At 34.0% G+C, this 71,734-nt stretch overlaps 5 protein-coding genes across 9 annotated transcripts; 1 reads left to right on the top strand and 4 right to left on the bottom strand.

The window, feature by feature from the left end:
* Positions 1–7,401: 7,401 nt before the first annotated feature.
* LOC147397689 (agamous-like MADS-box protein AGL65) lies at positions 7,402–57,576 on the bottom strand. Of its 3 annotated transcripts, none has more exons than XM_086450978.1 (9): positions 57,232–57,576; positions 57,025–57,084; positions 56,914–56,932; positions 52,461–52,525; positions 52,307–52,322; positions 52,161–52,222; positions 50,575–50,671; positions 10,300–10,350; positions 7,402–7,838 (listed from the first exon to the last, which is right to left on the bottom strand). In XM_086450978.1, exons 1-9 carry the CDS (start codon positions 57,414–57,416, stop codon positions 7,653–7,655), a joined length of 741 nt encoding a protein of 246 aa, XP_086307104.1. In that variant the 5' UTR covers positions 57,417–57,576; the 3' UTR covers positions 7,402–7,652. The 3 variants fall into 3 exon arrangements, with proteins under 3 accessions (XP_086307104.1, XP_086307106.1, XP_086307105.1); XM_086450980.1 differs by having other exon boundaries at positions 7,687–7,833; XM_086450979.1 differs by lacking the exons at positions 7,402–7,838; positions 10,300–10,350 and adding exons at positions 46,353–46,810; positions 49,524–49,573.
* On the bottom strand, positions 11,678–24,155 carry LOC147397690 (agamous-like MADS-box protein AGL65). Its single transcript, XM_086452092.1, has 7 exons — positions 23,729–24,155; positions 23,522–23,581; positions 23,411–23,429; positions 12,510–12,574; positions 12,356–12,371; positions 12,210–12,271; positions 11,678–11,714 (listed from the first exon to the last, which is right to left on the bottom strand). The coding sequence occupies exons 1-7, from the start codon at positions 23,911–23,913 to the stop codon at positions 11,678–11,680; spliced, it is 444 nt and encodes a 147-aa protein (XP_086308218.1). The 5' UTR covers positions 23,914–24,155.
* Positions 13,958–20,259, top strand: LOC147397691 (zeatin O-glucosyltransferase-like). 3 transcript variants are annotated; one of them, XM_086449559.1, is made up of 5 exons: positions 13,958–14,486; positions 15,097–15,301; positions 17,726–17,823; positions 19,205–19,444; positions 19,722–20,259. In XM_086449559.1, the coding sequence occupies exons 4-5, from the start codon at positions 19,230–19,232 to the stop codon at positions 19,918–19,920; spliced, it is 414 nt and encodes a 137-aa protein (XP_086305685.1). In that variant the 5' UTR covers positions 13,958–14,486; positions 15,097–15,301; positions 17,726–17,823; positions 19,205–19,229; the 3' UTR covers positions 19,921–20,259. The 3 variants fall into 3 exon arrangements, with proteins under 3 accessions (XP_086305685.1, XP_086305687.1, XP_086305688.1); XM_086449561.1 differs by lacking the exon at positions 17,726–17,823; XM_086449562.1 differs by lacking the exons at positions 13,958–14,486; positions 15,097–15,301; positions 17,726–17,823 and adding an exon at positions 17,852–18,722.
* Positions 28,369–31,509, bottom strand: LOC147397692 (myb-related protein 2-like). Its single transcript, XM_086449911.1, has 6 exons — positions 31,374–31,509; positions 30,471–30,547; positions 30,246–30,309; positions 28,930–29,008; positions 28,709–28,816; positions 28,369–28,600 (listed from the first exon to the last, which is right to left on the bottom strand). Exons 1-5 carry the CDS (start codon positions 31,507–31,509, stop codon positions 28,723–28,725), a joined length of 450 nt encoding a protein of 149 aa, XP_086306037.1. The 3' UTR covers positions 28,369–28,600; positions 28,709–28,722.
* A 7,083-nt stretch (positions 57,577–64,659) lies between the features above and the next one.
* Positions 64,660–71,601, bottom strand: SPL2 (E3 Ubiquitin ligase family protein). The gene is made up of 6 exons (XM_086449563.1): positions 71,157–71,601; positions 70,641–70,742; positions 66,644–66,814; positions 66,349–66,470; positions 65,810–65,929; positions 64,660–65,095 (listed from the first exon to the last, which is right to left on the bottom strand). Exons 1-6 carry the CDS (start codon positions 71,511–71,513, stop codon positions 64,807–64,809), a joined length of 1,161 nt encoding a protein of 386 aa, XP_086305689.1. The 5' UTR covers positions 71,514–71,601; the 3' UTR covers positions 64,660–64,806.
* Between the last annotated feature and the right edge of the window lie 133 nt (positions 71,602–71,734).

A 71,734-nucleotide genomic window follows, 5' to 3' on the forward strand; every position in this document is an offset into this window, starting at 1 on the left:
AAGAAAATGTATAAAAAAGTGTAATAAACCCTCTCATGGCATAAAAAATAAAATCTGTCTCATACCAAACTCCATGATGACCACAACACCAAGAACCTACGGAGAACTTTACTGTGGAGGCAAGTTTTTGCACACAAACAGAGAGAGGAAAGGAGGAAAACAGAAAGAAAAAAAAAAATTACCTGCAGGATGAACACAGTAGAGTCGGCTCCTTCAAATATAACCCCAAGACTTGTATGTACTGTGACTGTGGAGATGTGATCCGGTAGAGAGAGGGGCTGTTGAAGATGCAGCCAAAACATTGGCTGTTGCAGCGAAGTGTAAGACAAATAAGAGTATTAGGAAGGTTGGGGCGTTGGTTTAGCAGAGAGAGACGTGTAGGGGAGTTGGCTGGGTATGCTGCAGAGAAGAGAGGGCTGAGTAGAGGGTTGTAATGAAGGTGGCTGGGGCATTGGTACTGTAACAATAAAGAAGAAGAAGTTGTGGAGAAGGAGGATGTTGCAGCCAGGAGTCAAAACAGGGGCTGGGCTGGACGTCCAAAAGAAAGAGAGATAGAGAAGAGAGTGACTTTCTGCTATTGCAGGAGCAATGCTGTGTTGGTAGGTTCAGTCCAATGACATTGAGAGAGAGATGAATCGAGAGGAGAACTCAAGCACGTTCTGGTATGGCAGCAGCCATGCTGTGTTGCAGTCCAAGGACGTTGGAGGAGTGCTGAATCAGTGAGGAGAGCAAGCACTCGATCAGCCCAAAGAGCAGAGAGAGGAGAGAACCGAAGAAGAAGAACGTTCAGCCCAAGTTTCTACAACCTAAGGAGCCAAGACCGAATGAAGAAGGAGACGTCCTTCTTTATATAGCTGAGACTTTCTAATTCTTCTCCTTTCTAATTCTTTGATTTTCTTTCTAATTTTTTCCACACGTTTTCTACCTTTTTCTTTTAAGAGAATAGAAGTTAGGATCTTGAGCTACTCGTAGTTCGTTAATTTTCTTGTTGTCAAGTTTTAGTTGGTTGATCGATTGGTTTTTGTTTCAAGTTTTTATTGATTTTTTTTTTTTTTTTGAGTTTTATTAATTGATTAACTTTGTTTTGGGTTTAAAAAATTTTAATTTGTATTTTATTTCGGATTTTAATTTGATTTGGTTGATTGATTTCAATTTTGAATTTTAGCTAGCTAGATTGATTTTAGTTGATGGAGCGATCTTTTTATTCGATCGGTTGGTCAATGTTGGTCGATTTGCTTTTGGTTGAGTGATTTTTAATTTTTTTTACTAAGTTTGATTGCTTGATTAAATTTTGATTTATTTTTATTTTTATTTTTATTTTTATTGTTTGGATTTCTTAATTTAAATTGTTTAGTTTTAATTGTTTAATTTTAATTGTTTTGTTTTAATTGTTTGGAATTATTTTCTTTGAATTGTTTAAATTTTTTTCTTTTTAGTTTGATTTTTATTTTTTAGTTTAAATTGAACTTTTAATTAGGTTTGATTTTTGTTACATTTTCCTACCAATCGGGATCTCTAAGTTGAATTTGAAGGTTGAGGGGCATTTCGATCATTTTTATGATTTTTCTTAAATTTCTCTGTTTTTGTCGGTTTAAGTCCCGTTAGACCCGAAATCATATTTAAGTGCAATGGAGATACTTTCGAGGTCTTCCGGAGGTCTAAAATTTATGAGGGGTATTTTCGTCATTTTATCGATTTTTGCGGATTTTTACGAATTCTGGTGTGAGGTTTCTTTTAGTCCCAACGTGATTATTTCTATATTTCAAAGTCGTATTTTCCTAGCGCGGCAAGGTCTCTAGGTTATCGAACTGTGTAGCGAACCTAAGCGTACGTGCTTGCTAAATCGGGTGTGACGTGTGACGATCCTAAGCGTGCGTAAATTTCTATGTCGAGTCGTAACGAGTAGGGGAGATGAAAAGAGTGAAAACGGAAGGAACCAAGGACAGTACTCACAAGCCTTCGAGTTCTTTACGATCATCATTAGGAATTCACGGTAACTGGGCAACGAATTGTCGAATTAAGCAGATGCAAAAATGAGGTGTCCACAAAAAGGGGAAAATAAAAAATTATTTAATGTACCCGATCAGGAGTGATCACTACCTGAAAAAAGGGGTAAATTCGATGTATCTTGATGTTGAATTTACCCCTTCTTCACGTAGTGTATAAAAGGATCATGTCAATTTATCCATTTTCTTATAGTTGCAACTTCTTTCTAAATCCTCTTTTATTTTTTAGCAATGTCTTGATGGTTTAGATGGTAAACTCTTTCATTCTTAATCAACCCTCATCGCCATATCCCTTATAAAAGATTTAAAAATATCTAAGAAAAACTTTTTTTCTCACATTTTAATTTGCATAAAATTTTCAATTGGGACTACATGAATCATTTCAAGGAAGCTTTGTAATTATGGATGACGATTGGAGAATGATGTGTGCATAATTTCAAATTTTTAGATATAACTTTTAATCTGTTATGACGATTTGCGATAATGAATAAGAAATGGATAACAAAATATTCATAATTATAAAAATCTAATCATAATGTTTGATCCGATTGTTCGTTTGGCATTATATATATGCATATTGTTGGGTTTGGTGATATAAAATCACCATATTCTTTTGTTTTTTGAGGCTGATGGGCTTTTCCACTTATGTGGGGTATTTTGTGTATGGTCATTTTATTAGCTTATGGGAAACAAAAAGGGTCCCTAGATGGTTGTTAGTGTCCATAAAAGAGGATTTTCTAAAAGGGAGTTTCCTCTTTGGTAGAGAGTGTGAAAAAGCATTGATTCTCTATATATGTATTTTTTCTTCTCTTATAAAACCTAGAAGCTCAAAGTTTTTAAGGGTGATCTTTACATGGTTGTTACGGGTTTGAAACTATGGGAGTGAAATCGATTTCTTGTATGGATTCTTACTAGAGTTAGGTGTAGAGATTTTGTGGGTTTCACCGGATAGTTGGAGGTAAGTGATCAAGGCCTAGAAAATTGATTCTAAGACTCTATTTATAGAGATTTTAAGGATAAAACATACGTTAATTCCCCTAATTAGGTATAATGCCTTCATAATCCATGTTATTGGTTATTTTCATTTTAATTTTAATTTTTGACTTAATTTTGGTTGATTATTTGTGATAGGTCAAAGGCATGAGAAATAAATGAATGAATCGGGAAAGTCAATCCATACCAAAATCTAGATCCATGGAGACCACCATAGCCGTGTTGCAGGCATAAGGCACGACGATGCGGTAAAGGCGGTAAATCTTGCATCGAGATTTGTATTACGCGTTAACATCATAATTTCACACACATTGGATTACGGGTGGAATCTCTTGATTTACACAAAAATTCCGACTTAAAGAATCCCTAATCTAGCTCTATAAATAGAGACCAGTCCAAAGTCAAAGAGATATATCTCTTCTATCTTCTTCTTCTCTCTTCTCTTTTCTCTTTATGTTTAGGTATCATTTTTTGTTTAAGCACTATAACTAGAGGAAAAACAACTATTATAGTTTAAGATCAATAAAACAAAATACTTCTTCTCTCTCAATCTCTCTTTTATTATGTTTTTATTTGTTTTTGCGATGATTTGTGATTAGACCTCCATTAGAGATTTCAATGGAGCTAGAGCAAGTTTTTTATTCGATTAATCTGTGTTTGTGGTTTGTGCTTTAATATTTCCATATGATGATATTTAGTGATTAATCAGTAGATCCATCTTAAATTATTCTGATTTTGATAATCTAGACTTAGATCAATTCAAAATGGATCATGCTCTGTTAGGATGCTTTAAGTGGTTCTAGTGATTTTGTTTATCTAATGTTTATCATATCTTCTTGATCTAAGTTTATGTGCTTAAAAAGGATTCATCTTCCAATCCAACAATATTAGATTGTTGATTGGATAGAGATAAAAAATTAAAACACAAATAATTAAACAAGATTGATTTTTTTTTTTTTTTATCAGTAAGCTAAGGCTATAAAGGGCCCCACCCTGATTTATTAAAAGTTGATACTACCGAAAATAATAAACATTGACATCCTCTAGGAGGATGTGGTATAGATCCACAAGAACATTTAAAAAATCTAAGATACAAAATTGTGCATTTAAAGCTCCTCTACTTGCTAACCAATCAACCGCTTTATTTGCTTTTCGCTAAAAAAATTCTATAGTAGCTGAGTTAAACCACTGCAATGCTCTTCTAATATCTTTCATGATGCTAATCAATTTCCAAGGCGTACTTCATTCCTCCTTAATACAATTGACAGCCACTAACGAATTTGAATTCACAATAATATCCGTATGCTCCTGTATTCTAAGATGTTGTAAACCTTTTAGAATTGCTTCCAATTCAACAACGATAATAACCATCATTTCTTTCACTTTCAGCGTTCCTTGAAAATCCGATAGATTGATCAATCTCAGCATTTCAGTATTTGATGCCATCATACCTTCAATCCTACCGCACACATCTGCCATAATCAATTGACAAAGTTACTGCCCATTCATCTCTTTTTCGTAAAAAATATGACAGTTATGCTCACGTCTTATATGATACAAGGTAGAACAAAGCATAAGGCTTAGAATAATATAAATCGGTTTACTTACAATGGCCTCAATTTCATTTTCAATGCTTCCCACTGTATCTTTCTCTATCGCAGCCCATTGCATCACCATCTTCTAGCAATCTCTAGTATATCTGCATCTAAACAAAGGTGTTCATTATCCTCCACATCCATACGACACAACACACATCGAGAGACCAGTAATAAACATATCTTCCTTAAATCTCGACTGTTAACAGATTACGTTGCATCGCAAGCCAAGCTATAAAAGAATGCCACTGTATTCTCCACTTATTCTAGATGACTTTGTACCACACCACCTCTGTATCATGGACTCTAATCGCATTCCATGCATATTTCAAAGTGAATTCCCCTTTTGCATTATCTTTCCAAATAATCCTACCATTTGCGTTTGGCCACAGAAGATGGTGAGCTTCAACTAAATCTGTGATTTCTGTCAGTCTTATATCATCTCTCATCAAATCTTTCCAACATTCGTTTCTTGCAAAATCAGATACCATAAAATTCAAATTATTACTTATTCGAAAAGCAGACCTTCTTCCAAATTGATCGACTAACGCGCCCCCTTCTTACCAAGGATCATTCCAAAAGGATGTATTCGAACCATCTCCCACTAAAAATCGAATATGATTTTTCGTAATCTCTCAAACTTTCAAAATACCCCTCCAAGTCCAAGAAGAATCATTCGGAGGATTACATCTCTAAATAGTACCCTGCGAGACATATCTCCTTCTCATCCAAGCACTCCAAAGATTATTATTGTTGATTATTTTTCAGAAAAGTTTCAGCAGACCAATAGTATTCCAATCTTTAATCATCGAATTCGAAGCCCACCTTCTTTAAAAGGTCGACAAACTTTGGACCACCTAACAAAATGGAAGGATTTACTAGCAAATGACCCACTCCAAAGGAAATTGTTCAACAAAGCTTCAATTTTGTTTATGACCCCTTTAGGTAAAAAGAAACACAAAGACCAGTAAATTTGAAAAGAAGAAAGAATCAATTTGATAAGTTCAAGTCTACCAGCAAAAGATAAGAATTTTGATTTCCAACCCTCAATATGCTTTTGAATTTTCTCAATCAATGGATAGCACATAGACATGGTCAAACGAGAAGAAAACAAGGGAAGACCTAAATAACGAATAGTTAGATTATTTTCTTTGAATAACAAAGTTTGAAGAATAAAATCTTTGTCACTACACGATCTACAAAAAAATAAATTACTCTTCTCAACATTAGTTTGAAGGCCAGAAATATTGGTGGGTTCGACCTATCTAAGCTTTTTACATTGTGAGCTTATCTCTAGATATTTTTACTATTTTTAATTAATTTAATCTTTATTAAGTCAGGTTTTATTTGCTACATTAAATTTTAAATCATTTTTAGTTAAAGTTTAGAATCAATGTTGTCCCTCTGGATCGATCCCTTGCTTGCCAAGGTCTTAGTATTTTATTCTCTATTATTTTATGTGGTAATCTGTGATGAACAGTAAGTATTAACCTTCATTCTTGTAATTTCTTCTTTGAGTAGTAGATTTCTACTTGCCGACTTGCCCGTGGATGTAATCCCATTATGGGTGAACCACTTACATATTAGGTTGTGGTTATATTCATTTCTCTACTTTCTTTATTATTACTTGCATTTGTTTTGCAACATATTCTTGGGGTTTAATTATTGGAATTGATTCATTTTTTGTTAGAAATGATTAATTTCGATAATCGGGTTTCTGTGTGTGGCTTGAGATCTAGCGACAACACGTTTTTATTATTTCAAAAAGATCTATCTAGCGTCGAGTTAAAAAGAATAAAAATCGACATCGCGAGATCGACGGTTCAATATTTGTCAAAATGAGGGCAAGAATTGTGAAGTCAATCATAACAAGGATTTTTTTATCCTTTTCAATGTTTCTCTGGAGCTGATCATTCTTGGCCCTATAACCTGCTTCTTCCATGTGGGCATGACGAACATTGGCTTCATCACTACCCAAAATGCATGAGCCACTTCTTATAGTCACCTTCAAAACATCCAATATGAATCAATTCCAAATACCGTCACGGCCATTCATCTCTATTCTCATAGTAGAGGTAAGAAAGGGAAATATAAAAATAAAAATAAAAATAAAAATGTGTTGGGAATGGTTTGGTTGATGCCAGACCCATTGATGTCAAAATCTTATGCGATTTAGAATTGGATATTTTTGGTGTTTAGTAGCCTTTCTAATTAATAGAATTGTTTGTATCAGAATAATTTTTGGTGGAATTAAAATTCTGAAAACGAAAAACATTCTATTAAAAGGGTTTACCAATTGAACAGCTCAGCTGAAGATTGAATATGATGGACATTTTTAGTGAGCGCAAGACAGGAAGGGGATCAAGGGTGTCTAGAAAGAGGTTGAATAGAGAATATTTTGATCATTTTCTATTAGTTTCTCATTGTAGGTCACAGTCGAGGGGTATGTGTCAACATCAAAATGGAGGAACTTAACACACACACACACAAAAAAAAATTCAAAATGGTGGGGTGTCTCAAATATTAATCAAAATCTGAAGGGGTAGTCCAAATCTCTCAAAAGATTGTAGTCAACCTGAGGAACAATGATTTGAATTTTGAAGTTTCGTATCATCTCAGAAGGTTTCAGCCGAGACAATTTGGTTTCAGTCTAGACCAGAACAAAACATTGAATGTTTCTGGAACATTTCAGTTTGTCTATGATGTCTTGATTGAGACAGTCTCTGCTTTTCTCATGAACGAGACATTTGCTCGAAATTAATTATGAGCACCCAACTTTTTTTGCCCTAATTTGCATACTTATCAATTCCATGTATGTACATACATGATTGAGCATTTATATAGACAAATATTAAAACTATAATGATTAAATGTCTAAAATAAAATAGAACTTTTAGCAAATATAATCCAAATCCCTAACCCAGTTTTAAGTACCATAAACCAAATCAAACCATTTGTTCAAAGATAAAGAAAAACACCAAAGAAAATATTGTCCATGGGGCGTCCATATATAAGCTACCTTTATTTAAAACTAAAAGAATTCCAAAGAATTCACATTCTACCATACCAAATCTGAAGTACTTTCATCTTGATGGAGCTCTGGAAGATCAGACAGTTGAATCTGATTGATCATTCCTTGTTGATAAAGCTGATCCCCTAATCCAATGTCTTCAAATCCTCCAATTTCTCCATTGATGTTCTCGTTTAGTCCAACAGTGTCTTCATAGTTGTCCAACTTTCTACACTACAAATCATGCATAATTGGCATTTAATAGGTAAATATACATTTATAATGTTACCTTAAATTTGACCAATTTGAACCAAGGTTGTACCCATGAAGGAATCCATAGTTTGTATCTTGAACGAGTCTATGTAAAGGTAGCCAAGAGACACAATGTGCCTACAGAAATAAAAATATTAAATTCTCCAAACAAATTCATTTTGGAGGAAGTTCACTAACCTGTTTTCCAATTTTTGAGAAATTGGCCGGATAGCAAGCCCATTGGATAAACAACTCCTATAGAGAGATGTGTTTCCTAATTAACAACAATGGTGTTATACTCTAGGGATCCGGTGTGAGATGTGTTTACCGGTCAATAAGTGATATGTTCGTGACATGGCGTGGTACAGTGCTAGAAGAAATAGATCCCAGGAAAATGATATAATCCAAAATGTTGTAAGCTTGGATAACAATTTGAGAGGTTTGGATTGTGAGAAATATGGCAAGATTTAAAGAGGGGAAAGGGTGCTCTAGAACTGTAATTCAAAATATTCAGAAATCCATAAAAGAGGTAAATTTATATTTATGTGCCCAAACAAAGATTAGTTGCATCTGACTTTCATCTTTTTGAAATTTCTTTATGTTCAAAATGTGAAAGTAGTGAGATGAATCAAGAAAAAAAGAAGTATGCTAGAAATTGAATGTAAATGGAGCATGTGTCGATAATCCGCGTGTTGATAGTGGTGTAGAGTAGGTGAGAAACAAAATAGGAAACCTAGTATTTGGTTGTTGAAAATTTTTGGGGTAAGCTACAAATTATAATTAATGAAGCACAAGCTTGTGAAAGATAATTATTGAAATGGATTTGCATAAAGATCGATGTGTGTACCCTTGGAATATGAGAATTCTGCAAAAGTCAAAGAAACCTTTCTTGGGATATAACTCATGTTTGGAGAGAAGGAAACAAAGGCTCTAATGCGCTAGTCTCATTTTCTGCTAGGAATTTAGTTAGTTGAGAATTCAGAGATGTTTCTTAGTTCCCATGTTTAACGAGAATAGCTTTTGTTGGAGATGTTTTGTTTAGCCTGATGTTGGAGTTCCGAAGTTGTGATCTCTTTCTTGCTCAGCCCAATACAAAACAAAAAAAACAAAAGATCAATAGATTAATCTATTTAAAATCTTATTGAGTCAATGACGACGACGATGATAAAAAAAATTGAAGATTTACTTATTATAAGTTCAGTATCTTAGCACCAAAATTTCTAATGTTTAAACCAAGTTATTAGTTTGCAAAAGCATCTATTTAATTATACATGATTATATGTATGTCTATGTTTATCACATACATATCTATGAACACGACATTAATGTGGAGAAAGACAGAATCCAAATTTCCAAAACTCCACTTCTCAATTAGTGTTGAAACACACCAGCCCAAGACTCATAACCAAGAACAAGAACAACAACAATTAAAATGATGAAAAAAGAAATACTAATTTAATTCAAAAAAGAAACTTGGCAAGTTAGAAATTAGACCTCCATTTATACAAGATATGGAATTTGGAGTGTTATTAGTAACTTACTCACTTTCTCTCTTCTCAATGGCTATTTTAAGGACTTGGTTGTGAATGAAACTCCCTACATGTATATGTAGGAGGTGGAGGAAATTTCTAACATGTTAAAGTACTTGTTCAAGAAGTTTCAAGAGAGTTTCTAAAGGGTTCAAGATGGAAAACGAAAATGCATTAGTACTTAAGGTTGGTCGCATGGGAAAATGGAGATAATTAATGGTGATGAGGTCTATCAACGAAAATGGAGATTCTAGAAGAGCACATGGGAAAAGCAATAATGGTTACATGGGAATGCAAAGATGGTGAGGTAGAGAAGAGAGAGAAAGTGACATGTGTCAACCACACTATGTGAAAATTGAAAAATTCGACAAAAAAATTTGACGGTCAAGGCCCAAAAATTTTAGAAACTGAATTTTGATGGTCTAGGACCATCGAAATTCTTGATGTTCCCAGATTTAACAGCTTAGAGCTGTTGAATTTCTCCCATCCTTCATTAATTTGATAGTTTCTACTTGTCGAAAAAAAAAAATTGACAGTGAAAAATTCGACTCCAATTTGATCCCTTGGTCCGAAGAATTTTATGAAATTTGATGACCTAGGAACATCAAATTTGGGCTTTTTCACATTGTGCCACACATCTGAAGTGAGGCCCATACAAAATTACATAAATACCATCACTAGAACCCTTTATATAAAATAAGACTTCTAGAAAATTAATTTTTAAATTTAACAATTAAGACTACTACATAGGGTTGGGAATTATTCATTTCCATAGACAAATGGCTCTCCACAGGAACTTTTCCAGATCCATTCTCCTATCTGTAAGTTATTTTTTGGAAGGTCCTTCATGTAAGTTTTGGTGTGTATATTTATTTATTTCATGAATTCATAATTTACAAGTAAAGAGGACAAACCTGCGATGCCTGTCCAGGTTTACGCCCGCAATGCGGCTTCATCAAATGCTCCTATTAAATGAGAGGATGATACATGTCATTGTGTGTTTCCAACTTCATACAACAATTAATAATTTAATTGAATAATTAATAATATTCAAGTTTTAGTGAAGTAAAAGTACGGCCGGACAGGATTTTTTTTTTCCTTAAAGCTAACCCAAAACGCACCCAACGGGCCATAATTGGATGGGACAGGCTATTCTATTGGACCATTTCCCTCCATTTAGTGGTGACATACCGATTTTGGAGGGTTTATTGATGGAAGTGGAGACATGGGAAAGATTGACCAAGCATTAAGCAGGGAAGTAGTTGAAACAGACCACAATCTAAGGTGTGGCACATGATCTGGAAGGAAAATTCCTATGCTCAGAAGATTGGCCCTGTGGATGATCATGTGGGGGATTTGGAATTAATATCTGAAATAAGCCAAATTTCGAAGGAAGAGGGGATCTTTGATGGTCACAAATGCCCCAAATAAAGTCTTTGACTCATGGAACTATACATGGTTCATTTTCCCAAGGATCTTTTGGAGGAGAGGAAAGATCTAAAATACATGCATTGGTGCTAGACAGATGGAATGCTAGATTTTTTATTTTTATTTTTTCTTATAGGAAAGTCAATGCAAGATTTCACAAAATCCTGATCGACACTTAACGTGAGTAGTTTTGTAAATTGGCCAGGATACTCTCAATACATGTGATGTTGTACAATTAGTCGACCCAGGATTCTATCAAATCCTGGTTTGACTCTTCTGTGAGCAAAATATTTTTCGCTAGATCAGGTTCACTAGGAAACATCAGCCAGCGGTTGGATAAAACTAAACATGGACAGGTCTAGTATGGGAAATCTAGATACAAGTGGTGCTGGAGGTGTTATTAGCGATCACTTATGCAAGGTAATTAACTCTTTGCAACATATGCTCCAGCTTGTAATTCCAGGGGTATGTGCCATTGACTTTGTACAATATTTCATTTTTTATATAATCTAACTTGTTCGACTAACAAATATTATATATAGAGAAACTAGAAGTACCTTTTGACAAATAAGTTGATTAGTAGATTTGACTAATGCTTCTTCCATCATCTTGAGCTGGTTCGGGTCAGTAATGCATTCAAGGTTATCCCAAACACTGAAAAAATTAAAAGGAATCAAAAACCGAACACATTATATATGCACAAAACTTCTCTATATATATTTTTTTAATTCTTATCATGGGCATCCCCACCCTTTGGGTGAGACGAATCCCATGATCACACACACCACCCCCTCGGAAAGTCCTACGAGAAACTAGTTGAGTTGAGGGTCAACTGGACCCTGGAGGGTGGCCCCAAGGAATTCATTACTTCATGGGATTTTGAACAGTTGACATACCCTTCCTGCAGACAAAACGTGAAAAATGCCCACATTCGACAGTCCAGGGCCGTCAATTTTTTTTTCAACGGGTTGAAACTGTTAAATTAGTGGAGGATGGGAGAAATTTGACGGCTTTGAGCTGTCTAATATGAGAAACATTAAAATTTTCAATGGCCTTGGGCCATCGAAATTTGGTTTCTTTGTGTCCTTGGCCCATCAAATTTTCTTGTGGAATTTTCTAGTTTTTACGTAGCTGGAGCTTATCAAGGCTAGGCTTGCCACTGGACCAACGTCTTGGAGTTTTTAATTAAAATCACTTACATACTAATGATATTGTCCCAACAATAACTTATAAGAATTATAAGATAAAATAATATTAAAAAAACCAATAGAAGCATTAGACATAGTATATAATGTAAACCATATAATGATGAGATAATAAATCATAACTGTCCATCTTATTACAAGAAAAAAAAAATGAGAGAGAGAGAGAGAGGAAAGATGGCATCAGTAAAGACCTCAGTTTTTCTTTTTTGTCAGCCAAGTTCTGAAGCACTTGATTTAATTCATCCTGCAACTCCTGTATAGATAACTGGAATTGTTAATAAAGCTGACAAGCTAAATTATATATGTGGGGGCTTGTCCAAGTTAAAATATTGCATACCATTATCTTTTCCTTCCTGTAAAGATCGAAAAAAGATTCAAACATAAGAACTTGATATAGATTATGTAAAGATTAAAAAAAGATCCAAACATAAGAATTCAATATATTTTATTAAATTCAATCAAATGGAGGATTTATAAGATGGAATCCTTACTTTTCATCAGAAAGGTTTTTTACGTCCACTTCATGTTCATTCTTTTTGTAAAGCTTTTGCAATGTCTGCCATGAAATAAAATAAAAATAAAAATTAAACAAAAAAGGATGGAAGGGCCCCGTTGTAGGAAGATAAAAGACCTGCTTATTACAATCTACTCAAAATTTAAAAACAAAAATAAAAAACATCTCATGAATTTCCTCCCTTGGTAATGGGACATATTTGACATGACTCCCTTGATAAGGAAAAAAATTTATATTTGCCTCTTTAATCCTTTGAAGTTTGAACTTGGGGTGACAATGGATTGATTTCAATTGGATCAGGGTGGATTTGAAATTTTTTCGATAACAGCGGAATGGTTTGTATCTTTATCACATTGCAAAAGTTCACTGCAAACCTGATTTGATTTTTTTTTTTTATTGAGTTCAGAATTCAGATGAGATCACATCTGATCCAATCAACATAATATATTTATAGATAGAGAGTCAATGAACCGGCTAGCCCAAGGCCTGACCCTCAATATACCGTGGTAGGCAAGATTACTAAGCCGAATGATTTTGAGTGGGTTTAGGCTAAGCTGTGTATTTAGAGGGTCGGGCTTGGGTCAGTCCGGGCAAGGCTATGCTTTCTTATCTGTGAGATTAAATTTTGATTTCGATATCTATTTTGGATAGTCTGAAAATGAAAATATTTTCTAAAAAAAATACAATTTTTTTGCAAATTAGTACAATTTCATGAAAATATTGTGAAAAGATGGAAATAATATTGAAGAAACTTTTTATTGAAATAGTAGAAAATTATAGAACAAACGTTAAAAGGCTTGAGTAACTGTATAAGTCGTAAATACAATAAACAACCCTATGAAATATGGAAATGAGAATCAACAAAGTTTTACTACACATAAGTGCAAGTATTAATTAAGGACAGGGAGATGCATTTTCAAAGTTGACTGATTCAAGCGCACCAGAAGAGATCAGAGAGATCAAGGATCCCCCATCGATGGAGGCTATGTTCCTTAATTCCCTTAAGCAAATTATGTGAAGGGAGGGCACCAGCAAGAGGTCGGTCTAAGCTAAATTTCTTTCAGTTAGTTGTGATTGAAGGAAAAATTACCATAAAAAATCCTAGGAATGTGCTTCTGTGGGAGTTTAGGTGTTTAGGTGCTTGTCACCTGTCTATCAAAATCTCCATGAGGGAAAATGGCTTGGGCTAATGGCGAAATTTAAGGAGAAACCATCAGTGTCAACGGATCTTCAAACACACCCATTAAGGTTTAAATTTGAACTTAAATGATAGTTTCCTTCTACGTAGAAGGTGTGGTGAACAAAATTCTTCTCTTATTTCCTCACCCCGTTAAGGTTACTCCCCTATTCCCCGAACCAATATTTCTAAGAGTGTTTTCATACTTTCACTGGTATTATGTAAAATCCTAGTTACCTTTCTTCACTACGTGAAAACTTATTAAAGTCGACGACAGGATGCGGCGGCTCTTGTCTGTCAAAATTTTTAGGTAGGATTTGATGGGCCAAAGCCATCGAATATTGTTAGGTTTTTATTTATAAGTAAACAGAGAACACTTTTTCACATTCTCCACGTAGCCATGGGTCTGTATTCATCTCTCGCTCGATCTCCTCTCTTTTTCACATTCTCCGCTTTTGTCGTTCTCCTTCGATTTTTCTCATTGTTTCTCTCCTGGTCTCATTTCTTTCTTGATCTCCTTTGATCTGGCTCTCATTCTCCGTCTCGATTTCTCTCATTCTTCGTCTCAATCTCTTTTGATTTCTCTTTCTCTCTCATTTTCCCTCTCTTGATCTCATCTTTGTCCGGACATCTCGGTCTGATCTCCTCTGAGAAACGAAGGGAACAGCGAAAATCTCTCTCCCTGTAAAAAAAAATTTGGAGTCTTCAAGAGAAACATGAGCTTCTTGTTTGTCTTCAAGAGTTCCAGATCGATTGGATGAAATTCTACTAACAAAGGTAAGGATTTCAAGTTCGGATTCAAAATTTTTTTTTATTTTTTTTTATTTTTATTGTAGACTTAATTTCACATTTTCTTCATGTTTTGTGAAATTCAGATCGTTTAGATGTTCTTTTAAGAAAATGGAGAGTTTAAGTTCAAATTCACAACTTATCCTAAGCTGTTTTGGTATTTTATTTTTCTAAATTTCAGATCGAATAGATCTAATTTATTTTGCCTAAATTTTGAATACGAAACTCTTTATAGTTTTTTTTGACAATATTTATACATTTGATATGAGCGTGTATACGCACTTTCATTAAGAAAATTGAGAATTGGGATTTTAGTTTAGCTTATTTTCTATGTGTGAGTGACTCATCAATCTACATAGAACATCATCTATGTTTCTATTAGTGGTCAATGGGAGAAGGTGTGTTTGAACTCATCAATGTCTGCATTGGTGCCTTTATTTGGGGTTTGTTAGGTATGGAAGAAGCAAAGGCAGCTATGTATGCTTTTAAGGGAAAAGTAGTTTTGGATTCTTAAATATGATCAATTACATTCATTGTTGATTTTTTAGAAGATTTGGTTGTTATTGGATTCTCTGTTTTAATCTTTGTGATGTTGCAGACATTAATGGGGAGACCAATTCGGTTGTCATTTGGTAGAACAAATTTGAAAAAAGAATCAAAAGATAGTACCCAATTTAAAGAAATATCAACTGAGATGAATTGTAATGGGGGAGAGCAATTAGGCAAAGCTGATGATATGGAACTCTACCACTTTATGGGAAGTTTGAGGGTTTTTTCATTGTCCACGCATCATTATTAAATAGGTGAAGCCACTTTTAAGCTTTATCTTGCTTGTGAAAAATATATATATATATATAGATTGTTCTGAATGTCTTCTGTGATAAAATTCAGTTAAATGTGCTCTTTAGAAAGTTTAATGGTAAAAAGTATAATTATTTTGTGAAAGTTTTTATTTTAAAACTTCCATGATTGTTGTAGGGAGGAGCATAGGTATGACTTAATATAGATTTTCTGGTCAAACTATAATTATTTGCTTTCTTGCTTGTTTCTCTTTGTTTGTTTGCGGAAGAAAACCGACATTACAGGAATTGAACCTCCTATATGCAGCTAAACAAATCTTTAGCTAGAAATCTGCTTAAAAGAGGGAAGAGTCCTTTACATGTTTTAATTGTTGGTCAAGTTTAGATACCTTTAAAGGACTGATTGAGTAGTTTTCACCACTAACAACATCCAAGGCAGTTATGCCTAGCAGCCAATTGAATATAACTGATTCTTTCGATTTGGTAACCAGTTAATGAGAAGTAGAATACGTTCGACATTGCCATGACGAACAATGCAGTCCTTTCAAGGTGGATTTTTTTTTTTCATATAGTTATAGTTATCTCAAGAACTTTGCATTTTCATCTCATATTATAATCTTCTAAACATATGCTAACAAGTGGTTATGCATGTTACATAGTAGACAAGTATCTCATGCTGCAATATGTGTGTATAATGCACACTTGGCACTAGTACATGCCATGATATTCTATTGTTAGGCCTTTATGAGAAGTATTTTTTTCTCCAGCAAACCCTGGAAAAAAATTGATGTTTGAATTCCTAAGGAAGACATGTATTTTTGTATTTCACCGTTTAATAGTAATTTGCATGTTTTCCATTCATTAATGATGCTTAGATAGACACATGGAAATACATACTATGGACTATGGAGTGCATTATACTCTTATTTATTTTGTTTAGTACTTCATGTTGTTCTGATAAATAATCAATTTTATTGAACTGGTCGAGGTGACCAACTGAAAAGAGAAAGGTTACAAGAACACTAGGACATTACAATACTACACATTCACTCCCACCTAGCAATAAAATCATCAAAGAACACCCCACCTAAATTCCGTATAAACCTTACCCCAAAAGAACACACAAGAGAGTTACTTTCCCTTCGAAAACCCGCCTCCATTCTCTCCATAAATATAACTAGTTTCTTGAAAATATAACTAGCAATTGGGAAATATAGCTTTAATTATTTTGTCAACTCTTGATCAACAATAGATTAAGAATTTTGGTGTAGTGACTAATTACTTAATATTTTTTAGAAACCTTATATTTTATTTCTTTAAAAGATTTCATTATTACACCCTTATACCATAAGAAAATCATTATTAGTACAGCCAGTCATGGTTCAATGTATCACAATGACCAGTACATACTGAATATTTCAGAAAATTCCAAATGTTTCAGGGATGTTTCATTTCATTTTGTTGATTTTTTCCTCAATCGAAATGTTCCTCCAAAACAACATTTTAAAACTTGGAGCCACTCATCTACTGTTTTGTTTGCTCTTCAAGCACAATGTTAAAAGTGATTTCCTATTGTCTCGTTAACTCTCAAAAAATAAAAATAAAATAAAATAAAAATCCAAGCCTTGTCCCAACTCTCAACTATTTGGGGTTAAAATGCAAATCCTGTTTTCCATTCTGTTCTATCCAATGTCATTTTCTTTGTGAATTCATACCCTCTACGTGATTAAAAAACCTAGTTTCTTCCTTTTCTATTCACCTATATATATGATCTCTAGATTCTTCATCTACTCTTATTAGTGAACCCATGACCTATACGAACCTAGCGGCTAGTGCTCTGATACCATGTTAACCAACCAACTACTCCAAAAGACTCATCTCTTGAAGAGGGGGAGAACTGTGAATATAAGAGGGTCACAGGGCTTAACTTGGGTATGACACACCCAAGAGTGGAGGAAAATATTTCATCATCATTAAAGCTTTACCCCTTATATTTGGGCTTGTCTAAGTGAATCTATACTATCTAAAGCCATATCTCTTGTTATTATATCATCTACACTGTCGGGTAATATATCATAAGCATTTTGCACTTCATAAGAAGGGAATTTTGAAACACCATGAACATAATGACAAAATGGTGCAAAGTTCTAGGTGAGAGTTATTGGGTTCGAAACGCATTTGAACCTTGAAGTTATTTATCTTATTAAAAACAAGCTTACATAGTGCCACTGTGGCAGACAACTTCCTACCAACAGAGCAAATTTGGTTGTTTTTCCGTTTTAGGATTACAATTAAAAAAAAATCGTAAGATTCTTTTCATTACCATATTCAAATGGTAAATTTTTTATCATCTTGGATTCATTAAGGATTGCTCATGATGTGAATAAGCTCAGTTCCATGAAAATAAACATTTTTATTTCACTTCAGGGGGATTATGTGGAAAAAAGAGTATGACACAAGCTATGTTGGATTTCTGAAAGATGGCGCTGAATGGCTGGTAGAAAATATTGATATCAAGATGATTGGTAAGATGTGGAAAATACTGAAGTAACATTGAAATTGACATCCATTGGGACATTGCTGACGTGGATGTGTCTATAGAACCATAGATGCTTTTCATCGAGATACAAGTGAGAAGCATCTATGGTTCTGTATACACCAATGTCCCAAACGATGTTGATTTCAATGTTACTTCAGCTCGACTCGTAAAGATATATATATATATATATATCTTTATTATATGCTGGTGAAAAGCATTTGCATGAATAAATGTTATTTCAGTAACTAAATAACAAGTAGAAGATAAAAACATGGGCATAATTGAATACTGAAATCTTACATGTATAACAGTCTTTATCATTTGACAATGTTGATGACAAAACTACTTCTTAGAGGAGTAATTTATAAGAGAAGCATAGCAAGACTAATATCATTTTTTTTCCCTCTATAGATCTTGATGTATCATTACTAAATGTTTATATTGAAAATCATAAAGATGAAAAGTTGAATGTGAAAGACCTTTGCTAATATTGGTACATGCTTGGCAGATTGTTTTTATTTGATAGACCTGTCTCATTTTTCATTTTATATATGGATACATGTTAAGAGTTTTATTTGCTTTGCACAAAATAAACTTCTGCAATAAGAACAAGTTCCCATACCCCACCACCTTGTTTTGAGCATTGAATCTAATAATACTTCCATGGCATACATACTAATTGTTACCTAATGATAGTTTGTATTTCATTATAAAATTGCACATTTCTGCCTTTGGCTTGGTCTTTGCTTGTCATGTTGGTGTCCCCACTTTCAATTTGCTCTTAAATTGATGGGCAGCCTGCTGGCACCATGAATCTCTACGACACTTCTGACATCAGTAAAAAGATGAAGCACAGTTTGCCCTCTAATGGCATCCATAACCAATGTGAGTGTATATCTGTTATTCTTATCGTTAAGAGGAGACTGTTCTTATTAGGTGACTTGTACTCGTTAATAGATCAGTTGTCACCTAATTGTAGTTTATAGTCATACATAGTAGACTAAAAATTTGTGTTTGCTTTAAAGTATTTCCCATATCACAAATATGTATTTTATCGCTGACATACATATGGACAGCTAGCTTGGTAGTAATTTTTTTTTTTTTGATAACCGGGGTGTCTAGCTAAAACTGTTTATGCAGTCCTCTTTTATTTTTATCATAGGCCAATCATCTTCTGTTTTCAGCTGGTTTGTATAGGTGGGAGATGCATAGGTAGATAAATGCACTGCTTATAAGGCTTTTGAGTTCTTTTTATCTATATATATGTGTGTGTGTATACTTGGTAGGGTCACATGGAAATGGCATGGCTTAAGTAGTTTTATGAGTAATAATGTACCAACAATAGTGACTCTTTATAATACTTGTAGACCAATTGAAGGTACATTTATAGACATGTTGGGTCAAGAGGCATTGCAAGGAAACAAGAAGCATTGGTCTGTTGGACCATTCAATCCAGTATTCATTGACATCGATGATGAAGGGTCACGTCGGCATCACAAGTGCCTGAATTGGCTTGATACACAACCATTGAATTCAGTCCTATATGTCTCGTTTGGGACCATGACATCGATGGAGGATGAACAGATCAAAGAGCTCGCATCAGAGAAGTAATGCTTTTCATTTCTCATGATATATATTAACTCGTTGGGATTTCTATACATAGTTCACATGGGTAGGACCGTAGGATGGACTTGTTGCTATTGCTAAAATATTTTTATGATTGACAAGGCATGTTTGTAAGTATAATAATGTGAACAGGTGCAACTGTTGAACCATTCGGATCATATGTTTCATCCCCAAATGTTTGGAATAAGGCTTTGATGATGATGTGTTTCTTCCAAATTTTCCTCTTAACTAATGGATATATGTCTTCATTCCTTTCAGATATGCTTGTGAGCAAGCCATTGTACACATTAAGCTATACGTGTACACATTGAGGTATAATTTTTCGACAAACGAAGTGATGAGATGCATCCACATTGGGTTATTATGTGTTCAAGAAGATGTTGCAGATAGGCCAACAATGGCAACTATGGTTCTTATACTCGGTAGCATAAGAACAACAGGCTCTGAGGGACAATGAAGGCACAGGCTCTAAGGGACTCGAGCATGGCTGGGTACATATCAAGCAAGAAGACAATGGAGATCAATCCAGAGAATCCCATTATGGAGGAGCTGAGGCAGACAAGAATGAAGCCAATCAAAGATCTGGTTCTGCTGAATTTTCTTCGATTTAATGTAAAGTTTGGTCTATTTCAATTTCAAAATATTAATTTATGAATATTGATTCAGTTTTCTCTTCTTTGTTCTTCAGTCAATATGGATGCCCATCATATTCTTATTCTATGATTTTTCTTTTATTTTTTATTTTTCTAATTTTGTTTATTATTATTTCGTTCATTGTGATTAGTGAATTAGAGAATCGTGCTATTGTTTGTTAAACTTCCAAATTCGACGGTCATACTCTTAAGAATATATATATATATATAAGCCCATTCTCCAATAATTTGATAGTCTAGGGCCGTCAAAAAAAAAATTCTACAAGAGAATATTTGACGAGCATATTTGATGGTAGGGTCCGTCAAATTTCTCAAAATTTGACGGGCTAAGACCGTCAAATATGGGCTTTTTTCACATAGTGCTTGGCAGTATATATTTCTCCTTACTTTCTAAGAGGGTATAATATGTAATAAATAGTTTTCTCTTTATAGTGGAATCAGTGTGGATCCGGTGAAGTGCTACACTTGATACTTCCTTCAGGCCCATCTCTATAGATGTACCCTAGTCTTGAGGGAACTATGTAAATATCCGTGTTTTCTATGTGATTGCATCTTTGTTTATTTTTTTCATATTATTCTCAGATATGATTTCTTTACAGTAGGTTATTTTAGGGTAAAGATCTCAAATTGAGGCCAATACAAACTATTCAGAGTGTTTTGAGTTCTCCAAAGGTAAATTTCCCACTAACTATACTTTGGTGGTCCTTCGTCTCCTAGAAAATTTCAAAGGATGATCAACCCTCGATGTGGTTGATTCAAGATCCTTTCTGAATGCGGTTGCCTAATGTTGTTTAAGAATGATCAACCCTTGATTCCCATCTACTAATTATTCATATTAATAGTTCCTAAACTTCTTATAATTATTGTTTGCTAGGTTTCTTTTTTCGATATTTTAGTAACACCCCCAAGAAATAAGCAAAATTAGGGTTACTACCTTGCAAAATTTTAGATAAGGTCTACACCTTAGACTTTCATTGACCTGGTCAAATTGTTACCAACTTTGTTAAGTTGACAGTCTACCATCTGAATATTCAAGCTACCCTTGTAGCATTTAAATTACCAAAAATGCTATTGTCTTAATAGACAGAATAAAAAATTAATCTAATCTCAACTGTTTGATTGAAATATTTTACACCATTCATCTTCTTGAAGAAGATGAAGATAAAGTTAGGGTGGTACCATTATCTCACTTATTCTAGTTAGGGTTTGTATTTGTTGTTATTCGATTGTTCTCAAGAGAGTTAAGGTTCTATTCCTTAAATCCATTGCTTTGAAACCGTACCATTAACATCTTTGGATTCGATTTTGATTTTAGTTAATCAAGTTAAAGATCTCATATTCATGCAATGGGTGGAGGTTTGAATTCTCTGGTGAGTTTTTTTGGCAATTCTGACCTCAAAGCTTAAGTTTTTGTAGAAAAAATTTGTTTGTGTTCTTTATTGCACCAGTGCGTACAAAAAGAGTGGTAGAACTAATATTGATATTTACAAGAGTGAGTATTACTAATTTCATTTTCTTCGTTATTTCATAATTTTCACTCGATTTTTTTTTTTTTTTCCTCAATGTTTTCTATGTGGAGATTCTAAACATTGGGTTAAAGAGTGGCTTGAGAATGAGATGAAAACAATGAGATTGAGATGAACACAATGATGTTAAATTGAAAATATGAAACTGAGTTGAAAATGGTGAGAACGGATTGGAAACTTTGAGATTAAGGTTCAAAACTATAATATTTAGGTTTAGATCAATGAAAAATTGGGTTGAAAATGATTAGGATTCTCAATGTTATTGTGTTTAGAACGATTAGATCAAACATAGTTGGATTGTTTTAATCGAATGACATTTTCGTAATTTCAACACGTAAAGTATTTTTGACATTTTACCATCTCTATTAACTAATAATCATTTTTTAATGATTGGACCGGGTCAATGAAAGTTCAGGGGGGTAAACCTCTTCTTGCATTTGGGGAGTTAACCCTAATTTTGCCCATTTTGTAGAGATTTGTTACTAAATATTATAAACTTTTTTTTTTTTTTTTTTTTTTTTTGTGATGGAGTTTAATTGTGGGAAGAAAAGTAGAAGAAAAGGAAAGGTTGGTCCTCATTGGGAAGGCAATTCCTTAGGTGACCTTCTAGATTATTTTGAACACTCTCAATAACGCCATTTTTCATATCATAAGGTTGTCCATTCCCTTGTCTTTTAGTCTCATTTTTTTTTTTTTCTGGTTGAGAGAATTGAAAGAAAAAGAATGAAACCCAAGTTGGGACTAAGTGTTAAAAAGATTTCACGAAAATATGTCAATATTTAATACTATGTTTTTATGTTACGGGATAGAACTCTTACTAGATTGGAGATTTGATTGATCCATACCCAGTGGCGGAGCTAGTAAGGAGTTGGTGGGGGCAATTGCCCCCATAAAACTTTGAGAGTCCCCTATATTTTCAACTAATTACATGGTCCATTGGACTCCCTACCCCCCCTTCTTTAATTTTTTGTTGATTGACATTGCTCATATATTAATTGAAAATGACATAAATATCATTTTCTTCAACTTTTAACCGAAAACATCTAAATTTCTCCATAAACCATTCGTCTTCAACTTCTTCAACTATACAACTAACCATTGTTTGCCCCCCACTACAAGAAAATCCTGACTCGCCCCTGTCCATAACTAAGTTGATATTTTAAAAATCAACTAGATTAACAATATCAATCCATCAAATGTAGCTAGATGATGAAAAATGTTATAATCTGATGCCCGTAAATTACCGATCAGATTGAGCATCGGTGTATGGTGGGCCAAACATTCATTGGTCGATAAGTCCACACAAAGCACAAAGGACAAGGGGAGTAACCCAGCTACCTAACTTCCAGAAGTTTGCAATCTAAACTCATTTTTCATTTGAACTTTGCCAACTTCGAGCAGATAAAGTACAAAGGACCTATGTTTTAACCTCGTCCAGTCGAATCGATAGAATTTGTTTGATCCAACCCACCGATTTAACTCAGCAACTTGTCTTCTTTTAATATTTACTTAAGTTTTAATACAGAGAATAATATTAGACTCGCCCAAATCAACTTGGGATTTTTCATTTTGACTCAACCAATGGACATCAGAGTAGGGTTTCCGAGTTTCAAAACATAACCTAGGGCTAGGACTAAGGAAGAGGAAGCAAATCAAATATGTTAACCAGGGTGGCAAATCAAATATTCCCCAATATTCAGGGAGGAAATTCAGAAAAATTCAAAAAATAAAATAAAAATAACAGTACTACTAGTAGATGAGATCTTACAGTGATGGTCTCTGATTTTCTGTAGGCAACCAAAGAAAAATAGATTAATTAACTCAACCATCCATTTCAATTTTAATCAAGAAACCATCAACAAACACATGGATAGCTTACCCCTTTGATCGATCTTTAGTGCTCATTTCCGACAATCTTCCAATTATATCATCTAGATCTCTAAATAACAAAAACCATCAAATGTACATTTAGATCTTATATCCAAACAATACTGAAAATTGTATAAATTCAATCAACCAATCTAAAAAATAATTATAGATATGGATCTAACCATTTAAAGAGAAATATAGAACTAATATAACTTACTTTCCTTGGCTGACAAACTGAGAAAATTTTCCTCCAGGAGAGAAAGCTAAGACAGCAAGATCTACCTCACATAGAACAGAAATTTCCTTAGCTTTCTTCATAAGGCCTAGTTTTCGTTTCGAGTATGTATTTTGCCGCGTAATCGCCTTCTCTAACCGTTGGATCTTTACCCTTGATCGACCCATATCTCCAAACCACCATCAACTTCAGAAAACTCTATCTCAGACTCATATATATAGGCTCAGTATACCTCAGTTTTATGAACTTAAAAGTCCTTCACATTGGAGTTATCAATCCAACTAGGACAATTTAATGTAACCAACGAGTAATGTGGAAGACCTTGGAATCTCTCAGAGATTTTCGGTCAAAAACCAGGTCTGAAAGATTTTCATTGGGTTTGGTCTTTTAATCCAAGAGCGGATTTCCAGGACTGCAACCATGCTGAGTTGTATTTCTTAATGTTTGGTTTGCTTTGAAGAAAGGAAAATGCTGAAATGACAAAAAGTATTTACTGCGATTCTCACAAGTCTGACGTGGGATGTGTACATAACCATAGATGTGTTTCCTCGCCATACGAGTAAAAACCATCTACGGTTATGTATGCATGTCCACGTCAGACTTGTGAGAATCACAGTAAATCCTGTGTCACCCCAGCAGAAAAGCTTTAAATGAGGGTGAGGAATGTATTATAAATGCTTACCATTATAGAATATGAGTTTGTTTAGAATGCCTTGGTATGTTAAGGATTAGTTCACTCCAATGAGTAAACAAATTATCAACCATTTGATCGATCGAGAATGGGCATTCATTCATTTGATGAATCGATCGATCAATCAGACTATTACTGTTAATGGGTATCCTTTGGTTAATCGAATTTAAGTATCAGTTATCATGCTCAAATTTTTTTTTCTAATTCATATATTCACTCAATCCATAAATAGCTGAATCGAAAGATGACTACTAGCTAGTCAATTAGGTAAATTTGATTGCACAAGATCTTGTTATTACTGTTAACGGGTACCATTTGGTTAATCAGTTTTTTTTTCTAATTAGTGCATTTGGCTCAATCCATCAATAGCTTTCCTTATTGAGCTGTTACATGTAAGAAAATAAATCGACCAATGACGACTACTAGATCAGGTAAAAATTTGTTGCACAAGATCTTGTTATTACCGTTACGATTCAGTTAATCAAATTTAAGTATCATTTCTCTAATTTAGATTGTGCACGATTTTTTTTCTAATCGTGCACTTGGCCTGATCCTATCCTTTGAAGACCTGTATTTTTATTACATGTAAAAATATTATAATTTGTCAATGCTTTATTTTAAAAGTATGAATATAAAGTTTGGTGTATAGGTGTACTAATTTAATTAGTAGATTTAAAAAATGATGTTATGATGATCTAACTAAATTTTTTATCTCAACTAATTTATGAGTGACATGTAACACCTTAATATTGGACAAAGCAATTATGTTGGCCCACCTTGAACATCAAATTTTATGCACAAAGAAATGAAGGATGAATCATATAAATAGTTAGTGTGAACACATTTTTGTGTTCACACCTTAATACATTATATTCAATTTAAGTAATGTACCTCCAAGTTAACCGTTTTTATGACACATGTATGCATTTAAAGAGGATACATGGAATAAGTTAGGTACATCTAAAATTCTATAAATACCTCCATTCTCAACCATTTTAATCATTCAAAACATCTCCCTAACCATCATTTTCATGATTTTTCTCTTTCAAGTTCAAACACCACTATTGAAGGTGTTGAAGTTGCGAAGCCCATAATTCTCTCATCCAATGTCTAAATTTACTGATATTATATATTAAATTGAAGATCTCTTCAAGATCTACAACTTTTCATAAGAAAGCAAGAGTCAATTACAAACAGAGTTCACCCAATTTTCGTTGCAAAATTACAACCTCAATCATATTAGTAGAAAAATCTATTTGACCTATTATCTTAAAATGGGTGTAATTCGGCTATTCGATATCAGATTTTATGAATCATCCTCAAACCCATTTGATTTCGAGATCCATCTTTCTCAAAAGGCACCAAGACCCAAATTCCAATATATTGTTCTCAAATTTAGTTCCAAGCCTACTACTTCATTCTTTTATTGCATAAAATCCAAGAAGGATTTAAGACTAGTTTACTGACCCTACTTTCATTGATTTAAAATAATAATTTAAGTAATAATTCAAGTGAATTAGACAAAACTATTTATTTAATTTACATGTTGGGCATTGGGACACATACTCCTTCACTTTCTCTATATTGTTTTATTTGCATTTTTGGGATTATATTTTTCATATTTAAATTATCTCGAAGTCTATGCTTTGGCTTAACAATAGGAGTTCCTCCCAAATTCGCCTCATAATAGTCGACATCCTATAGGGAATGGTCTAGGAAGGAAGAGATTGTCGAAGAATAATATCTTGTTTATTCAAATCGTATGACGATAGGGTTCTTTGGACCAATACTTAATTCTAACCAAAATGTGATATCATGTTTGTGCGCTAAATTTTTATTTTATGTTTGATTGAAGTATGTGATGAACACCACGATGAGTCCATGGGGTATGTGATTGACAAAACAATGTTTTAAAACATAGAAATGAAAATAAAGAATATTATTTAAAAATGATTGATTTTTTTGAAGAAAAAAAAAACATAATTTTTAGAAAACACTTGAACAAAGGAAACAATGCCTTTGAGGGTGGGACATGACATACGACATTATTTAAGAAAGTGGAAAGTAAAGATCGGTTTTAAAATCTACTTGAGAGGTGAACTCCTTAGGGAATATACCTCAATAAGATAGGTCGGTCACTGACATACATTACGTGAAGAGATAAGCGTTCCAATAGTCGGATGAATCATGAAAAGATTATCAGTGACACATCATGAAGGAATAGACGTCTCCTTTGAGATATAGGGGTTCCAATAGTCTGTTGAGTCAGGGTTCCTTTGAGTTCTAAGGACAGTAGGAGGTTTCGCCAGGGTGTAAAAACTGTAAAATGTAAAGGATGAAAATTGTGCACAAAGATTAAAAAGACTTATAAGAACGTTTTTGCAAAGAACACAAAAGACATTTCTATTTTACAAAAAAATTATTGGGTGTTTCCTATATAAAAACATTGAGTATCATATTGTTATTTTTCTTATTGTTTTGAATTAATGTTAGTATTGTAGCTTACTCAGCTTCACCACTCACGAACTTTTCATGTACATAGATTTCAAAGAAAGTTAAAGATGGGGATAAGATCAAGTAAAAAAAAATACTATTTTTCTCTATTTTTAGTGGTTGTATACAGATTAATTGATTGTAATGCATTTTATTGTGATGTTTCGGTGTAAGTCATCATTATCAATAGTGAAAATATATTTATCGCTTTCGCTCACGAGTCAAAGATCACGATCCGTCTTTTATGTCTGGTGTTTTTCAAGCAAAAAAAAAAAATCAGGTCGTGACATATCCATTAATAGCTTTCCTAATTGAGTTATTGCACGGATGAGAATAAATTGAACGACGATGATTACTTGATCTGGTAAAATTTGTTGCACAAGATCTTTTTGGTGGGCCATATCAAATGATGAGTTGATCCACCAAATTGGGTGGGTAGGAAGATTCTTGCTAATTGTTCACCTACCCTCCCATAGATTTTCCTTTTCGAGTCGTCCTAGAGTGACTGCGCAAGACATTGCATTCGACATTGAGCTGTTGTGGAGTTGTGCACAGAACCGTTGATGCTTTTCACTCATATCTTGGGGAAAAGTTTCCATGCATGGTTCCATGCACACCTCTACATCAGCTCAGTGTCGAATGCAGCGTCCTACGCAATCACTTTAGTATTTCCTTTTCTATTTTGTTCTTGCATTTAATCTTTCTCCTCCATTTAATGTGAAGAAAAGGAAAAAATATTGGTACAACAAAGTTCTAACATAAATGTATAAAGAAATATAGAGTCAAGGATTTTAGATTTTGTTTCCTATTAAAAAAAAATCCATTAAAACCCCAAGTAAGAGGTCTCTTCTCTACATTATGATTATTAAAAACTTAATTGAGAAATTAACTCCACCACCATCTGCAACATTTACGTCTCTAAGACCATAATGAAAAAAAAAAAAAAAAAACTGAAAGTACTATTTTACTAAAACGGAGAAAAACATAACTATTAGAGCAATCTTCTATGGGAGCTCCAAACAATGAATGAAAGGAATATAAAGCTAGGGCAAAGAATTGAACAAATGACTGAAACAAGTAACTTAGTTATGGCCGGAATTCAAACCAGGGATATAGTGTCATCCGCTATAGACTTTACCAATTAAGCTAAGTGGCACCTTCAAAAGAAGTACCATTTTAGGATTCTTTTTTTTTAATAAAAAAAAAAAACATATTTGTATGTATTAGTAGTTTAAATAAATAAAAATTTGACTTGGCCTACTCGATCCAGTTGACTCAAATGGTCTACATCCAAGTCGAGTCAAATTTTTGTGTTTTAGAACATTGCTTGGTAACATTAGAACATTGTATTTGAACACCTTAATTTTAAGACATTGCCATACCACAAAATTTAACATACTAGAAGTTGAAGACATTAAAAACATAAGAGTATCAATTCAGAAAATAAAATACCAAGTACTTCAAAGGAACAAACTCATGTACCTATGAAGCAATAACAACAAATTTCTGATATAGTTATCTTTCCATGAAATAATTTCATGAAAGAGGTCCTTTAGTCATGCAAACAGGTTGTATTTTGAAATATTTATTTTTCTAACACCATTACTACTGCCTTCTTCCACGATGAGCCATTGAGGTGACACCCCTCCATGTTGTCATCAGTATATATCCTGCATTGTTGTTCAAGTAAAGTGTCATTGTACATAAATGTAAAATATTCGTTAATATCCATAAAATAATGCAGAATCTTCGTGATACAAGAACAATATGAAACTTACATTATTTTGGTGATTCATGGTGTACTGTTCAACTTCAAGCTGAGCTCTGTCATATTGAATTCATCACTTTCCCTAGCCATGGCATGCACTACTTCTTCATGATTTGCACTAAACACAGCAAGTCATTTCATATTATTAACTTTTCTTTTAATGAACAAGAATTTAGCCTACTGGAGAAATATTGAAGTAAGAGTCTATAGCTATGCATGCTGGCTTCTTACTGTCTTAAGTCCGGAGTTTCTTGTTGTTGGGTTGAAGCATCAGCGTCCGGGTTCTCCACAGGGTTAAGTGTTGAATTACCTATGATTCAAAAAACAAGTAAACTGGATTAGTTCAAAATTTCACTAGCCATTGTTTGGAAACATCACTGATTAGCTAATCAGGACAACATTTGTTTGTCCAAGGGATTTGAAGTCATCACAAGGTACCCAACATGTACAGACTACAATGATATACATATGGGTGGCCTAAGTGGCATGGTGGCTTGAGGTGAGTGCATTGTAGGGTTGGGCACATTCAACCTAGGCCGCTAGTTGGTAGGTTGCCTTGGGTCAAGTTGGAGGGGCGGAGATGTATCTCCAATCCAACCATTTTAGGTGGAAGTGCTAACTCCGCCAAATTCAAGAATTGGAATCATCATAGGGTACCCAACACAAAAGTTAGGTCGATGCTATGTCGGCAACATAGGCATTGTTGGGTTATGCACAATCGAATGATTGGGTGTATCGACTGGATCGCTGAACTTCAAGAGTTTGTGAGCCAAATTATACATCAAGAAAAGGTACTAGTGGTTCATCAGGATCTAGCTTATTATGGGTGTATTGGATCCAGTCTGGACTTAACAATCTTGGTTTGATAAGCCATCAAATTAGATTTGATTTTCATCAACCCTGGCCTAATTCTACACATGTTATCAATGAATTGTTTCTTGTACATCAAATTCAATAATTTTATTACTTGGTAAGGTAATGGATGTGGTCAGAATCCAATAAATTAACATAATATTTATCATGAGAACCAATTAAAATTTTGTACCGCAGAATATTGTTTCGTCCATGATCAGAATGAAACATTGACCCTCAAACATTAAATGTTTTGATAATATTTTAGGCTGCCTTGGAATGTTCAGTCGTGACAATCTTGACGAAAATCCAGTCCATTCACAGCCAATCTGGTGTTAATGTCTGGGAATATCGATCAGAAAATCATTTCCCGCACTTGATTGCATATGAAGAAATGGATTTTGTTGCAAATTTGATCGGAATCTAGCAAGAACCATTATGAAAGAGTAGGCCTCAAATTTTCTATCTCCATTAAAAAAATCATTTTCATAAGTATAAAAGAAAATGATCATCAATCATCATGAACAAATCACATTTTCCTGCCAAAACAGTTTGTCAACAAAAAACAAATCAAGCATTTGGTAAAAGAAAAACATTTTCTTAGAAAATTGATTTTCCTAGGATTAATTTTCCAGCAATCAAACACAGCCACCAAAAAAAAAAAAAAGATTAAAAAAATGGAGGGGGACACCTACTTGTACCACCCAAGTGAATTCTGCGTGGGAAAGCCATTCCCTTCCTTAAGTGCCTCCTGTATCTCTGCTAAGCAACAATGAAAAATGGGAATAAAAAAAAAAAAAAAGAATCAATCAACTATGATAAGAAAATCAGACTTTTATTTTGGGGTGGTCCATTCCAATCAGAATGGAAATCCTAAACAATGAAGATTCAACGGTTTGGATTTTAGAAGCAAAATAAACCTGGAGGTGGCTCTTAATATGCAACTTTGTAACTCCTTCCATATTCACCAAGTCAAAGATCTTCTTGGGCTTCGCTTCTGCAACTTAAACGTATGGAGTGAGATTCATTGAATCAAAATAATCTCATATCCTAATCATCCTTGGAAGTACTTTGCTTCTACAATAAGTGCAAAAATTTAATATCAAACGGCTAAGATGGAAGGATCTTCATAGGAGATTCCCAAGAAAAACAAATCTTTAAGAAATGGGTATTTATCCTTTGAAAAATAAGTTATTTTGTATCCCTATGAATATCTTTGCATCCCAGCCGCTCATTTGATGATGGTGTGCAGTGGTAGGTAGGACTCATTTTCCTATGGTCCCACAAAATAATCGCATATGCCAAACTAATAAACAAGAGATTTTTTACTCATAGAAAAATTAATTTGGGATTTCACAGAATTTCAAATAATCAACCCCACAAACCCTAATAAGGTTGGTTTTGTAAAATTGGGGATGCCTTCAATACATACAGGTTTGTGTGATTTTGGTCAATCTAGGATTCTGTGAAATCCCAAATTAACTTTTCTGTGTTTTTTTTCCTAATCAACCAATCAAGATGATCAGAACCACCACTGATTGAAAGTGATGGTTAATTATGATCATCCTTTCAAATTGAAGATCATACATTTAAAATCCTATGTAAACAAATGAAGCCTATGGTTGGGCCCCGGCCCAATCCATTTAAAATCCTACGTGAAACAAATGAATTAACGAAGTCTCTCCCGAAAAAGAACCAACTAAAATAACCATTTCCAACTGAAAAACAACGCACATAGTACATAGAATTAATCGTATGGAAATGAAGAGGAAACAAATTAAGAAAGATAATGGCTTCTTTTCTTTCTTAGAAGAAGTACTAACTTTCTGCCCCACCAAGCTGAATAACGGCATCAAGAAATCGATCGTGAAGCTGTGGAGTCCATCGGAGACGGGTTGGACGCTGGATCTCATCTTGAGGAACACCGGCTTCAGCTTGGCTAAACCAAGGGGCAGCCATCTTCTCAAGAATGAAGAAAGAAAAGCTAGAACTGTCCCTATTTATATACCAATATCCCCAGTGGGGACATTTTAGAGACTTAAAAAAGACCAACTTGCCCCCGAAAACGGAGAGAATAAGGAAATTTCTCAAAGACGTTACATGTTGAAAATTGTCATTTTACGAAATTTGGTGTGACTAGTTGTAAACTGAATTCCATTATTGAGTACAATTAATAGATATGATTAATTCGAGGTTTGATGAATTGTCCCTTCCTAAAAAGTGTGGATAAGCACGGGTTTATCATTAATACAGTAAATCTCGACGAATATTTTGACTACTTTTTGAATTGGATATAATTAATTTTTCTTAGGAAAAATCTTGCAATATTTATTGAATCTCAAGTTGGTCATATTTACGTGCAACTAACGTGTACGAATGATTTTCACGTTGCCTCTCCACAGCCGTTTAACACATTTTTACTATTATGTTAAAATGATCATATGCCTATTCTTACTTTTGTGATTGGGCCACAAGATTTTTATGTTATGTTGAGTGTTGTGTTATCCGCCTCTGCTCCCGGGTGTCACGTGCTCAAGTATCGTGGTCCAGTTAGACCCGTGACCCTCTTATATTCATAGTTGTGCCTTCCCCATCAGATCACTCTTGTAGAGTAGTTGGTTGGTTGACATGGTATCAGAGAGCTCGTTCGTATATCTCATAGGTTCTCCACCCTTATGGGTGAGGGGGAGTATGGAGTGTATATTTCCCTCTACTCTCGAATGTGTCATACCCTAATTAAGCATGTGACCCTCTTATATTCATAGTTCTCCCCTTCTCTAAAAGATCGGTCTTTTGGGGTTAATAGTTGTTAACATGGTATTAGAGCGCTAGGTTTTTATAGGTCACAGGATCAAGTCTTCTTGAAGGAATTTTTCACCATTATAGGTGAGGGGAAGTGTTGAGTGTTGTATTATTTGTCTCCACTCCCAGGTGTCCCACGTGTGTCATGCCCCAGTTCAATCCATTACTCTCTTATATTCATAGTTGCGCCTTCCCCATAAGATCGGTCTTTTGGGGTAAATGGTTTGTCAGCATGATATCAAAGTGATACATTTGCATTTGCATAAGTCAAAGGTTCAAGTCTCTTTGAGGGAATTTTCCACCCTTATGAGTGAGGGGGAATGTTGAGTATTGTGTTATCCACCTCTACTCCCGAGTGTCACGTGTTCACGGTTCGTGCCTCAGTTCAACGACTGCAGGTCCAAAATTTGCTTTTTTTAGACAACCATACAACTTCTAGGGACATTTTCATAATTAAAAACGTGTGTTTTTTCCTAGGATGTCATATATATTCCAAGTTCAGAACTCCTAATAGTTGTATTTTCGCAGTTTTCATCAATAGAAAATCATCACCGCCGCCCGTGAGCATAGATAGTTTTGTTGAACCACAAAAATCTTTTGTGTTCTTTGTTTTCTCTGTTTTTATCTTCATAGTTTATCATTCTTGATCAGTCTAAGGGAGATTTTCCGCAACACTAAAAACCATAGATTTTAGGATGGCTAATAGCATAATAGGTAAAGTCCATGTGTGATGATAATATATATTAGGGTTCGTTCGCATCCTCATCAAGTTCCGTATCTTTTTAAAAACAGATTCATGATTAAAGAACAAATAAATAAAAAATATGATTTGTGCTAAGAAGGCAAGAAATATATCAGGTCAATTACAAAAGAGGAAAAGGGTCATACTCCTTCGATTACAAAAGCCAAACTCCTAAGCAGGGCTCCCGAAATCGCCATTTTCACCTACCAAGGGAAAAAAATTCCTTAGAAGTGACAATCATGTCTTCTTTTCATCGTTATGCCATAGTAGCCAAGGCATCTGTGACCTTGTTGCCTCCCTAAAAGACACGCTTTATCAACCTATCCTGCTCCAAAGAACATTTTATTAATTTCTTTACCAATTTTTCAATTGATAATCTTGTGAATCTACTCCAAAAAAAATGTTAATACTAAACTATATGTTTTCACACCAAACTAGCAAAAGATTAGCCTATGTAGATACTTCAGATTCCCACAATCTCTTCCACCGAATCCATTTGTCCCATTCTCTCACTTGCTAAGCCAAGCCAATTTGGAGCTGAAATTTGAGTAGCAGTATTTTACCACAATGTTGTATTGCACACTTTAAATCTAATCACATTTTGGTTGATAAATTTAGAGTGATTTACAATGATTCAGAGGGCATACCCCTCTACATATTTTTTTAATCCAAAAAAAAAAAAAAAAAGTAGGAGACTCAAGTCTAAATAGGAAAAAATCGTAGGATAAATTATCTTAAAAAATGAAATTTCCCCAAAAATTACTAAAAACTAATCTAAACCCCAAAATTTATAGGTCAGCAGCTCAGATCTAGGTTGATAAATTTATTATTATTAAACTCAAACTAACCCATGAACAGAGAGAACATATTTTCTTGTTATAAATAGATTTTTTGGGGATTGAAGGTCCCAAATAGTACCAAGACCTACCACTTCTTAGACCTTCCTACAAATTTATAGACATTACTTTGCTCTGATTCAGATGCAATATGATCACATTCATCTACCTTCCTCTCCACAAATCTCTATATGCCCCTCCACCAAAAAAGTGGCTATTTACCTGTTGTACATGTGCTGAGTGAGTGTTACGTGCAGCCCACCAAATTAAAGCAATATAAATGGGAAGCATGTGGAGGCCCTGAAGAGAGCCAAACATTTTGGGGTTAGAAGTTTCGGAATGGGGCTGAGTTTTGGTGAGGATGATCTCCTCATCATAGAGATCATCCTCACAAAAAATCAGCTCATTCCAAAACCTCTAACCCATACATTGTAAAAATGTTTGGTTCTCTTTAAGGCCTCCCAATGCCACCCTATATATACATTTTGCTTAACCTTTCAATCTAGATAAAAATATATATTAATTGGAAAAAAGTCATAACATGGCAGATGTAAGGTATGCAATTTTTCTCATAGTTTGAATAATGTTGCATAAAGAGGTAATTGAATCGAATGGTCTAGATCATTTCCTGCAAAATGTGAGAGGGTGAGAGTTCATCAAGAGATCAGTGAACATCCAGCCAAGTATGGGCCTAAAACTCTGGTCTCTGATCAGGTCAAAATTATCTAATTGGAATGGGTCTATACACACAAGGCTTGTTTGAATAAAAATCAATGTATGTGCCCAAGCACAATCAATGTTTTTACGATGATATCTTCAAATGGCTAAGTTAAATAATAAAAGATTATATATAGCAAATATAATTGAAACTAACCCAGTAACATAGTTGAAAACCATGAAACAAATTAGTTTAAAGATAAATTAAAACACAATAGCATTTAATCTCTTTGGGGCACCTATAAATAAACTAATTAATTAAAAAAAAAAAAAGCAATTATTCTCTCCATGGGGAAGAAATATAGATTGTCATGGATTAATTGGTTCGGAGAGGACGCCATGATTGGCCCCCCCAAAAAGAAAAAGATTTCTGAAGAATTCAGGCTCGTCGAAGCCAATTTGGAAGTGAGGCACCTTGTTGGAGCATCAAGCGATCAGTAAGTTGAATCTGATTGATCATCTCCTGTGATCCAACAGGTCCATTTCTGTTGACTCCTACATTTGCAAGGAAACCTGAGTTTCTACAAAACAAATTAACCATAGTTGGCATTCAATAAGTATAAATAGTTTATAATTTTTCCTTAAATCAAACCAATCTGAAACAAAAATATGTACCCATCACAATGTGAAAAAAGCTTAAATTTGACAGCCCTAGACTGTCAAATTTCATAAAATTCGACAAACAAAATGATCGAATTGGCGTCGAATTTTTTATTGTCAAATTTTTTTTTCGATGCTCGAAACTGTCAAATTAATGAAGGATGGGAAAAATTCGACAGCTCTAAGCCGTCAAATCTGGAAATATCTAGAATTCCGACGGTCCTAGACTGTCAAAATTCAGTTTCTAAAATTCGTGGCCCATAATCGTCAAACTTTTTTCTCAAATTTTCCAATTTTCACATAGTGCATGAAGGAGTGCAAAGTTGGGATCTCGAAAGAGTCTACCTTAAGGTATCCAAGGGACAAGCTGTGCCTGCAGAAATCAGATTGGAATACTCAGCAATTTCATCTTAGAGGAAGTTCACACACACACACACACACACACGCGCGCGCGCGCGCGTGCATGTAAAGAGATCGATCCAATAACAGTATACAAAAAAAAAAAGTAAATCAAGATCCATCACACACTAAAGACAGATTTTTACGTGGTTCCCACAAGAGAGGTATATCCACGGATCACACCAATTCCAAAGAGAAAAGTGTAGTTACAGATTACAACCTTTCACCTCCCCCCTAAACCTAACTAGGGTTTTATATAATACCAGTGAAATTACAAAAATTGCTTGACCAGCAGGGATGCATGGCTTGATTAACAATACCTCCTAATAACCAGCATTAGCAGGCTCCACAATCCACAACAACACATACACACACACACACAAAATGCATTACTGCATCTAGGCAGTAGGGTCAGATAATCATCACAGGTTCAATGAAAATGATGCCTCAGGGATTTGGCTGCATAATAGAAGACCGACTCAAAAGAAATAATTAGATTTTTTTTTAGTTTTTTATGTAATAAAGTTCTCTCTTAAAAAGCCTGTTTGGTTTTATGCGATAGTAGCTTTAATTCTTGGCTGGCTCATTCCAATGTTTAAGGTCTAATAGAGATCTTCTAATCACATCTTATTTGAGAGTTACATTTACACCTGATTTAAGGCAACTTGCCCACTGTGATGTACAGTTCCCTAATCATTATTAAAATATAATAATATTTCCATGAAGCACAAGAAATATTGCAAAGAAATTCCAACCAAAAATAAATAAATATATTGCAAAGAGAACGAACCCGCAATGCATGCCAAGGTTTGCACGACTGATTATCCAGCAAATGTTCCTATTAGCAAAGAGCGAATAACTGATATTTATACCTATTTCTGAAGTTCAAAAGACAATTTATATTGAGAGACGACATGACCATGTTTGTCCAAATAAATGGAAACAAGCATAAATGACAAGTCAAACACCAAAAAAAAATGTAAATTAGAATAAATACAAATAATTGCAATTAGCTAGATTATTATTTAAACTCTTTAAATTTTTAAAATAGACCACTAATACCGAGCAAATAATTGGAAACATCAGCATAAATGGCTAGCCAAAGAACGAAAAAAATGTAAATTAGAATAAAAATAAAATACAAATAATTGCAATTATCTAGATTTAAATTTTCAAAATTAACCACTAAGCACCCTACTTGGTATCTTGCAAATCATTTGCAAATGCACATAATTGACTAAAATTAGTTTTATTGGTGCTTGGTTTCACAATGCAAATGATTTGCATTGCAAAAAAATTTGCATTGATCATCTAAGTTCTCAAGAAATTTCAGCAAAAGATTTGCAGTACAAAAAATTCCACAAATCATTTGCAAAATTATCTGACTTCGACCTACACATATCCAAATTATTGGAAGACCCCTAATCAAGGAAATTAGATTCAAATTATAAAAATTAACAAGAAAAAAAAAAAAATAATAATAATAATAATAATAAAGATACTACAAATATCAACCAGCAACCACAAAAAGAGATTTGCAAGAGATTTCCCAATGGTCACCAAGCAATAGTAAATCTTTCATAATAAACCATTTGCATTGCAAAACATACGTGTAAATCATTTTCAAGTGTATATGATTTGTAGCATACCAAACAGGGGAATTCGAAGTCCATGTGAAAATGGATATATTGTCGGAAATGTGAATTCCACTATTTCATTGCATCTTTGAAAGAGTCATGCTGGAGTGAATTTAAAATTTACATCAATACACACGTTGCTAACGTGGAGGTGCGCACGGAACCATAGATGCTTTTCATCATGATACTTTTCACTTGTATCTTGATGAAAAGTATTTATAGTTCTATACACCCATCCACATTAGCAAAGTGTGAATTAAAGTGAATTTTAAAGTCACTCTAGTATTATTTCCCTTCGAAAATACCAAAAGTTCAGGAAAATAAAATAAAAAATAAGAAATGAGAGAGACATTTAGTTTAGGGAAAATTATCTAATGGTCCACGAAAGAAGGTTTTCTTTCTAATTAGTCCTTGACTTTTAGGAGTTAGCTAAATAGTCCATCTAGTAAATTCGTCTTTTCTAATCAGTCCTTGAACCCCACTCTAGACATTTCTCACGATTGAAATGCTTGAGAAATGTCTAAATTACCTTAACCATTCAAACTTGCCATTTTTGACTAAAAAGATTGGATTTTCAGCATCCCAATCGAGTTTTGGAGACTCCATTCCGATGAAAAGGATTTGAGAATTACGGAAGAAGAAGCCATTTTAAACATTTTTCAAGTATTTTGAAGATGAATGTAAAAAAAATCGGTTTTTCTATTATTTTGATTTGTTTTTGGATGAAAATCAATCAAGGATGGTTCTTTAGGTTTAAAACCATCTACACAAGTCGTTATGTCAAGTTTTAAGTTGATCTTTCCACGTATTTTAGTTGGAAAAACTTTATAAAAAAAAATATAAACGGGTGGATTTTACAGTGTCAAGATCAATAGTTTTTATTTTTGAGTTCAATATTTTTACTGTCAAGTTCGAAGGAAATTTTTTGTCTTTTCTCTTCTCCCCATTTTCAAAATTACCCCTCTAACTTTTTTGCATTTTCTCTTCTACCTCCCTCGCTTTCTAGGAGTATGTGTAAATGATAGGGGCAGTATCAAGTAGTTTTAGCAAATGAACAAGCCTTACATCCATCATAATTGTGTTCTTGCTCTATTGTTTCTTTCTATGCAATGTGGGATTAAGTTGAGCATTTCCCTACTCTAGACTGGCAAAAACAGGCTCTAGCCTCATCATATGAAACATAGTTTTAGGGAGCGTGATCTATTAAGCCAACTCTCCAATGGGGCCCACCCTCAAAATGGGTCAGAAGTCTCGTAGCAACAAGGGTATCACTAGTAGATGCCCTCTTTAAGAGCCTTCTTTAATATTAGATTAAATAAGGGTATATATTGCATTTCCTTTTCTCCTCCTTTTTTAATAATACCCTCCAACTTTATTGTATTTACTCTCCAACATCCTTAACCCCGATGAGGATGCTCGTGCTAATAGGCATCGGCAAACTCTAGTATCTAAATATAGTTAAATGGTTGTCATCAATTTATCAATCTTTGACATATTCATTATTTGACGACTAATTGTTTATATGAACCTTCTAATGTATTGTGAGAATGGTGTGCAAAAATACCTTTCGGCATTGAAGTCGTTTAAGAGATTCAACTAACGACTCTTCCATCATTTGAGCTTGGCTGGATCATTAACACTGTCTGGGATGATCCAAGTCCTGGAAAATCAGATTACGCTATTAGAAAGTTTGCATTAAAGACCTATTGAAATTCATGCCAAACTAAAAATTAATTACCTACTAATTGTATGGTTTTAAGTCTTGACAATAGCTTATGAAATGTAAAATAGTAGTAACATAAAATAACTGAAATAATAGTTTTAAATTTGGTAAGGAATGGGAAACAGCATCAATTAATTAAAAACCTCAATTTGTAATTCTTCTCGGCTCTTATTATGTAGTTGCCTTAATCCACTTTGTAGTTCCTGTGTAGATGGATAACTGGCAAAGTTAATCGAGCCGTAAATATTAAAAAATATATTTCAGATAGCTTGTCCATGTTTTGACATACATATATACCTCTATCTTTTGCTTCCTATAGACATCAAACAAAGATTCAAAAATAAGATTTTATGGTTATCAAGGAGATCTATGCAATCAATGTGATGATCAAAACCCTACCAGCTGTCATCCGAAATCTTGCGCAGGTTCACATCGAGATCATCATTTTTACAAAGCTTTTGTAATATCTGCCACCCAAAAAACAAAACAAAAACAAACAAACAAAAGATAAAAGTAGCCATTATAGAAAAATGAGAAGGCCTGCTTAATTCAATTTATTTAATAAATTAATAATAAAGATTATACTTAGATCTTACATTGATGGTCTCTGATTTGCTGCAGGCAACCAAGGAGAACAGCCCAGTTAGCATAACTATTCCTTTAAACTATAAACATGATCAAATTTGGTTTTACAAGAAAAAACCTACCTCTACCAAGATTTCAAATCTCATCCAAGAATCATCTCAGTCTTGTTCACCATGGAGCAGATTTACGCAGTGTCCACTATGTGAAAAGTGGAAAATTCGACAGAAAAAATTGACAGGCCAAGGCCCACAAATTTTAGAAATTTAATTTTGACAGTCTAGGACCATCGAAATTCTAGATATTCCCAAATTTGACATCTTAGAGCTGTTGAATTTCTCCCATCCTTCATTAATTTGACAGTTTCGGCCCGTCCAAAAAACAAATTTGACAATGAAAAATTTGATGCCAATTCAACCCCTTTGTCTGTCGAATTCTATGAATTTTGACGGCCCAGGGCCATCAAATTTGGGCTTTTTTCACATTGTGGTCTCAGGCTTCACCGTCTCACAAGATCAATGAGATGACTCGGACAATATTTTAAAAATCATGGCCAAGTTAAATGCTTTAATTCCTCCGAGACAACTCAAATTCACCCATGAATGAGACGAGACGGCAAACCGAGATATAAAACAATGGGACTCCCTACCTCTTCACTCGATCTTTCATCGACAAATGAGACAGCCTCTCCACCATTGTAGCCAAATCTCTGAACAAATAAATGCTGAAAATGAAAATACAAATAGTGCAGGATGGGTTGAGTAACAAAAATTGATCTAAACAAGAACAACATTAGATTAAACTAGCAAGATATATAGAAAACTCTAAAAGAAAAGAATTGGAAGGCTGGTTAATTACCTTCCTTCGCTAACATAATGAGATTGTCTGCCCGAAGCCAAGAAAACTACGAGGCTGAGATCTATATCACAGAGTGTAGCCAGTTGAGTAGCCTTCTTTATAAGGCCAGATTTCCTCTTACAATATGTTACTTGACGTGCATTCGCCACCTCTAACCTTCGAATCTGAATTTTCACTCTACCCATTTCTCAAGTTCTTTTGAACTACAGAAATTCTCACTCAGGTTTAAACCTCTCTCTCTCACCCCAAATTTTTTATATACACTGAACCTGGACATTATTTGCTCTTTGTTCTTAAAGTTGGAGTTGCCAATCCAGGTAGGATGATTTAAGTCAGCCCACAAGAAGCGCGGAAACTTGGATTATCAGAACGATTTTCAAATAAATCCCACTTATATGAAAGATTTTTATTCAATTTGGTCTCATATTCCAAGAGTAGAATTGAAGAAATGAAGCTCGTGTAGAGATATATCTCTTAGTGATGTGTTGGTTTTGGAGGAAAGCTTTAAATGTTTTACTTGATTCGCCACATGCAAAGAGATTTTTGTTCCCTGGTCACAGTGAAAAACAGAGTCCCCAAGGGATTTTCCATTATAACTTTTAATGGTGGGTTGGTAAAGTTTGGATATTTCCTTTCTGAGTCATGCTGGAGTGAACTCAGCGGGGGGCACGTGGGGTATACCTTGACATGGTAGCTCACGCATGTCTGTAGATGCATTGTACTCGTATTTTGGAGAAAATGCATCTGCGGGCATGCACGTGCCACCACGTCAAGATGTCACTCTTGTATCCCCCACTGAGGTCACTCCACCATTAATCTTCCTTTCTAAATAGTGGGTTGGTAAGGGACAAAAGCATTAAATATTGGGAAAATTACTTAATGTTCCCTAGCGCAAGGTTTTCTTAATAGTCTCTCAACCTCATCTCAGGTTATAATATTTGTAATATTGAAACTACTCTTTTTTCATCTTCTTCATATACCTAGGTTTTCCAACAACGATTCTAGTCATTTCCGATGATTTTTCATCATAAATCACCAATGGAAATGATATAGTTCTCATTTTGAACTTTTAGATTTATTTTTTATTTATTTATTTCGAAGATTTATAACAAAAGAGTGATGCTAAATGCGCGTCCCTTTCTCTCTCCTACCCATAGTGAAAAAAAAAAAAAAAAAACAATCTTTCTGATTTGATTACCTTGTGACATTCAAAAACATGATCCGGTGCAATGGAATTGTAGAGGACAAATTTATATGAACTTTTAAAAAAGAAATTTAAATAGTTATTTTTCACCGTTGAATTTTATTTTTAAATTTGAGTACTCGGTGGTCATCCATTTTCAACACTTTGGATCAAGCTCGAAAAATAATATTTTTTTAATTTCTCTTTTTTGAATATGAATATTTGCATGAAATTTAAAAGATTGTTGTTGGATTGTCAATGTGATAATCAATGTGGGCCCAACAACCCTTTTTAATATTTGAAATCTAAAACAAAAAATATGTGGGCAGCGAGCGGGAGAGAGAAACTTTCTCTATTGTTGAAGTCATTATGCCACATGTCAAACGCTTGTTGGGCTGTGAGCCAACACGTCATAGGGTGTCAAGGGTTTTCCAATTCTTTTGCTCGTTTTCGATGAAAATCGATCAATGATGTTCTTTTGGTTTGAAATCATCTACTCAAGTCGTTATGTCAAGTTTTTAGTCAATCTTTCCATGTATTTTAGTTGGAAAAACGTGAAAAATTGAAAACTGGTAGGTTTTACAGTGCTCACCAATTTTTATTGTTGAGTTCAACAATTTAAAAAATAAAAAAAATTGAACTCAACAATAAAAATATTGAACTCAAAAATAATAATTGTTGAACTTGACGATATAAACCTACCCATTTTCATTTTTTCAAGTTTTTCCAACTAAAATACATGGGAAGGATCGGTTTAGAACTAGACGTAACGACTTGTGTAGATGATTTCAAACCCAAAGAACCATCATTGATCAATTTTCATCCAAAACGAGCAAATGAATTGGAAAACCCTAGTTTTTACATACATTTTCAAAATGCTTGGAAAAACTCTTGAAAATGATTTCTTCTTCCTTTTCAAATCCTTTCCAACGGAATGGAGTCTCCAAAACTCAATCAGGATGCTGAAAATCCAATTTTTTGGATGAAAATGATGAGTTTGAATGGTTAGGGCACTTTCAACATTTTAACGTGAGAAATGTCTGAAGTAGGGTTCAAGGACTAATTAGAAAAGAGAGATTTACTAAATGGACTATTTAGCTAACCCCTAAAATTGAAGGACTAATTAGAAAGAAAATATTATGCTAGGGACCATTAAGTAATTTTCCCTTAAATATTTAAATAGGAGTGAACATTGTAGGTGACCTACGACAAAAGTTTTTGTCCAAGATAATGCGGAATTAGTGATATTGGACTTGCTTTGCCGACCTAGTATTTTTAGGTTTATAAAAAGGGGAAAATCAAAAATTATTTAATGCACCTGATCGAGAGTGATCACGACCAGAAAAAAGGGGTAAATTCGATGTATCTTGCAGTTGAATTTATCCCTTCTTCACGTAGTGTTTAAAAGGATCATATCAATGTATCCCTTTTTTTCTCATAGTGCAACTTCTTTCTAAATCCCCCTTTATTTTTTAGCAATGTCTTGATGGTTTAGATGGCAAACTCTTTCATTCTTAATCCACCCTCACCGCCATATCCCTTATAAAAGATTTAAAAATATCTAAGAAACCCTTTTTTTCTCACATTTTAATTTACATAAAATTTTCAATTGGGACTACATGAATCATTTCAAGGAATCTTTGTAATTATGAATGACGATTGGAGAATGATATACACATAATTTCAAAATTTTAGATATAACTTTTAATCTATTTTGACGATTTGCAACAATGAACAAGAAATGGAGAACAAGATAGTCATAATTATAAAGATCTAATCATAATGTTTGATCCAATTGTTCGTTTGGCATTATTATATATGTGTATTGTTGGGTTTGGTGATATAAAATCACCATATTCTTTTGTTTCTTGAGGTTGATGGGCTTTTCCACTTATGTGGGGTATTTTGTGTATGGTCTTTTTATTAGCTAATGGGAAATAAAAGAGGTCCCGAGATGGTTGCTAGTGTCCATAAAAGAGGGTTTTTCTAAAAGGGGGTTTTCTCTTTGGTAGAGAGTGTGAGAAAGCATTGATTCTCTATGTATTTTTTCTTCTCCTATAAAACTTAGAAGTTCAAAATTCTTGAGGGTGATCTTCACATGGTTGTAACGGGTTTGTGACAATGGGAGTGAGATCAATTTCTTGTATGGATTCTTACTAGAGTTGGGTGTAGAGCTTTGATGGGTTTCACCGAAGACTTGTAGGTAAGTAAACAAGGCCTAGAAAGTCCATTCTAGGATTCTATTTACAGATATTTTCAAGATAAAACATACGTTAATTCCCTTAATTAGGTATAACGCCTTCATAGTCCATGTTATTGGTTATTTTCAAATTAATTTTGATTTCTGACTTAATTTTGATTGATTATTTGTGACAGGTCAAAGGCATGAGAAATAAATGAATGAATCGAGAAAGTCAATCCAAACCAAAATCTAGATCCATGGAGCCCACCATAGTCGTGGTGCGAGCATAGGGCACGACAACGCGGTAAAGGCGATGAATCTTGCATTGAGATTTGTGTTACGTGTTAACATCATGATTTCACACACATTGGATTACGGTTGGAATCTCTTGATTTACACAAAAATTTCAACTTGAAGAATCCCTAATTTAGCTCTGTAAATAGAGACCAGACCAAAGTCAAAGAGATATATCTCTTCTATCTTCTCTCTTCTATCTTTTTCTTCTCTCTTCTCTCTTCTCTTTGCTCTTTATTTTTAGGTTTCATTTTTTATTTAAGCATTATAACTAGAGGAGGAATGGCTATGTCAGTTTAAGATCAATAAAACAAAATACTTCTTCTCTCTCAATCTCTCTTTTATTATGTTTTTATTTGTTCTTGTTATGATTTGTGACTAGATCTCCATTAGAGATTTCGATGGAACTAGAGCAAGATTTTTTATTCAATTAATTTGTGTTTGTGGTTGGTGCTTTAATATCTCCATATGATGATATTTAGTGATTAATCAGTAGATCCATCTTAAATTATTCTGATTTTGATAATCTAGACTTAGATCAATTCAAAATGGATCATGCTCTGTTAGGATGCTTTAAGTGGTTCTAGTGATTTTGTTTATGTAATGTTTATCATATCTTCTTGATCTAATTTATGTGCTTAAAAAGGATTCATCCTCCAATCCAACAACATTAGATTGTTGATTGGATAGAAATAAAAAATCAAAACACAAATAATTAAACAAGATTGATTGTTTTTTGTGGATTCGGCCTATCTAAGCTTTTTACATTGTGAGCTTATCTCTCTCTATTTTTACTATTTTTAATTAATTTAATCTTTATTAAATCAGGTTTTATTTGTTACATTAAATCTTAAATCATTTTTAGTTAAAGTTTAGAATCAACGTTGTCCCTCCAGATCGATCACTTACTTGCCAAGGTCTTAGTATTTTGTTCTCTGTTATTTTATGTGGTAACCTGTGACGAACAGTAAGTATTAACCTTCATTCTTGTAATTTCTTCTTTAAGTAGCAGATTTTTACTTGCCGACTTGCCCGTGGATGTAACCCCATTGTTGGTGAACCACTTATATATCGGGTTGTGGTTATGTTCATTTATCTACTTTCTTTATTATTACTTGTATTTGTTTTACAACATATTATTGGGGTTAATTATTGGAATTGATCAATTGTTGTTAGAAATGATTAATTTCGATAATCGGGTTTCTGTGTGTGGCTTGAGATCTAGCGACAACACATTTTGATTATTTCAAAAAGATCTATCTAGCATCGAGATAAAAAGAATAAAGATCAAAATTGCGAGATCGACAGTTCAATATTTGTCAAAATGAGGCCAGGGGTTGTGAAGTCAATCATAATTAGTATTTTTTATCCTTTTCAATCTTCCTCTGGAGCTGATCATTCTTGGCCCCATAACCTGCTTCTTCCATATGCACTTTGGGCATGACGAACGCATTGGCTTCATCGCTACCCAAAATGCATGAGCCACTTCTTATAGTGACCTTCAAAAACATACAATATGAATCAATTCCAAATACCATCACAGCCATTCATCTCTATTCTCATGGTAGAGGTAAGAAAGGGAAATATAAAAATAAAATAAAAAATGTGATGGGAATGGTTTGGGATTTGATGCCAGACCCATTGATGTCAAAATCTTATGCGATTTAGAATTGGATATTTTTGGTGTTTAGTAGCCTTTCTAATTAATAGAATTATTTTTATCAGAATAATTTTTGGTGGAATCAAAATTCTGTAAACAGAAAACATTCTATTAAAAGGGTTTACCAATTAAACAGCTCAGCTGAAGATTGAATATGATGGATATTTTTAGGGAGTGCGAGACAGGTGGGAGATCAAGGGTGTCTAGAAGAAGTTGAATAGAGAATATTTTGATCATTTTCTATTAGTTTCTCATTGTCGTCAATTTCAAAATGGAGGATACTCAGCCACACACAAAAAAAATATATCAAAATGGTGGGGTGTTATTCATCAAAATCTGAAGGGTTGATCCAAATCTCTCAAAAGATTGTAGTCAATCTGAGGAACAATATTTGAATTTTGAAGTTTCGTATCATCTCAAAAGTTTCAACCAAGACAATTTGGTTTCAGTCTAGACCAGAACAAAACATTGAATGTTTCTGGAACATTTCAGTTTGTCTATGATGTCTTGATTGAGACAGTCTCTGCTTTTCTCATGGACGAGACATTGCCTCGAAATTAATTATGAACACCCAATTTTTTTTTCCCAAATTTGCATACTTATTTATTCCATGTATGTATATACATGATCGAGCATATAGACAAATATTAAAACTATAATGATTAAATGTCTAAAATAAAATAAAATAGAACTTTTAGCAAATATAATTCAAATCCCTAACCCAGTTTTAAGTACCATAAACCAAATCAAACCATTTGTTCAAAGATAAAGAAAAAAACCAAAGCAAATATTGTCCATGGGGCGTCCATATATAAGCTACCTTTATTTAAAACTAAAAGAATTCCAAAGAATTCACATTCTACCATACCAAATCTGAAGTACTTTCATCTTGATGGAGCTCTGGAAGATCAGACAGTTGAATCTGATTGAACATTCCTTGTTGATAAGGCTGATCCCCTAATCCAATGTCTTCAAATCCTCCAATTTCTCCATTGATGTTCTCATGTAGTCCAACAGTGTCTTCATAGTTGTCCAACTTTCTACACTACAAATCATGCATAATTGGCATTTAATAGGTAAATATACATTTATAATGTTACCTTAAATTTGACCAATTTGAACCAAGGTTGTACCCATGAAGGAATCCATAGTTTGGATCTTGAACGAGTCTATGTAAAGGTAGCCAAGAGACACAATGTGCCTACAGAAATAAAAATATTAAATTCTCCAAACAAGTTCATCTTGGAGCAAGTTCACTAACCTGTTTTCCAATTTTTGAGAATTGGCCGGATAGCAAGCCCATGGGATAAACAACTCCTATAGAGAGATGTGTTTCCTAATTAACAACAATGGTGTTATACTCTAGGGATCCGGTGTGAGATGTGTTTGCCAGTCAATAAGTGATATGTTCGTGACATGGTGTGGTACAGTGCTAGAAGAAATAGATCCCAGGAAAATGATATAATCCAAAATGTTGTAAGCTTGGATAACAATTTGGGAGGTTTGGATTGTGAGAAATATGGCAAGATTTAAAGAGGGGAAAGGTGCTCTAGAACTGTAATTCAAAATATTCAGAAATCCATAAAAGAGGTACTTTTATATTTATGTGCCCAAACAAAGATTAGTTGCATCTGCCTTTCATCTTTTTGAAATTTCTTTATGTCCTAAATGTGAAAGTAGTGAGATGAATCAAGCAAAAAAGAAGTATGCTAGAAATTGAATGTGGATGGAGCATGTGTCGATAATCCGCGTGTTGATCATGGTGTACGGTAGGTGAGAAACAAAATGGGAAACCTAGGATTTGGTTGTTGAAAATTTTGGGGGTAACTACAAATTATAATGAAGCACAAGCTTGTGAAAGATAATTATTGAAATGGATTGGCATAAAGATCGATGTGGGCACCCTTGGAATATGAGAATTCTGCAAAAGTCGAAGAAACCTTTCTTGGGATATAACTCATGTTTGGAGAGAAGGAAACAAAGGCTCTAATGCACTAGTCTCATTTTCTGCTAGATGCCGGCGTGAAGCTGGAGTGGAGATAGGAGAGCTTTACGTTCCGAGCAGAGCTCGGAAAGCATAATGTATCGAACGGAATGGAGCGAATTTTGTAGGTTGGGGGTGCGGGGCCGACGCCCCCGCGGTATGGTATAGGGGTATTATTGGAATTTTCTAATACCTATTGTACGACTAAGGTTTATTATAAATTCTTATGATGTAACCTTAATTTGATATATAGTGAAAATTTAGTTTCTCGTTTTTGTGGATGTAGGCACATCGCCGAACCACGTTAAATCTATGTGTTTGTTTTTATTCCTTTCTTGTTTCTCTTTTGTATTATTCATTATCAAAATTGCCGCACGTAGCACAACAGAGAGGTTTGTTAGTTCCCATGTCTAACGAGAATAGCTTTTGTTGGAGATGTTTTGGTCAGCCTGAAGTTGGAGTTCCGAAGTTGTGATCTCTTTCTTGCTCAGCCAAAAAAACAAAAGATCAATAGATTAATCTATTTAAAATCTTATTGAGTCAATGACGACGATGATGATAAAAAAAAAATTGAAGATTTACTTATTATAAATTTAGTATCTTAGCACCAAAATTTCTAACGTTTAAACCAAGTTATTAGTTTGCCAAGCATCTATTTAATTATACATGATTATATGTATGTCTATGTTTATATCATAAATATCTATGAACACGACATTAATGTGGAGAAAGACAGAATCCAAATTTCCAAAACTCCACTTCTCAATAGTGTAGAAACACACCAGCCCAAGACTCATAACCAAGAACAAGAACAACAACAATTAAAATAATGAAAAAAGAAATACTAATTTAATTCAAAAAAGAAACTTGGCACGTTAGAAATTAGACCTTCACTTATACAAGATATGGAATTTGGAGTGTTGTTGGTAACTTACTCACTTTTTCTCCTCTTAATGGCTATTTTAAAGACTTGGTTGTGAATGAAACTCCTTACATGTTAAAGTGCTTGTTCAAGAAGTTTCAAGAGAGTTTCTAAAGGGTTCAAGATGGAAAATGAAAATGCATTACTACTTAAAGCTGGTTTGGGAAAATGGTGATGAAGTCCATCAATGAAAGTGGAGATTCTAGAAGAGCGCATGGGAAAAGCAATAATGGTTATATGGGAAATGCAAAGATGGTGAGGTAGAGAAGAGAGAGCAAGTGACATGTGTCAACCACACTATGTGAAAACTGAAAATTTTGACAAAAAAATTTGACAAATCAAGACCCACGAATTTTAGAAATTGAATTTTGATGGTCTAGGACCATCGAAATTCTTGATGTTCCCAGATTTGACGGCTTAGAGCTGTCGAATATTTTCCATCCTTCATTAATTTGATAGTTTCTACTTGTCGAAAAAAATTGACAATCAAAAATTCGACTCCAATTCGATCCCTTGATCCTACGAATTTTATGAAATTTGATGGCCTAGGACCATCAAATTTGAGCTTTTTTCACATTGTGCCACACGTGTGAAGTGGGGCCCATACAAAATTACATAAATACCTTCTCTATAACCCTTTAAATAAAATAAGACTTCTAGAAATTTAACAATTAAGACTACTACATAGGGTTGGAAATTATTAATTTCTATAGACAAATGGCTCTCCAAAGGGACTTGTCCAAATCCGTTCTCCTTTCTGTAAGTTATTTTTTGGATGGTCCTTCATGTAAGTTTTGGTGTGTATATTTATTTATTTCATGAATTCATAATTTACAAGTAAAGAGGACAAACCTGCAATGCCTGTCCAGGTTTACGCCCGCAATGCGCTTCATCAAATGCTCCTATTAAATGAGAGGATGATACATGTCATTATGTGTTTCCAACTTCATACAACAATTAATAATTTAATTGAATAATTAATAATATTCAAGTTTTAGTGAAGTAAAAGTATGTCCGGACAGGTTTTTTTTTTTCTTAGAGCTAACCCAAAACGCACCCAACGGGCCATAATTGGATGGGACAGGCTATTCTATTGGACCATTTACCTCTATTTAGTGGTGACATACCGATTTTGGAGGGTTTATTGATGGAAGTGGAGACATGGGAAAGATTGACCAAGCATTAAGCAGGGAAGCAGTTGAAACAGACCACAATCTAAGGTGTGGCACATGATCTGGAAGGAAAATATCTATGCTTAGAAGATTGGCTCTGTGGATGATCTTGAGGGGGGTTTGGAATTAATAACTGAAATAAGCTAAATTTCAAAGGAAGAGAGGACCTTGATGGTTACAAATGCCCCAAATAAAGTCTTGACTCATGGAACTATACATGGATCATTTTCCCAAGGATCCTTTGGAGGAGAGGAAAGATCTATAATACATGCATTGGTGCTACACAGATGAATGCTAGATTTTTTTTTCTTATAGCAAAGTCAATACAAGATTTCAACAGAATCCTGATTGACACTTAATGTGGGTAGTTTTGTAAATTGGGGATGCTCTCAGTACATGTGATGTTGTACGATTAGTTGATCCAGATTCTGTGAAACCCTGGATTGACTTTTCTGTGAGCAAAATATTTTTCGCTAGATCGGTTTACTAGGAAACATCAACAAGCAGTTAGATAAAACTAAACATGGACAGGTCTAATATGGGAAATCTAGGTACAAGTGGGGCTGGAGGTGTTATTAGCGACCACTATGCAAGGAAATTTACTCTTTGCTACACATGCTGCAGCTTGTAATTTCAGGGGTATGTGCCATTGACTTTGTACAATATTTCATTTTTAATATAATTTAACTTGTTCAACTAACAAATATTATATATAGAGAAACTAAAAGTACCTTTTGACAAATAAGTTTATTAGTAGATTTGACTAATGCATCTTCCATCATCTTGAGCTGGTTCGGGTCAGTAATGCATTCAAGGTTATCCCGAACACTGAAAAAATCAAAAGGAATCAGAAACCGAGCACATTATATATGCACAAAATTCTCTACATATGTAAGAATAAATTACCAAAACAGTACACTGTTCAAAATATTTTCAAAAAAGGTAAAGTTACTGTTTTCGGAAATAATTTTTCTTACCAAGACGGTAAAAACAGTAAAAACAATAAATTGTGTACCGAAAATACCCTTTTTTGTTTTAAGTGTGCATTTACACTTATAACCCTCACAACAACATAAAATCCAAAAAAAATTTGAGAAAAAGCTGAACTTCATCTTTTCACCTCTCAAATCCAAAAAAATGCAAAAAAATGTAGGAATAACACTCTTGGTCGATGGTTAAAGTAGGGGAAACTCTCAACTTCGTTTTCTCCATCTCTCAAATCCATAATATACTTGGATCTACTCGTCTTCTCCAACTCTTGGTGTGAAACTCTTGGTGAACTACACAATCTCCATAGCGGAAAGAGACAGAAACAAAGAGAGAGAGAGAGAGGGAAAGTTGCAAACTTTTCAAGATCTCCCCAACGCCCCAATAGAGAGAGAGAGAGAGTGAACTTACATACCTTTGACGTCTTCGACCTCTTCTACAACGAAAATCCATTAGAGATGAAACAGACCTCTATTAATGAAAAGAAGAGGACAGATTCGTAATTTGAGTCTAAATTAATAAAAGGATATTTTCGGAAGAAATTTTTTTAATTTACTGTTTTTACCAATTTGGTAAAAAAATGTTAATTCCGAAAATGATAAATTATCGTTTTCGAAATATTTTGAACAGTGTAACGTTTTGGTAAATAAACGAAAAGTTGTGCATATTTTGGTAAATCTACCTAAATTTAAATTCTTATCATGGGTATCCCCACCCTTCGGGTGCCACCCCCTCGGAAAGTCCTACATGCAACTGGTTGAGTCGAGGGTCAACTGGACCCTAGAGGGTGGCCCCAAGGAACTCATTACTTCATGGGATTTCGAACAGATGACATACCCTTCCTGTGGACAAAATGTGAAAAATGCCCACATTCAACAGTACAGGGCCGTCAAATTTTTTTTTTCAATGGGTTGAAACTGTCAAATTAGTGGAGGATGGGAGAAATTTGACGGCTTTGAACTGTCTAATATGAGAAACATTAAAATTTTCAAAGGCCCTGGGTGGTCGAAATTTGGTTTCTCGTGTCCTTGGCCCATCAAATTTTCTTGTCGAATTTTCTAGTTTTTACGTAGTTGGAGCTTATCAAGGCTAGGCTTGCCACTGGGCCAATGTCTTGGAGTTTTTAATTAAAATTACTTACATACTAATGATATTGTCCCAACAATAGCTTATAAGAATTATAAGATAAAATAATAAATAAATACAATAGAAGCATTAGACATATTATACAATGTAAACCATATAATGATGAGATAATAAATCATAACCATGCATCTTATTACAAGAAAAAAAAAATGAGAGAGAGAGGCAAGATGGCATCAGTACAGACCTCAGTTTTTCTTTTTTGTCAGCCAAGTTCTGAAGCACTTGATTTAATTCATCCTGCAACTCCTGTATAGATAACTGGAATTGTTAATAAAGCTGACAAGCTAAATTATATATGTGGGGGCTTGTCCAAGTTAAAATATTGCATACCATTATCTTTTCCTTCCTGTAAAGATCGAAAAAAGATTCAAACATAAGAACTTGATATAGATTATGTAAAGATTAAAAAAAGATCCAAACATAAGAATCCAATATATTTTATTAAATTCAATCAAATGGAGGATTTATAAGATGGAATCCTTACTTTTCATCAGAAAGCTTTTTTACGTCCACTTCATGTTCATTCTTATTGTAAAGCTTTTGCAATGTCTGCCATGAAATAAAATAAAAATAAAAATTAAACAAAAAAGGATGGAAGAAGATAAAAGACCTGCTTATTACAATCTACTCAAAATTTAAAAACAAAAATAAAAAACATCCCATGAATTTCCTCCCTTGGTAATGAGGCATATTTGACATGACTTCCTTGATAAGGAAAAAAATTTATATTTGCCTCTTTAGTCCTTTGAAGTTTGAGCTTGGGGTGAATGGATTGATTTCAATTGGATCGGCGTGGATTTGAAATTTTTCCGATAACAGCAGAATGGTTTGTATCTTTATCACATTGCAAAAGTTCACTACAAACCTGATTTGAATTTTTTTTTTTTTATTGAGTTCAGAATTCAGATGAGATCACATCTGATCCAATCAACATAATATATTAATAGATAGAGAGTCAATGAACCGGCTAGCCCAAGGCCTGACCATCAATATACCGTGGTAGGCAAGATTACTAAGCCGAATGGTTTTGAATGGGTTTAGGCTAAGCTGTGTATTTAGAGGGTCGGGCTTGGATCAGTCTGGGCAAGGCTATGCTTTCTTATCTGTGAGATATTAAATTTTGATTTCGATGTCTATTTTGGATAGTCTGAAAATGAAAATATTTTCTAAAAAAAACACAATTTTTTTGCAAATTAGTACAATTTCATGAAAATATTGTGAAAAGATGGAAATAATATTGAAGAAACTTTTTATTGAAATAGTAGAAAATTATAAAACAAACGTTAAAAGGCTTGAGTAACTGTATAAGTCATAAATACAATAAACAACCCTATGAAATATGGAAATGAGAATCAACAAAGTTTTACTACACATAACTGCGAGTATTAATTAAGGACAGGGAGATATGCATTTTCAAAGTTGACTGATTCAAGTGCACCACAAGAGATCAGAGAGATCAAGGAGCCCCCATAGATGGAGGATATGTTCCTTAATTCCCTTAAGCAAATTATGTGAAGGGAGGGTGTCAGCAAGAGGTCGGTCTAAGCTAAATTTCTTTCAGTTAGTTGTGATTGATGGAAAATTTACAATAAAAAATCCAAGGAATGTGCTTCTGTGGGAGTTTAGGTGCTTATCACCTGTCTATCAAAATCTCCATGAGGGAAAATGGCTTGGGCTAATGATGAAATTTAAGGAGAAACCATCAGTGTCAACGGATCTTCAAACACACCCATTAAGGTTTAAATTTGAACTTAAATGATAGTTTCCTTCTACTTAGAAGGTGTGGTGAACAAAATTCTTCTCTTATTTCCTCACCCGTTGAGGTTACTCCCCTATTCCCCGAACCAATATTTCTAAGGGTATTTTCATATTTTCACTGGTATTATGTAAAATCCTAGTTACTTTTCTTGGCAGTAGATATTTATCCTTACTTTCTAAGAGGGTATAATATGTAATAAATAGTTTTCTCTTTATAGTGGAATCAGTGTGGATCCGGTTAAGCACTACACTTGATGCTTCAGGCCCATCTCTGTAGATGTACCCTAGTCTTGAGGGAACCACATAAATCTCTCTGTTTTCTATGCGATTGCATCTTTGTTTATTTTTTTCATATTATTCTTGGATTCGATTTCTTTACAGTAGGTTCTTTTAGGGTAAAGATCTCAAATTGATGCCAATTAAAACTATTCAGAGTGGTTTGGCTTCTCGAAAGGTAAATTTCCCACTAACTATACTTTGGTGTTCCTTCGTCTCCTAGAAAATTTCAGAGGATGATCAACCCTCGATGTGGTTGATTCAAGATCCTTTTTGAATGTGGTTGCCTAACATTGTTTAAGAATGATCAACCCTCGATTCCCATCTACTAATTATTCATATTAATAGTTACTAAACTTCCTATAATTATTGTTTGCTAGGTTTCTTTTTTTGATATTTTAGTAACACCCCCACGAAATAAGCAAAATTAAGGTTACCACCCTGCAAAATTTTAGATAAGGTCTACCCCTTGTACTTTCATTGACCTGGTCAAATTGTTACCAACGTTTGTTAAGTTAACAGTCTACTATCTGAATACTCAAGCTACCCTTGTAGCATTTAAATTACCAAAAAGGCTATTGTTTTAATAGAAAGAATAAAAAATTAATCTAATCTTAACCGTTTGATTGAAATATTTTACACCATTCATCTTCTTGAAGAAGATGAAGATAAATTTAGGGTGTTACCATTAACTCACTTATTCTAGTTAGGGTTTGTATTTGTTGTTATTTGATTGTTCTCAAGAGTGTTAAGGTTTTATTCCTTAAATCCATTGCTTTGAAACCTTACCATTAACATCTTTGAATTCAATTTTGATTTTAGTTAATCGAGTTAAAGATCTCATATTCATGCAATGGGTGGAGGTTTGAATTCTCTTGTGAGTTTTTTTAGCAATTCTAACCTCAAGGCTTAAGTTTTTGTATAAAAAAATCAAAAAAATAATAATAATAAATTATTTGTGTTCTTTATTGCACCAGTGAGCACAGAAGGAGTGGTAGAACTAATATTGATATTTACAGGAGTAGATAGTACTAATTTCATTTTCTTCATTGTTTTATAATTTTCTCTCGATTTTTTTATTTTTTTTCCTCAATTAATGTTTTCCATGTGAAGATTCTAAACATTGGGTTAAAGAGTGGCTTTAGAATGAGATGAAAACGATGAGATTGAGATAAACATAATGATATTAGATTGAAAATACGAAATTGAGTTGAAAATTGTGAGAACGGATTGGAAACGATGAGATTAAGGTTCAAAACTATAATATTTAGGTTTAAATCAATGAAAAATTGGGTTGAAAACGATTAGGATTCTCAATGTTATTGTGTTTAGAACGATTAGATCGAACATAGTTAGATTGTTTTAATCGAATGACATTTTCGTAATTTCAACACGTAAAGTATTTTTGACATTTTACCATCTCTCTTAATTGACAATCATTTTTTAAATGATTGGACGGGTCAATGAAAGTTCAGGGGGGTAGACCTCATCTTGCATTTAGGGAGTTAACCATAATTTTGCCCATTTTGCAGAGATTTGTTACTAAATATTGTTAAGTTATTTTTTTATTTTTTATTTTTTATTTTGGTGATGGAATTTAATTGTGAGAAGAAAAGTAGAAGAAAAGGACAGGTTGGTCTTCATTGGGAAGGCAATTCCTTAGGTGACCTTCTAGATTATTTGGAACATTCTCAATAACGTCGTTCTTTAATATCATAAGGTTGTCCATTCTCATGTCTTTTAGACTCATTTTTTTTTCCTAATTGGGAGAATAGAAAGAAAAAAAGTGAAACCCAAGTTGAGACTAAGTGCTAAAAAGATTACACGAAAATATGTCAAAATTTAATACTATGTTTTTATGTTACGGGATAGAATTCTTACTAGATTGGAGATTTGATTGATCCATACCTAGTGGCGGAGCTAATAAGGAACTGGTGGGGGCAATTGCCCTCACAGAACTTTGAGATACCCCTATATTTTCAACTAATTGCATGCACCATTTATCCTCACTCCCTCACCTCTCTCCCCATTTGCCCTCACACCCTCACCTCCCTCCAATTTTTGCCCCTCCTCTTCAATTTTTTGTTGATGACATTGCCTCTTGATCAAGCCTTCTCATATACTAATTGAAAATGACCTAAATATCCTTTTCTTCAACTTCTAACTGAAAACCTCTAAATTTCTCCATAAAACCATTCATCTTCTAGTTCTTCAACTATGCAACTAGCCATTGTTTGCCACCACTACACGAAAATCCTGGCTCCACCCCTATCCATAATTAAGATGATAATTTAAAATTTTAACTAGATTAACAATTTCGATCCATCAGATGTAACCAGATGATGAAAAAATGTTATAATCTAATGCCCGTAAATTACCAATCAGATTGAGCATCGGTGTATGGTGGGCCAAACATTCATTGGTCGATAAGTCCACACAAAGCACAAAGGACAAGGGGAGCAACCTAGCTACCTAACTTCCAGAAGTTTGCAATCTAAACTCATTTTTCACTAGAACTTTGCCAACTTCGAGCAGATAAAGTACAAAGGACCTATGTTTTAAAATCGTCCAGTCGAATCGATAGAATTTGTTTGATCCAACCCACCGATTTAACTCAGCAACTTGTCTTCTTGTAATATTAACTTAAGTTTTAATACAGAGAATAATATTAGACTCGCCCAAATCAACTCGGGATTTTTCATTTTGACTCAACCAATGGACATCAGAGTAGGGTTTCCGAGTTTCAAAACATAACCTAGGGCTAGGACTAAGGAAGAGGAAGCAAATCAAATATGTTAACGAGGGTGGCAAATCAAATATTCCTCAATATTCAGGGAGGAAATTCAGAACAAAATCAAAAAATAAAATAAAAATAACAGTACTACTAGTAGATGAGATCTTACAGTGATGGTCTCTGCTTTTCTGTAGGCAACCAAAGCAAAATAGATTAATTAACTCAGCCATCCATTTCAATTTTAATCAAGAAACCATCAACAAACACATGGATAGCTTACCCCTTTGATCGATCTTTAATGCTCATTTCCGACAATCTTCCAATTATATTACCTAGATCTCTAAATAACAAAAACCATCTAATGTACATTTTGATCTTATATCCAAACAATACTGAAAATTGTATAAATTCAATCAACAAATCAAAAAAATAATTATAGATATGGATCTAACCACTTAAAGAGAAATATAGAACTAATATAACTTACTTTCCTTGGCTGACAAACTGTGAAAATTTTCCTCCAGGAGAGAAAGCTAAGACAGCAAGATCTACCTCACATAGAACAGAAATCTCCTTAGCTTTCTTCAAAAGGCCTACTTTTCGTTTTGAGTATGTGTTTTGCCGCGTAATCGCCTTCTCTAACCGTTGGATCTTTACCCTTGATCGACCCATATCTCCAAACCACCATCAACTTTAGAAAACTCTATGTCAGACTCATATATATAGGCTCAGTATACCTCAGTTTTATGAACTTGAAAGTCCTTCACATTGGAGTTATCAATCCAACTAGGACAATTTAATGTAACCAACTAGTAATGTGGAAGACCTTGGATTCTCTCAGAGATTTTCGGTCAAAAACCAGGTCTGAAAGATAATCATTGGGTTTGGTCTTTTAATCCAAGAGCGGATTTCCAGGACTGCAACCCATGCTGAGTTGTATTTCGAGTCGTGCTGGGGTGACATAGGATTTACTGTGATTCTCACAATTCTGACGTGGAGATGCATACATAACCGTAGATGGTTTTTACTCGTATCGCATCTATGGTTATGTGCACATCCCACGTCAGACTTGTGAGAATCGCAGTACATACCTAGTGTCATTCCAGAATTTTCCATTTCTGGTTTGCTTTGGCTAAAAGCTTTAAATGATGGTGAGGAATGTATTGTAACTGCTTACCATTAGAGAATATGAGTTTGTTTAGAATGCGTTGGTATGTTAAGGATTGGTTCACTCCAATGAGTAAACAAATTATCAACCATTTGATCGATCGAGAATGGGCATTCATTCATTTGATAAATTGATCGATCAATCAGACTATTACTGTTAATGGGTATCCTTTGGTTAATCTAATTTAAGTATCAGTTCTTGATTTCAGATGGTGCACAATTTTTTTTCTAATTCATATATTCGCTCGATCCATAAATATCTGAATCGAAAGACGACTACTAGCTAGTCAATTAGGTAAAATTGATTGCACAAGATCTTGTTATTACCGCTAATGGGTACCATTCGGTTAATTGTTTATTTTTCTAATTCGAGCATTTGGCTCGATCCATCAATAGCTTTCCTTATTGAGCTGTTACATGTAAGAAAATAAATCGAACAATGACGACTACTCGATCAAGTAAAAATTTGTTACACGAGATCTTGTTATTACTGTTACAATTTGGTTAATCGAATTTAAGTATCATTTCTTTAATTTAGATTGTGCACGATTTTTTTTCTAATCATGCACTCGGCTTGATCCTATCCTGTGAAGACCTGTATTTTTATTACATATAAAAATATTATAATTTGTCAATGTTTTATTTTAAAAGTATGAATATAAAGTTTGATGATCAATGCTATGTAGATTGAACAAATATTAAAATAAAACTTGGGTAAGTAGGATTCATTCCACAGGGATAATTGTGATTCAAATATTCATTCGAATTGAAACCAAAACAAATTTTTAAAATTGATTATAAAATTACAATTAAGAAATGAAATAAAATTGAAATGAGAATAAAAATAGCGATTGAAAACAATGTAAAATGAGCTTAAAGAGATCAAATTAACCTTTGCAAGTCATCTTATTGCTGAATAATTCTCATTTTTAACTCAATCTACGTAACAATCATTGTTCATGGATTGGAAAATAAATCAATTAATCACTTATAGGTAACTAGAAAAATAGCAATTATGAATCCTAAACTTAGAGGAGATTATCCAACTTATATTTCAAATTCATCACAAAAGATTAAACTTGAACTTGTCTAAGCAATAATCATCAAAGTTAGAATTGGAGATACAAAGTGGATGATCTCACCTTAGGAGGTTTTACAAGAACACATTTAAAACAAAAATGATGGAATTAAAACAAAAATATTAAGATAAACTCGCTCCGGCGTCATTGACCTCTCTAAGGAGAGTCTAACTGATCATCGCGGGAACAAATTACAACAATAGTAAAATAAGAGAAACATGGTAGAGAAGAGTCTATGTTGCAATTCGATTCCTTCTTAATGATCCTTGAATGGAGTTACAAGAAAATTTAAAGAATAAATATGAAAGAAAAACACTCTTGAGATCTCACTTTTACAATAATTCTTTTTCTCAAAGGAAAAATCAAAAAATTACAAAGAAATAGAAATAAGAAGAGGAATAAGATGGACCCTTTCTCTAGAGATTGAGGCTCTATTTGTAGAAAAAAATGTGTGTAAAAGAGTCCAAAAGTAACCTTCACTTTTTTTGCACAAGAAGACAAAAGAGGAGAACATGAGGTAAGGATTAGGGTATTCCAAAATGGGCCCAAATACTCTTGCCTTGAAATTTGGACTCCAAAATACTGATTTTTTGCACAAAAAACACACGTAATCAAATTTATAAAATTATTTATATATAATTAAGTCTAATTATCATCTAATAACATTGAATATGATGTTTCGAGACTTATCATGATTATTACCTTAATACTGATAAATAAGAATAAAAATTAAGATAAATATTCAGGAAACATGCGTATAATTCAATGTTTCGAGACACTCATTATTTAGTGTAGCTAAATTAAGTATAGGTGTATTAATTTAATTAGTAGATATGAAAATGTGATGTTATGATGATGTAACTAAATTTTTTATCTCAACTAATTTATGAGTGACATGTGACACCTTAATATTGGACAAAGCAATTATGTTAGCCCACCTAGAACATCAAATTTTAATGCACAAAGAAATGGAGGATGAATCATATTAATAGTTAGTGTGAACACATTTTTGTATTCATACATTGATACATTGTATTCAATCTAAGTAATGTACCTACAAGTTAACCGTATTTATGGGACATGTATACATTTAAAGAGGATACATGGAATAAGCTAGGTACATCTAAAATTCTATAAATTCCTCCATTCTTAACCATTTTCATCATTCAAAACGTATCCCTAACCATCATTTTAATGAATTTTTTCTCTTTCAAGTTCAAAAACCACTATTGAAGGTGTTGAAGTTACGAAATCCATAATTCTCTCACCCAATGTCTAAACATACCGATGTTATATATTAAATTGAAGATCTCTTCGAGATCTACAACTTTTCAAGAGAAAACGAGAGCCAAGTCCAAACAGAGTTCACCTAATTTTCGTTGCAAAATTACTACCTCAATCATATTAGTAGAAAAGTCAATTTGACCTATTATCTAAAAATAGGTGTAATTCGGCTATTCGATATCAGATTTTTATGAATCATCCCTAAACCCATTTAATTTCGAATCCATCTTTCTCAAAAGGCACCAAGACCCAAATTCTAAAATATTACTCTCAAATTTAGCTCCAAGCCTACTAATTCATGCTTTTATTACATAAAATCTAAAAAGGATTTAAGACAAGTATACTGACCCTACTTTCATCGATTTAAAATAATAATTCAAGTGAATTAGACAAAACTATTTCTTTAATTTACATGTTAGGCATTGGGACACATACTCTTCACTTTCTTTATATTATTTTATTTGCATTTTTGGAATTATATTTTTCTTATTTAAATTATCTCGAAGTCTATGCTTTGGCTTAACAATAGGAGTTCCTCCAAAATCTGTCTCATAATAGTTGTCATCTTATATGGAATGGTCTATGAAGGAAGAAATTATCGAAGAATAATATCTTGTTGATTCAAATCATACGACGATGAGGTTCTTTGGACTCATACTTAATTCTAATCAAAACGTGATATCATGTTTGTGCGCTAAATAAATTCTTATTATATGTTTGATTGAAGTATGTGATGAACACCATGATGAGTCCATGGTACATGTGATTGACAAAAATAATTCTTTAAAACATGCAAATGAATGAAGAAAAAGAACATTATTTAAAATTAATTGATTTTTTTGAAAAAAAAAAACATGATTTTTAGAAAACACTTGAACAAAGGAAACAACCCCTTTACGGGTGAGACATGACATATGACATTATTTAAGAAAGTGGAAAGTAAAGATCGATTTAAAATCTACTTGAGAGGTGGACTCCTTAGGGAATATACCTCAAGAAGATAGGTCGATCACCGACATACATTCCGTGAAGGGATAGGCATCTTCGTTGAGGAATAGGCGTTCCAATAGTCGGATGAATCAGGAAAAGATTATTGACGATACATCATGAAGGAATAGGCATCTCCTTTGAGGGATAGGCATTCCAATAGTTTGTTGAGTCAGGGTTCCTCCAAGTTCTAAGCACGGTGGGAGGTTTCGCCCAGTGTAAAAGCTATAAAATGTAAAGGATAAAAATTGTGCACAAAGATTAAAAAGACTTATAAGAACGTCTTTGCAAAGAACACAAAAGACATTTCTATTTTACAAAAAATTTATTGATTGGGTGTTTCCTATATAAAAACATTGAGTAGCATATTGTTATTTTTCTTATTGTTTTGAATTAATGTTAGTATTGTTAGTATTGTAGCTTACTCAGCTTCACCGCTCACGAACTTTCCATGTACATAGATTTCGAAGAAAGTTAAAGATGCGGATAAGATTAAGTAAAAAAAAAAAAAAAATACTATTTTTCTCTATTTTTAGTTGTGGTATAAAGAATAATTGATTGTAATGCATTTTATTGTGATGTTTCGGTGTAAGTCATCATTATCAATAGTGAAAATATATTTATCGCTTTCGCTCACGAGTCAAAGATCACGATCCGTCTTTATGTCTAGTGTTTTTCAAGCAAATTAAAAAAAGGAGGCCAGGTCGTGACATATCCATTAATAGCTTTAATTGAGTTGTTGCATGGAAGAGAATAAATTGAACGATGATGATTACTCGATCTTGTAAAATTTGTTGCACAAGATCTTTTTGGTCGGCCATATCAAATGATGAGTTGATCCACCAAATTGGGTAGGTAGGGAAGATTCTTGCTAATTGTTCACCTACCCTCCCATAGATTTTCCTTTTCGAGTCATCCTAGATTGACTGCGCAAGACATTGCATCAACATTGAGTTGTTATGGAGGGGTGCGCAGAACCGTTGATGCTTTTTCACTCATATCTTGAGGAAAAGTATCTATGGTTCCATGCGCACCTCTACATCAGCTCAGTGTTGAATGCAGCGTCCTGCGCAATCACTTTAGCATTTTCCTTTTCTATTTTGTTCTTGCATTTAATCTTTCTCCTCCATTTAATGTGAAGAAAAGGAAAAAATATTGGTACAACAAAGCTCTAACATAAAGAATTTGTATGTTCGGCAGCGATGTGTCTACTCCATGGATGAGATTCAGATCAATTCACTATATTGTTAAGAAAGATTACAGATCTAGAGATCCCTAGTCTCGCCACATAGAAGGCTTAAGGCCTTTTTGCTGTTTTAAATTCTAAATACCCTATTTGATTGTCAGGATCCTGTCATGGATCGGATCGCATACAATTCGGTTTGGGGGGGGGAACTGCCCCTGAACTCCCACGGGGCACACACCCCCATTAGGAGTCACAACCAAAATGACTCCACACTAATCTATAGAATACGAGACACTTATCACAACATAGGTGTTCTTGGGTAAGAAGGGGCAGGGATCCTATGAACATGAAAAATTGCAATTCCTCTATTTGCAATTTTTCATGTTCACAGGATCATTTCTCTCTCTCCCCATACCAACTAACTTGGACATTTCCTCTCCTAAATTCCCATTTTCCCTTGTTGAATGGTCCTGCTATGACCATGAAAATAGGTATTGGAAGAATACTTTTGTAGAGGAAAGATATGTCGAGGCGTACGTGCCCAACATTCCTTGGTTGTAAACAGATTCTTGGATCAAGAGTAAAAAAAATTAATATGCTTCCAAAAGACATATAAACAGCCTGTATCTGAACTAGATGATTGATGTTTTCTGCCGTTCATATATATGTATATATCAACAGATGATGTTAAAGGGGTGATGATCACTCATGGTTGACTTAATTCATAATGTGAAGATAGTACCAATTTTCCATTTTTTTCTGATGATTGTTGCTGAAACTGTGGGCAGATAACTCTTAAAAATATGTTTTTAGCTTACTCCTTAAGGAAGTGATGGCTCCCAGTTATGGCTTGGTGGAGAATTGTGTGACAGAGATGTGAATGCTTCAAAAGTACATAGTTGATTGAAGAAGACGAAGACAAAAACGAAAAGAATGATTATGATAATGCAATAAGGGACATGGAGAACATGTGTTGGTCTGAAAACAAGGTGTCAGGTTTGGTGGATGGATTATGGATGAGTTTTTTTTTTTTTTTTTTTTTTTTAAATCAATGAAATTTTTGAAATTGAATCTTTCAGCCTTCTCAGATTGGGGAACTTTGGATTTTCATCATGTGTTCATTCAGGATTCTCATTTATGATCAATAGAGAAAGTACTTATATATAGATATTTTTCATGATTCCAACTTTGAATGATCTTGATCACAGCTTTGCGCCACCAATCCATCTATGAGGTAACGCATCTAGTAGACGGTTCCACACATTGACCCCAAATTAACTTCTTTTACATAAAAGATGATCCATTGTGTGAACAAGATGTGTAATGATCCCTGATCATGTCTTGAATCTTGATTGATCATGGCCTACACACGTGAATACAACTAACATTACTCACGCTCGATCAACAATCAACATGTCTACATGTTGTGATCTATGTAGGGCCAATCTGATTATCAATTCTAACACGATGATCATGAAATCTTTATTGGAGAGAGATTCAAGTATTGGAACTTGAGACGAAAAAAGCCATCAGTAAGGTAATGAGGTGAAGAGTTTTAGGATGAAAAATAGAAAAGTAATGTTGATAAAGAAATGGAGAGAGCAAATTTCTTTCTTTAGGATCTCATTAATGGATGGATGGTTTAGAACAAGACCAAAGCAAAGAGACCCAATGGGAGAGACCAGAGAGTCTTGTACTCTTCCGTGAAGTAAAGACGAAGGAGTACTAGAGAGATGAACTCGAGCATCGACTTCATAGAACTGCCAAGGCAGTAGAAATTATTGATCTTCATTTTTTAAAAGAACAAGAAATGGATGCCATCCTCAGAAACAAGTGGTAGTCATCGACATGTGAGGCAGGCTACTTGATTGTAGATGTTGGTGTGCTGTAAATAAAAGTGTCTGATCTGATAGCTTCTTGGAACGACTTAATATCAAATTAAATTTGGTTTGAATCCAACACCATAAACAGTATATATATATATATATGAATTGGATTGCTGGATTGGCATTCGAGTCCGATGTATTAGAAATTTTAGGAAATTTCCTTTCGTTTGATTTTTTATAGAATCATAAATTTACTTTCAACTACCATTTTTAATTCTACGAGATAAAATCATGGTTAATCTTTTCATTTAAGTGAATAAGAGAACTAAAACAATAAATTAAATTAAAAGAACATACCATCTTTTTTTTCAAATTCAAATCAACTGTGAACGAAATCACCACAGAATGATGATTATAAATTTCTTTAATAGTAATCTCCAAGGTATGGACAATTCATTGTACAATTGGCTCTTGTAACATCCATATGAGCTGTACAAGCGAGTGTACAAAAGCTGACACTAGGGCTGAATATCTCAAGAATCAAAAATTCGAACAGAAGTCCTTATGGTTTGCCTACAAACAGGGCACTTGGGTGCTAAGTCGCGCTCGACTGACAAGGCACATCCCTGGCAGCAAACCATATGCCCACACGGAACAAAAGCAGATCTTCTCCTCCTCATCAGACAAATCACGCATAGTTCCCCATCTGGAACCTCACCAGTTTCTTCATCGGCCTCTACAATATCAGTGGCAGCAGCAATAGAATCTTGTGATCGACGGACTTGCCTCTGCTGCCTCCATTCTTTCCATCTCCTCCAGTTCCTGAAAACATTGACAGCGCAGTTTAATGAACTAAAGATAAAATCAAATCTAAAAACCTGCATCACGAGGGAAATTCCGGTCTTCTCTTATGTTAGAAAAGAATCCAAAGGCCAGACAAGTCCAAAAAGAAGGCGTTTCAGGATCCCAACTTAGAGAACCTCTCCTATCTACAGCTATGACTAAACCTTCAACATGGATTAGTGCATACATGCATACGATAAGTATGATATCTGAACTGAACAAGTTGAACTTAGCAGAGATGAGGATGATGAAACGGATGAGACAAAATTAGAAATGAACACATTCGGAAAAATGTAGTAGCCCCAGTAGGAGATAAAATAAAAGGAAGTCGATGATAAAATAAAAGGAAGTCGATGAGATGGTTTGTTCATGTGCAATGAACCCCATTTAGAAAGAACGTGCAAGTTGAAGGTTCTGCAAGATCAATATGAAGACTCAAAATATGTGCATTGAGGTCATAAGAGTGGATATGAACACATGTGCAATAATTAAAAGATTCTGATTTTAAACTGAATTAAATGTAGTAACAGGAATCATTCAGCCGACCCCAAAAAATTTTGATAAGACCGACGATGATAATGATGATGGAAGCTTATTTGAAAATTTTTCCTTCTCATTAAAATAAGTTGCCACGGATTTTTGGACTTTTTAGAGGACCTAACATGAACATATACCAAAGTAACATTAAATTACCTTGTGATAGCATAGCCTAGAATGCCAAGTGACAATGAACCAAGAAGAATGCCACTCCAAAACAGAAAATTTGTTCTCAAGGCAAGGTCTACCACCATCTGATCCTTCGTCATGTCAGACCTGCATGTGAAAGAGATCAGCATACACAATTCCAGAAACACAACAGAAGATCATTAAACCTACTGTTAGTAACCAAGTAAAATATGATGCAAATGATATGAAGGAATAGCATAAAATCCAATTACCACACAGGTTTATAAACTCTCTGTCCAAAGTGGCTTCATCTATCACAATAATATGCAGGACCCAACAATTTTAAAAAAAATGGATGGTTGGGAGTCATCTGGGTGAACTGATTATCGGCCAAGTTTTCCTAAATGGGACCCAACCATCAAAACAGGTCGAATGTATTCTAACATCCAATTTGTAAATGGATTTGACCATCATAATACGCAAAGTTAAATATACATGTCATGCATAAGAGCATGCATCACCATTACTCAAAGCGAACAGAATGATTTGCTGAAGAACCTACTTACAAGAAATAGGGAAGGTCCTCACAAGACTTAATCTGAGGAATTCCATCTTGTGAGGTGCAATTGCCAACTGCACTGATCTCCTGCCCTAGTGGAAGAATTTTTTCTTCATCCAACAGACCAACCTTTCAAAACAAAATTAAGGATCAAAATTGTAACAAAAATGATTAAAGAAACCCAAGAACAGAAGAAGTTTAGAAGCAGCAAGGAATATTAGACAAATAATCTTCTAAATGAACTCAAAAAATTGAATATGTTATCAAACCAAGCAAACAAAGAAGTAACATCCAACACTTACAGGATATGAATGGCCAAATAATGCCTGGAGGAATGTGTAAGGAGAAGCCTGAATCGGCTGCAACTGATGATAAACTGTCGTGAGAGGTAGAGGATGACTTGAGCCATCCAAGTTAACAATCACATAATCAGAATGAGGCCACTGATCTTTTTCAACAAGAATGAAAGGGACCTGTAAAATAAACAGGAGAGAGAGAGAGAATCAGAATGATGTAAGGAAGCACGAAATTACTCTTAGGGGTAGAAAATATTAAAATCATCCACGGCAGCTATTGTGATTAAGGTTTCCTTGAACCAGATCTTCCTTGCACTTCTTATGACAAATCTAACACTATTTCACTGACGGAATAGAATTAATTAAGAAAGATCCAACTGCAACACGGTATCTTAAAATGACAAGAGAATAGATAATTTTCCCATAGATAACAAAAAATTATTGCAAGGCTATAATCAAAAATATTTTCATGGTTACATTAAATGGAATACAAAGATAAAAAAATTGTATTCTTGGTATTTGTATCTTGAATTTTTGGTGGGTATGTCAAGAGTGTGTAAGTGTTGTCTGGGGAATCTCGAGGAATCAATGGCATCTATTCTAGATTAAATAACATCAACCAAAAAAAGAAAAAACTTACATGTTGTCCCATGCCTTCATGTTTATAAACATCGAACCTAACTAGGGCAATCAATATAGATATTTGAACAATAAGAAAACTATTACAAAACTAAATCATGCTAAAGATAATCCCCTCAAAATGCTGTTTAGATATAATTCAAGCCAACTATAGTCAACATCTCACGAAGTCTTCCATGTATAAAATCTTTAGTGAAGTTAACAAATTGATCCTCAAAATTCCCACAAAGATTAAAAATCTAATGATATGTCACTTCTTTCTGATAAAGACATCATAACTCTAGTTTCCCTCCAGACAAAAACAAAAAACCAAAAACAATTTGATCAATTGTATCTTTTACAAATCCTTTGAACCACGCCCCTAGTGACTAATATTATAAATGGTCTTTTCTCATCAGCACACTCTGAATTGCCCTCGGATTGAAATCTAGGCAGTTTCAGAAACCTCGAAATGTGGGATATCATTCTAGAGTGGTGGAAAGATGGTGATGCTAAAAGCTGGGTAATGTAGTGGAGTCGTAGATGGATCTGAAAATACTTCTTTGCTAATCCAGCTGAAATTAGGAGCCAAAAACCTAACAGTCATGTTTTGTTGTCGCATAGGCTACAAAAAATTGATCAACCACTTAATCAATACATTAAAAAAATGGGAGAAAAGCCAAAATGCACGAATGGAGGTTGTAAGAAAAAGATATAAGGACACATGCCTTGATTGAAGATGTGGCTCAAGATACAGTTAGAATGGCAAATGATTGTGCAGGGAATCTTTGGTTGAGCCTTAGGGATACAGAGATGATAGTTGGTCCTTTCAAATGTTGCAATGTAGTTGAAAACCCAACTTTTACTTATTACACCCAAATTTCTTAAATTATTTATCACACCCCAACTTAATATTAAAACACACTCTTCAAATATTACAAAGGTTTAGCTCAAATTATAATCTCAGCATTACAAAATATTATGACACTCAGTTCAAACAATTTTAATAGTTCTTTACAATTATGTTTAGGCTCATATAAAATCCCAAAACCAAAAAATAGAAACCTAAGAAACAAAAAGAGAGAACTTCTATTGGCACCCCAACTTTTACTTATTCTCAACTGCTTACTGATTTTATTTATTTTTAATTGGGGTGTTCTAAGTAAAAATTGGGTACCAATAGCAGTTCTCTTGTCCATTTAGTAAAAATTTTGTTACTTTCACCGAGAGTTACAGATTAATTTTCAAGGAACCATGACATAAATGTCTAAAAAAATATAGAGTCAAGGTTTTTAGATTTTGTTTCCTATTAAAAAATTAAAGCCCCCAAGTAAAAGGTCTCTTCTCTACATTATGATTATTAAAAACTTAATTGAGAAATCAACACCACCACCATCTACAACATTTATGTCTCTAAGATCATAATGAAAAAAAAAAAAAAAAAAACTGAAAGTACCATTTCACTAAAACAGAGAAAAACATAACAATTAGGGCAATCTTCAATGGGAGCTCCAAACAATGAATGAAAGGAATATAAAGCTAGGGCAAAGAATTGAAAAAACGACTGGATGGAGGTTGGGGTGACTGAAATTGAGAGAGACTGAGAAGAGAGAGAGAGAAACTGAAAGTGGAGCAGAAAAGTTGTCTTCCCCCTTTTGTTTGGTCTATGCCTGTATGGATGGGTTTTTATGAGGAAAAAAAATCAAGAGAGATGCTATTTGCACCCCCAACTTTTCTTATTACACCCCAATTAAAAATAAAAAGAATTAAGTAAATAGTTGAGAATAAGTGAAAATTAGGTTGCCAATAGAAATTCTCATTTTTTGCTAGATTTTTGTTTTGGGGGTTTAAAATTCTATATAAACCTAATCATAATTGTAAACTACGAAAAGTGTTTGAATGAGTGTGTTATAATGTTGAGATAATAGTTCGAGCCAAACCTTTGTTATGTTTGAATGTGTGTTTTAATGGGATGTAATAAATAGTTTAAGAAATTGGGGAGTAATAAAAAAGTTGGGGTGCCAATAATAGCTTTCTTTTTATTATGTTTGCCAGGGTTGAATTGGTCAAGTGAGGATGGGGTCATACGGTAAGAAAAAGAGTTCCTTTCAAACCATTATTTAGAAATTATAAAAATAAAAATAAAAGCAAATATTAAATGTGTGGATCAAGTATACTATCAACCATTCCTGGGTTGATAGATGAGTGTGAGAAGGGGCAAAAAGGGAGCACAGCTTTCAATAGGTCGTATCAGACCCAAAATCGAATGCATTTGATATGGTAGCTTTGGATATGGATTAAATTTTGGGTTTTGGGCTGCTCCGAATTTTTATCGTACCCAAATTTTGATTCATATCCATAGTTATCATATCAGATGGATTGGATTTTGGGTCCGATCAGATCCATTGATAGCCATGCTCCCTTTTTGCCACCTGTCGCACTCATCAATCAACCCAGGAATAGCTGACAATATGTTTGATCCACACATTTAATATTTGCTTTTTTTCATAATTTCTAAATAATCGTTTGAAAATAACTCTTTTTCTTACCATCCCACCTAGCAACTAACCTCACCTATAAATCCCATAATGCTCACAAATCCTAAATGTCCCACGGTTTTCCACGTACTCAGACTAATTCAACCCTGCAAACCGAAATAAAACTACTACTTTTTTTTGTTACACCCCAATTTCTTATTGCACCCCATTCAAACATAATAAAGGTTTGGCTCAAATTATTATCTCAACGTTACAACATTCATCAAACACAATTTTCGAAGTTGTTTACAATTATAATTAGACTCATATAAAATTTTAAACCCAAAGAACAAAAATCTAGAAGAAGAACAAAAATGAGAACTTCTATTGGCACTCTAATTTTCATTTATTCTAAACTAATTTCTTTATTTTTAATTGGGGTGTCATAAGTAAATGTGTAAGCCATCATTTTAGCTTTAGTCTTCAATTATATTTTGGTAGGTCTTCTCAGCCTCCTTTTAATAAAACTTGTACATATAAAAATCAAAAAATGGGATAAAGCGTAGATAGTGATGACAATGGACAAAATAACAATAAAAAAAGGGTGGAAAAAAAAGGATCAAAAACATTACTCAATATCAAGAACACTATGCTAATGTACACTCAATCAACAATCCAACATAACCATCCATCAAACACAAACTGCTCTTTATTTCAAGTGAAAACGCTCTCTATTTCAAGTGAAAACAATTAGAAATATTCTTTTATGTCGTCAATGAATATGAAAAGTCCAATGTTATACCAAAACTAGTATCATTAAGAAAAAAGAACAAGCAGCATAGAAACCTATAAAATTGAAGAATAATGAAGTAATGGAGGTAGAGGTGGTGGTGGTGTTAAGAATTTACCGTTCTTAAGGACTCGGATTTCTGGTCTTTCATGGATCTCGCTAAGATGGTTCGTAAGTCTGTAGTCCACCCAAATAAGCCCCTCCACTCATTGTATATACACTTCACAGTAAATAAACCAAATTTTATTAAAATCAAAATTATTCAGAGCAAAAGACTTTCCACATACATCTCGACACAATGAAACTCGTAATAAAATTAAATTTACAAAAGCTGATACTCAGTTATAAAATTCTACTAAATTTCACCCAAAAAAACATCTAGATGTGATCTCTTCCGCCAGGCTTTTGGCACTCAATAAAAATATGTGAATTATATCAAAATATAGAGAGAATTATATAGGTTTGGAAGGATTAAATAGGCCAAATCCAGTGAAACTCGGAATAAAAAAAATTGTGAGAAATCAAAATCTACAGAGATAATGAATAATCCACATATACATATAATCACAAACTAGACCAAATAGTTAATTGAGATACTCCAATTCCACACAACAAAGATTTTAATTTGCTATACCGTTTGAGTTCTCTGCAACACAACGGCTCGCTCTCCAGAATCGTGAGAAACCAAGACATTAGGTCTCAAGCTCCGCCAACTTCCATCGAGGGCTGATTTTGCCTCGACGAGACCACGGATTACGATGATGTTTCCATCGGAGGGTTCAGATTCTTCGGTAGATGAAGAGAGGAGGGATCGAAGATCGGAGATTCGAAGAGTTGGGGCTTGGCGGATTTTGTGAAGAGCGGAGGAGGTGGAGTTGTATCTGCGCCAGGTCTGTACGGCTAAGTAAGCTAGGGCAACGCCTGCGACTGCGCCATCCGTGGCTAGAGCGAGTTGGGCGAGAAGAGCGAGGGTTCGATCATTGGATGACATCTGCACATTTGATGTACTGCTGTGGTGCTTACTATCGAGCCAAGACTCTCTCTCTCTCTCTCTCTCTCTCTCTGCGCGAAGTGTGAACTTTGTTCGTGGTTTAGCTAGGGGATGTTAGCTGTGTTTGGTTGCAGGTTTGTTCGTACTCGACAGATGTCAACCCTGACTTGGAATATGGAATATCCCACTTAATATTGTATAATTGAGGATTAACGTGTAAT

This window comes from Akebia trifoliata, chromosome 8 (genome assembly GCF_017979445.1).
Source record: "Akebia trifoliata isolate Shusen 1 chromosome 8, ASM1797944v1, whole genome shotgun sequence".
Lineage (NCBI taxonomy): Eukaryota > Viridiplantae > Streptophyta > Magnoliopsida > Ranunculales > Lardizabalaceae > Akebia > Akebia trifoliata.

What these genes read in the sequence shown, in the direction of transcription:
- LOC147397689 (XM_086450978.1), bottom strand. Translation starts at nt 57,416, where the DNA reads ATGGGTCGATCAAGGGTAAAGATCCAACGGTTAGAGAAGGCGATTACG. An exon ending in GACAAAAAAGAAAAACTGAG is followed by an intron (nt 50,672 to 52,160) that starts GTCTGTACTGAT and finishes TGATTTTTTCAG; the next exon opens with TGTTCGGGATAACCTTGAAT. An exon ending in AACCTGGACAGGCATCGCAG is followed by an intron (nt 7,839 to 10,299) that starts GTTTGTCCTCTT and finishes CATGATTTGTAG; the next exon opens with TGTAGAAAGTTGGACAACTA.
- LOC147397691 (XM_086449559.1), top strand. Translation starts at nt 19,230, where the DNA reads ATGTTGGGTCAAGAGGCATTGCAAGGAAACAAGAAGCATTGGTCTGTT. An exon ending in AAAGAGCTCGCATCAGAGAA is followed by an intron (nt 19,445 to 19,721) that starts GTAATGCTTTTC and finishes CATTCCTTTCAG; the next exon opens with ATATGCTTGTGAGCAAGCCA.
- LOC147397690 (XM_086452092.1), bottom strand. Translation starts at nt 23,913, where the DNA reads ATGGGTCGATCAAGGGTAAAGATCCAACGGTTAGAGAAGGCGATTACG. An exon ending in CAGTTTGTCAGCCAAGGAAA is followed by an intron (nt 23,582 to 23,728) that starts GTAAGTTATATT and finishes TTTGTTATTTAG; the next exon opens with AGATCTAGATGATATAATTG. An exon ending in GACAAAAAAGAAAAACTGAG is followed by an intron (nt 11,715 to 12,209) that starts GTCTTTACTGAT and finishes TTTTGTCTGCAG; the next exon opens with GAAGGGTATGTCAACTGTTC.
- LOC147397692 (XM_086449911.1), bottom strand. Translation starts at nt 31,509, where the DNA reads ATGGCTGCCCCTTGGTTTAGCCAAGCTGAAGCCGGTGTTCCTCAAGAT. An exon ending in ATATTAAGAGCCACCTCCAG is followed by an intron (nt 30,310 to 30,470) that starts GTTTATTTTGCT and finishes GTTGCTTAGCAG; the next exon opens with AGATACAGGAGGCACTTAAG. An exon ending in AATTCACTTGGGTGGTACAA is followed by an intron (nt 29,009 to 30,245) that starts GTAGGTGTCCCC and finishes TTTGAATCATAG; the next exon opens with GTAATTCAACACTTAACCCT.
- SPL2 (XM_086449563.1), bottom strand. Translation starts at nt 71,513, where the DNA reads ATGTCATCCAATGATCGAACCCTCGCTCTTCTCGCCCAACTCGCTCTA. An exon ending in TATTTGGCCATTCATATCCT is followed by an intron (nt 66,471 to 66,643) that starts GTAAGTGTTGGA and finishes TTGTTTTGAAAG; the next exon opens with GTTGGTCTGTTGGATGAAGA. An exon ending in GAGGACCTTCCCTATTTCTT is followed by an intron (nt 65,930 to 66,348) that starts GTAAGTAGGTTC and finishes TTTCACATGCAG; the next exon opens with GTCTGACATGACGAAGGATC.